The sequence below is a fragment of the Salvelinus namaycush genome, chromosome 22 (genome assembly GCF_016432855.1).
Source record: "Salvelinus namaycush isolate Seneca chromosome 22, SaNama_1.0, whole genome shotgun sequence".
NCBI lineage: Eukaryota > Metazoa > Chordata > Actinopteri > Salmoniformes > Salmonidae > Salvelinus > Salvelinus namaycush.
The window spans coordinates 9431825-9503913 of record NC_052328.1 but is presented as its reverse complement, the minus strand read 5'-3'; the positions used below and the strand labels follow the sequence as shown (position 1 = coordinate 9503913).

At 40.7% G+C, this 72089-nt stretch overlaps 2 protein-coding genes across 3 annotated transcripts; both read right to left on the bottom strand.

Moving 5' to 3' along the window:
- Positions 1 to 20053: 20053 nt before the first annotated feature.
- LOC120017532 (brorin-like) lies at positions 20054 to 46866 on the bottom strand. The gene is made up of 4 exons (XM_038960354.1): positions 46548 to 46866; positions 36099 to 36859; positions 34321 to 34450; positions 20054 to 20998 (listed from the first exon to the last, which is right to left on the bottom strand). Exons 2-4 carry the CDS (start codon positions 36777 to 36779, stop codon positions 20847 to 20849), a joined length of 963 nt encoding a protein of 320 aa, XP_038816282.1. The 5' UTR covers positions 36780 to 36859; positions 46548 to 46866; the 3' UTR covers positions 20054 to 20846.
- A 10706-nt stretch (positions 46867 to 57572) lies between these two features.
- Positions 57573 to 65302, bottom strand: LOC120017896 (poly(rC)-binding protein 3-like). 2 transcript variants are annotated; one of them, XM_038960853.1, is made up of 11 exons: positions 65225 to 65302; positions 65037 to 65093; positions 64768 to 64884; positions 64408 to 64539; positions 63647 to 63775; positions 63339 to 63401; positions 62128 to 62169; positions 61585 to 61660; positions 60847 to 60899; positions 60295 to 60464; positions 57573 to 57609 (listed from the first exon to the last, which is right to left on the bottom strand). In XM_038960853.1, exons 1-11 carry the CDS (start codon positions 65300 to 65302, stop codon positions 57573 to 57575), a joined length of 954 nt encoding a protein of 317 aa, XP_038816781.1. The 2 variants fall into 2 exon arrangements, with proteins under 2 accessions (XP_038816781.1, XP_038816780.1); XM_038960852.1 differs by lacking the exon at positions 57573 to 57609 and adding an exon at positions 59416 to 59776.
- Positions 65303 to 72089: the final 6787 nt, after the last annotated feature.

Here is a 72089-nt window from a genome sequence, read left to right as displayed (position 1 = left end):
ATCACGGGCACTATACAGATTGACCGTGCCGCCACAGCCAACGTTCTACGGTTTGCATGCCCTGCCGTATGACCCTAGTATGCTGTTGAAATAAGTGCTTTGAGTTCATCAGTCCACAAGTCTGCACCAGTAAAACTAGCTTTTGTGCAACAACCGGTGGTGGTGAGTATAACCAGAGATACTGGAATATTTATCCATTATTTTACCAGGTAAGTTGACTGAGAACACATTCTCATTTACAGCAACAACCTGGGGAATAGTTACAGGGGAGAGGAGGGGGATGAATGAGCCAATCGTAAACTGAGGATTATTAGGTGATGGTTTGAGGGACAGATTGGGAATTTAGCCAGGACACCAGGGTTAACACCCTACTCTTACAATAAGTGCCATGGGATCTTTAATGACCTCAGAGAGTCAGGACACCTGTTTAACATCCCAACCGAAAGACAGCACCCTACACAGGGCCCTTATATATATTTTTTGACCAGAGGAAAGAGTGCCTCCTACTGGCCCTCCAACACCACTTCCAGCAGGATTTGGTCTCCCATCCAGGGACTGACCAGGACCAACCCTACTTAGTTTCAGAAGCAGTATGCAGGGTGGTAAGCTGCTGGCAATATAAGGACCTTTCTGGTATAACTTAGATCGCCATATTTTGATAAAGCGAGGCTGGCTAGCTAATGTTAGCTAGCAAGGCAGGCCAGCTAAAGTTTTAGCTAACAGTAGCATAGCAAGCTAGCTACCTCATTACAACTAAGTTAGGTCGTAGCTCATACAAGATTATTTTGTATTGTCTATGGCAAAACGAAATAATGGATGCAGCTATCTCATGTCTGAGTAATACAGTGAACGAGGAGCAACAAACTGTAACGGCATCACTGGCCTGACCCTAATCAAGTCTGGAGCTACAGTCAGTCCACATCTGTAAGGGTTACCACAGCCATGTGTCAATTAGCTATAGCGTAAAAATGAATGAAAATAAAATGAGCTTTTTGGTCTTAATTTAAGATTAGAGTTAGGCATAAGTTTAAATAGTGTGGTTAAGGTTAGGTTTAAAATCAAATTTGAAAAAGTGAAACTGTAGAAATAGACAGCCTTTGTGACTTTGTGGCTGTAGTAACTAGTGACGATTTACAAATAGCTTGACCCGACAACGGTAATGTCACGTTCCTGACCTGTTTTCCCTTGTTTTGTATTTATTTAGTATGGTCAGGGCGTGAGTTGGGTGGGTTGTCTATGTGGGATTTTGTGTTCGGCCTGGTATGATTCTCAATCAGAGGCAGCTGTCAATCGTTGTCCCTGATTGAGAATCATACTTAGGCAGCCTGGGTTTCACGTGTGTTTTGTGGGTGTTTGTTTTTCGTGTCAGTAGTTGTGCCACACGGGACTGTTTGTCGGTTAGATTCTCTTTTGTTATTTTGTTTCGTGTAGTGTTCAGTTTATTTGATAATAAAACATGGACACTCTGCGTCTTGGTCCGATCCCTACACCTCCTCTTCAGACGAAGAGGAGGAAATCAGCCGTAATAGGTAATGTGTGTTTGTGTTATGTGAATAGCTGGATTGAAAAATAGCCGGTTTGATAAACTAGTAGGTTAATTACCCAGCCAAGCAGATAGAAGTAGTAGAGTCCTTTTGGTTGTGAAATGCATTTTCAAAAAACTTTGTCTTTACTTTATTACAAAATGCAATTTACCACACGGCTGTCTATTGTATCAGCATGTCACAGTCAACACCACCTCATAAGATTAGGACGTATATGGTTTATGAGGATTGCCTGCTGCAGTTGTTCGAGAGATGCCTAGTTTGCATCCGAACATGCAGCATAGAGAATACCAGCAAGGGGACACTCAGCATCACGCAGACATGCCCTCACTGAGAATTCCTATAAATGGAACAGGGAGGACACTTGAATCGAAGGTCAAAAAAGTTTTGAGTTTTGTCCCAATTCATACCAGCCTGATCGCTGCATTTACCATTTTATTTCAGTTCACATATCTGAAGTGAGATAGAAAGGTGAATGCAGCAATCAGGTTGGTTCCACCATGCTAATCATAACCACCATTGATAATGTAATCAGTGCTCTCTGTGTTTGTGTGTGACCAACTAGTATCTTTGATGAGGGGCCAGAAGCTGATCTACGCTGCCATGCCCATCTTTGGGGCGCTGGCAAAACCTTTACCTCTAGCCTCACCTCTTGCCTGCTCACCAACGGTCATCGATGGGGAGACCAGAATTTGGTACGTTAGGTCTGACCTGTTAACTTCCACATAGTATGTATTTGTTTGTAAAATATCAAACACACTGCCATTGGTAATAGAACAATACCTGTGTATGTGTTCAGACGCATCTATGGAGTCAGCACTTGGAGACTTGCAAGATAATGTGATCAGTGGCGACCTGTAATTCAAGGGCAGAGCCCCACCTGTTCGTGGATTTAAAAAAAATACAGTATAGAAAGTGTTGCTTTTTTGCATGTTATTTTGGCATTAATACGTGTCACATGTCAGTTTGCAAACAATGTAAAATAAAAATCATTGAGTTAATAAAGCCGTATGTCTTTTTTGCTTTTTTTGAGTAAGGCAGATCCAAAATGCAGGTGTTTCAGCCTAATTCAGTGCTTTGTGGTGGTGGGGCAGCCAGCGGAAAATACAGAGCCTAAGTTGGAAATCGCAATTTCAACAATGCAACTGTTGCAAAGCAATCACTAGCCTGCTATTCAGTTGAGAGGGTGTTTGGTCCAAGTCTGGGTTTAAGACTCTCTTTTCCAAGCTTAAACGGATAAACACTCACATGCAACACAATGGGCCATAAAAGGTTGAATGCATTGGCCATGCTGTCAAGCCAGCATGACTTATGCCTCATTCAAAACAACTAAAAAACTCGGTACTGGGAAATCTCAGACTTCAGTGAGTTCAAGACAACTAGGAACTCCACAAGAAAGACAGCCACTCCCACCTTCCTGTTCAAGTGAGAACAGCACAAGGTGAGTCTAAAAATGTATTGTTTTCTGCTGCATAAATTATGTAATATGCCAGGGAGATATGTATACTGTAGCTAAGAACGTAATGCTAAGTGTATGTGGTGTAGTAAGCTGTTAGTAGCCAATGACCCTCACCCTAATAATTTAGTCCCTTTCCTCCTCATAACTTGTCTACTGTTCTGACTTGGTGCACATGTAGCCTATATCCTGTTTTAGAGAAATGTCATCAAATATTGTAAGCGCTTTCATTGTCTGCTTATATGTTCCCTTTATTTATCCTACGGTTCTGACTTGGTGTACAGGGAGAATACTGTAAGAATGGCCCATGTTCTGAATTCTGACAGTACTTTTCACTGAACAAATAGTTATATTGACTACGTCTCTTAGCTCGCTCATTAATGTATTAATCGAAATTACAGATTGCCTCTTATCCCCTCATCGTATGCCATAGTTTGTACATCTCAATTGTCAGTAGAAAGCACATTTGCTTAAGCAAGTCAGTCATATCAGCTATGTTTGTTTTAAAGGCAGTAAAAGAGGCTGAATGAATTGTTTCGCTGCCAGACAAGGCTCTGTTGATAGCCAGGTGTAGCGGTGGTAAGGTGTTGGGCCTACATAAAGCTGTCCCAACAGTTTGTGGGCACCGTTTGTCACCGTTATAGTGCAAATCATGTATTTAGTGTTTGTGTAGTGGCTTTTCTGGCATGCATCAATATTTGAGGGGTGTGCACCACCAAGATTTACATGGTAAAATCTCCACTGGATGTGATGAAGTCCAGACTAACAGATGGGCTTGATACTGATGTCTCTAAATGGAGAGACCTGGCACTCGGCATAACATTTTTTTTATTATTAAATTGAATGGTATCAGTTAATATGGGGAGGGAGAAACCCTGTGTATTCTGCACCAGGATCAGGGAACTCCTGTTGAATACGGGACACCACACAGGAAGGTATGACCACTCTGACATGTTTGAAAAGGTTGACCACCAGACAAAATGTCGATAGGCACAGTATCTGTATCGGCTGGGAATGACAATGAAATGTGAAAGGTGCATATTGTTAATATTAGCAGAACACTGTTTCTATGGTATTATGTAAAGGGTTGTTTATTCTACATGGACCTGTGTTACTCATATGTGAAAAGAACACATGTTAAAAAAAAAAAAATTAAGTATAAAAAATCCCAGGTCAGACACGTGGTTTTTGGATACATGTGACGTTTCACATCCATTTTTGTCACATGTGAACAAATGTCATGTGTGAAGTCTCACATGGATTTTTCAAATGACTCAGACACATAGTAGTTTCCCAAAATGTACATTTCTTGTGTGCTTTTGTAACTGCTGGGATTCGAACCCAGGTCTCCCATGGGAGAAGCCAACATCTTGACAATTTGACCAACAGTGCCAATATTACTTTTTAAGTAGCAGGCGGGGCTACTTCATCACCGAGTCATGTCCACTACACTGTCATATGTGCATTTTCACATTTTAAGGTCAACTAGGGCTGTCAAAAAATTTGCTCAAATGGAGCTGTAATTTAAGAATATTAATGGTTAGCGAACTCAGGTAAATTGATAAACACACTTTCTTTAACATGTAAATATTAGCCCTGTAAGAGTTAATCAGTTAACCAAAGTAAAAAAAAAAAATGCATTGTCTGAAAGTGTTCCAAAGACAAAAAATCTATGCAGCTAAAAACAACCATGTAATGTAAAACAAATTGACAGAGGTTAAACAGGAGAAATAAGGAGACAAGGATAACTAGCTTCTCTGTTCTTTTCACTGGGCTTCGTCCAACGGTCACTCACCAATGGAAGAAGAGAGGGGTATTCCTGCAGTAATAACACTCCGAACGGATGGCTCAGAAATAATCAAATAATAAGAAAAGAAAGAAAAAAAATAATGTACGCACTTGAATTATTATACTCAGCACAGGAAGTTAGTGGCACCTTAATTAGGGAGAACGGGCTCATGTTAATGGCTGAAGTGGAATAAGAGGAATGGTATCAAATACATCAACACACATGGTTTCCTGGTGTTCGATGCCATTCCATTTGCTCCGTTACAGCCATTATTATGAGCCGTCCTCCCCTCAGCAGCCTCCGGTGATACTCAGATAGGCTAAGTTGCTTTTTTACAAAATGGCATTACAGAAGTTGCAATTCCATATGTGGAAACATTGCTACGCAACATTTTCACATTTGAATGGTTTTCACACAAAGTTAGATATCCACATGTGGACTATTCTTAAATGTGAACTGCAAAATAGATTTTCACGTGGTTGATTCTCACATGTGAACTTGCATTTACACATGTGAACGTGTGATTTTCACAAGTTTTTCACATGTGAAACTGCATATCCAATATTCACATGTGAATTTGCAATGTGAAGTGAAAACATGTTTTTAATCTCACATGTGAAAAGGTGGCGTGAACACGTGAACACTCAATTTAATATGGCTTCCTGTGAAATTTAAGCTCAACATGTGAAAATAGCTATTTCACATGTGAAAATGCTGTGTGTTTTTTGTTGTTGTAAGGGCACTCTCTGAACCCATAATTGCTGTCAGGTATCTGGATGCTTGATATGCTTTAGGATAGACTCAGTTAATGTGTCAAGAGTTGTTTGTTTTTCATTCTGACACACCCGTGTTCACAACCTGGGAGCCCGTGGGAGGCCACAACAGAATACGGGCCATTGATTCTACTATAGGCCAAGTAATATATGCACTGTCTGCACTGACAGTGCATATCAAGTGTTAGATTATGAATTACAATACGGGGGCCATATAAAAGGAAAAATCCCCTAGATGAATGGCGTGTTGCAAATACAAACACTTGGTATTCGGTCGAGCAAAGAGAAGGGCTGCTTTCTTTACGATAACACCAGGCTCCCTACCGTCTGACCGTCTGACAGCTAGTTATGCATATGTGCCTATCAAAACAATGCTCTCCATAATTCAACCCCCTGGAAAGCATCCAGTAATCAGGTTACACCGGAGTTATCTACCTCTCTCTGGAGGAGATCATGTTGTGGTGTTGTCTTTCGTAGACGTTTAGTCCCTATCTTATCCTTCACCCATCTGGACTGAAAACAAGCCATGATGGAGAGAGTTAGATTGAATCCCCGATATCCATTAGGCAGGTACTTTTGGGAGAAGGAGACAGCGTGCTCATTAGCGATTGATGTTAATGTGGGTGAGGTAAAGCATTGCCTGTTTCTGAGACCATAGCTTACAAATGGACCCTTTTCCACCAAACACGGGGACTGTGATTCCACAATATGAGAAATAACTTATCTAACTCTTATCTCAGCTATGGTAGGTAGGGTATGTTACTGAGATGTTGGCTTTAAAAAAAACAATTCACCCCTGTGACTGTGTCCACCTCATCTTAAGGTAACCCCAGCCACAAATGTGACATTGAAAATCTAACGTGTGGCTGATGGCAGAAGACGAGATATAAAACCGAATCTATAAAGGACAATTTCAGGCCAGTCAGACTCTCTTGAGCTCAGCATTCAATCATGAAATGATTCACTTAAATTGATCAAGGAGGGCCACAATCACAAGGGAATGTTACTGTACATGTTCTGTGATTGTGTTGCTGCAGGACCAGCGTGGAATTTCTCGAGCTGGATTTAATGGATTTGAACGGATCTCGTTGTCTGTCTGGTGAAACGAATGTAAAGTGGGCTATACTGAAGAATTCCTTCGAAAATAAAGTGACCAACACGACTGACAAACGCAAAGACACAATAGCTGTTCTATCTTTACATAAAGCTGAACTGACTGAATCACTGCAACTTTAGTCTTGTAGTCTGTGTTTATCGCTTAATGAATCAAAGTATGGTTAATGACAGGCACAAATGACAGAAAACAGCACACCCCAATGGACTCACCAACAACCCACATTCCTTTGATTCAGACTGAAATGGTATCAAGGTAGATTTGTTTGGTGGAAGTGAACTCAGCCAGAAGCAGAAATCCTATCAAATGGCTGGCCTATACATGACAACATGAAAGCGTGCCCTCCAGCTCCCATGCAAGGTACAGGTCACGATTGAATAAAGATGGAAAATGGTCAACAATATTGCTTTCAATGTCATACGTAGAAAGAAAGGAGACTCGTAGAATGATTCGCATCTCCTAAAACGAAAGAGTAAAAAAAAAAAGGTCAACACAAACATTTCTTTACAAATATCTGCTGCGAGCACATTCAGAATGCACCAATGTTACATCCTATTCTCTGAGAACTGACAAGCTGCATGAGACGCACTCCTAACATATTAGCCGACAAAATACTTAAACTCTTCTTGGCACACGCAGGCAGCAGCAAGGACATGCACTAGCCTACGTCTGGGCTGTTTTCAAACCTCCCGTACAGTAGTAAGCTTAACTCTGGATTTCTTCCCTGATTTATCCACTGGGGACAATGATGAATAAAATATAATACAATTGTATTGGTCGCGTACACATGTTTTGCAGATGTTATGAATAACATGACCAGGGAGAATGTGTCTGCAAAAACAAATCATATCTGGCTAGACCTATGTTAGATATCATACCTAATTCAAACACACATTGCCATATTTATGCTGCACATAGGGTTGTGCGGTTGTACATGTGACCCATATCAGAATGTGTGCATGCACACTGATGTGGCCTCTGAAGTAACACACACATGCAATGCTCATTTCCTGCTATTGTTCCTTAAAAAGGCATGTCATGTGCAAAAAAAAAACATTTCAGAGCAAAAAAAATCGGATCTGAGTGTCCAGCCAGAGGTCACATATGGAGGATCGGGTTTGTATCAGGAATGAGATCAACATATGGAGGTGGTATATATCGGAAGTCAAAAGAACAGATTCCATGTGGTTTTTGTTGTTGTTGCTGTTTACACATTCGGGAAAAGATCTGATAAGTTTCAGATGTGCAAATAATTGACAAAAGATCTGAATTGGGCTGCCTGTGCAAACGCAGCCTATCATCTCTTACATTTTTGAGGAGCTCACAGGCCCAATTCTAATCAATTATTGGCAAAAGAGCTAATTTGACTGGTTAAAAGACCAATTAGTGGAAAAATAATCAGAATTGGGCAGCCGGTATGAATGCAGCCTTTGAATGATGACTTGTACCTTTGATATAGATTAGCTACATTGGCACCCACATGTAAATGGTATTCATCACGACTTGTTTATTCCACACCCGCATGGATATTGTAATTAATTTCCAGATGTAGGATCTTAATTTGATCACCCCGTCGACAGGAGCGAATTCCTGCAAGGCAGCACATTTTAAACGTGTAGTGTATTTGAGGTTTTAAAAAAACATTCTGAAGCTTGTAATTTCCACTTTGAAATGTCCGAATTTCAACCCCTACAAAAATGTCCATTCATTATAACCCACAGAACAATTGACATTTCCTCTTCCTGCAGGATTATTATCCTGCTGTAGCATACAGGCTCAAAGATCCTACATCTGTAGGTAGACATTGTTAACACATTATTATTAGATAGCCCAGCAACGTCATTCTAATCAAATGGAAATAATGCCAGGTGCTAGTCTCAGATGGTATACTGTCATTGTCTTATGTCAGGTGGTGGCACTCCTAGGCGCCTCTCATCCCGCTGGCGAATATTTGCTCTATCTGACATAAGAGAATGGGTATAGTGTCTCAGATACTGGTAAACTACTTATGATGTCGTCATGATATGAACACTTGACTACACAAATGGTCCTTCAACCCTTGCAGGCACTCTTTTCAAGTCCATGGTTGATTGCCGTAAATTAATAATGAATTGCATCACTTAATAGGAACAAAGGCAGGCTCACTGATATGAACATTGTCCGGAACTATGGGGATTAATTGCCGAGAGGACCAGGATAATCTCTTGTGTTTTTCCCAGACATATGTCTCCAATTAATGTGTTCTTTTTGAAGGCAGACTCGGAGGTCTGTAAGCACAATACTTTGGGAATTTCATTTCAAAGTAGATGACTAATTTAGTCTCTCTTGAAGTATGTAGACGTTAGAGATGGTTTTAATCATGTTGTTCAATTTAAAACTTCATGTCAGACACAACTTTGAATCAACTTTGACATTTTGAATAGATAACTGGTGGAAAAAGGACTGTTTCTAAAAAGCAATATTTCACAAATAATCTATCCACCATCATCAGAGATAGAATATAAAGTCTCTGCACACATTCATTACTTTCGGAGCGGACACACAGCAGGCTTCTCCTCTGTTTTGGGAATTAGTCTTTTTGGAGCGAATCTTGTATTTTTCTCCATTGCTAACTGAGAGATTGAGAGAGAGAGGGGAAGATGTACTTAGCAAGAGTCCCTTTGAGACCAAGTTCTCTTTTGCAAGGGAGTCCTGCATCTTACTGTTACACAACAAATTACACATACACTCTTAAAAAGAAAAAGTTCCTGGAGTATTCAAATTTTCAAATTGAAACTGAACTGTGGGGGAACCCCTTTTAATGGATCCTCGAAGAACCTTTTGGGGTAAATTTTTTAATTACCCCCCCATTATAATAATAATAATTATTAATGATAATAATATGCATAACAATAACAACAATAACACCATTTTTTAGATCTTTGTGTTTATTATGATTTTAGTGGCAAAGCAGAATAAAATAATCTAATTTGAGGTAAACTCCCAGCAGAGCCCCAAATCCAATGGATATATCCTCTGGCGTGTTGATGTTAACGTGTTGATGTTCTCCGTTATCCATAGCCAGAATGATTTTGCAGAACATGGTGATCAAACAGGTTTCCTGTTATATTCATCAGAGGTGTAAGGGAGCATGAAGTCTGTGAATCCCCAAAAATGTAATTATAAGCACACAACAGTATTCATACCTTGGTTTTTGAGGTGAATGTGAATGAAAAAACCTGTTTTGATAATAGTTTTCATACACATAACATGTCCATAATGTAGAGGATAGACGGTACCATCATAAAACAATATACATTTAGATCAAACAAGGCACAAACCTTAACTTAAATTGAGATCTTTAAATGTTTCAGTTAAGTGCCTTCACCTGCTGTCCTTTCAAATTCAAATCCAAATGTTCAGTTGAGCAGTTAGGTTCCTGCAAGAACACCCACCAACTAAGGAGGTTCCACGATGAACCCCACCTCCTATGGGGTTAGTGGAAGAACCTTTTGGGGCCATTTTCAGTGCCAAGAACCCTAAGGTTCTTCAAAGAATTTCGAGGATCTTAGAAGAACCCTTGTTGAACCCCTGATTTTTAGAGAGTAGGAAATGCACCAGAACATTTTAAATGAACATACTGTACAAAGAGAATACAAACATACAAAACACACTCATGAAAAACAATCACATTCCTCAATCAACACTCTGAACTACCTGAAAGACACCAACACATCCAGTTGCAGGGATGTAAATGTAGACTGGAGTATGCCCAGTGCACACCAGTAAGTGTCTTGCATACGGGAAAAGAAAAAGGGGGAAAGAAGGAGCCTTTTATCCGAGCATGTTGCAAATCCATATATCTTGAGGAAATTGGTATTGAGACTGGAAGTGAGCGGAACTCTCAACCCATTGAAAAGACGGAGAGAGAGCGTGAGAGTGAGAGTGAGAGTGAGAGTGAGAGTGAGAGTGAGAGTGAGAGTGAGAGAGAGATGTAAATCAAACGTGGACTGGAGTATGCACAGTGCACACCAGCAAGTGTAACCGACCGTATACGAGCAAAGAACAAGAGGGAAAGAAGAAGCATTAATTTCACACAAGCACATTCCCAATACATCTTGAGTGAACTGAGAATTGATTGGAAGGGAGCGGAAGTGTATAGGAATAAGGGAAGATGACTGGAGACGGAAGCTGATGTGTGGCATTGCTCCCCTGCTGCTTGAGTGGCGCTCGTCATGTATATGCACATATTTGGGGTTATTTACCTCAATCCTTCAGGCTGGCTCACAGGCACATCTCACTGCTGGAGGCACACTACCGTTGTCTGGCAACCCTGGATCAAAGAGCACTGCTGTGTGGCTCGCACATTAGGGACCGGGTCCCTGAGAACCAAGCTGCAGAGCCGACAGAGACCCTCTCCAAAGAAAACAACCCCACATCTGTCCTTGTGCTTCCTTTGTATCATGCACTGTTCTGTACTGTTACCCTGTAAAACCATAATGGGATTAGGCTATTATTCTTTCCCCAGTATTGAAGAGGGGTAATTTGTATGAAGTCCAGAACATACGTGGTAGTATGTATACATGTATAACAGATAACACTGTGAGCGAGAATGGCTTAGTACAAGAATACAGCTGAACACAAAATCCACCATTGCAGATTGTGTCTCCAAGCACCCCTGGAGCTGGTTTGAGTATAATACTCATTGCACTCTCTCTTCGTCCTTAGCCTACCTGTATGATTAAAGACAACCTTTTCTCTCTTTCCTAAATATGACTTCCGACGGACATACTCCCAGTCAGCTGCCCTTTCACGGCTGGGAAACGAGCAGAAAATGAGGATCAATTAAATTGGATCCCCGTCTCCTCCTTATTAATTCAGTTGAAAATAACTTGATTCCAGCTTTTGTCCTTTGGCAGATTTGATGGAAATTCAGGATTCTCAGTTACCATTGTATCTCTATTGTAAGAGCAGACAGCTGTTGCATATTAATTGGCACAATAGTTTCATAATTTCATCTATGTATCTATGACTGTCTATGAAATATTACCCATTAGCTCTTGCACCAAGCATATGAAAATGGTCTCGTGAGACGTAAAAACAAAACATCTGCATGAATCGATTTGATATGTCCTATGAAATTTTAAAACTGTATTTGGTTTGTATTTGTATTTATTATGGATCCCCATTAGCTGCTGCCAAGGCTGCCAAGGCAGCAGCTACTCTTCCTGGGGTCTAGCAAAATTAAGGCAGTTATACCATTTTTAAAACATTACAATACATTCACAACAGATTTCTCAACACATTAAGTGTGTGCCCTCAGGCCCTTACTCCCCTACCACATATCTACAACGCAAAACCATGTGTACGTGTATGTATAGCGCGTATATTGTCATGTTTGTGTATGCATGTGTCTGTGCCTATGTTTGTGTTACTTCACAGTCCCCGCTGTTCCATAAGGTGTATTTGTACCTGCTTTTTAAAAACAAGAGAGGTATAGTCAGGTGAAATGATCACTTTATTTCTATGGCCAATTGTTACACCCAAGTTCTCAACTGAGTCATTTAAGAAATTGTTAAATGTTGGGGCTATTTTAGCTTGGTTGATAAGACCAATAAAAACGTTGGCTTTGGGCTTTCGAAACTTGTTTAGAACTTTATTGCACAGATCCTTAAAAATCCTCATGGCAGTACTTAGATCTGTTTTCAGAGCAGTTTTGAGGACAAAGTACCTATGCTTCATGAGACTCCATAACTGCTCATAGAACCAGGCTAAGTAACTTTTTTTTGCAGCCATTCACAGTTTTCTTCATGAATTTGTCCTTTACACCAGTAATTGTAACAATAAAGTTTAAATTATTATTCTAAATCTTCAGTGGCCAGCAAGTCACTCCAGTTTGTTTGTTTCAATTCTTCCTCAAACTTAGCCAGATACTTCTTAGGTATTCTGTAGGAGACTTGCTTTTTGTCTTGTCTGTACATTATTCTGTTTTTGGTTAGCTTCCTGGTAATCAGAGTCTGGTTATGATCTGATATTCGTGTAATAAATGTAAATGATTTTGTAATCCTTTCTGGTTTGTTGCTGAAAATAAGATCAATCTGAGTTTTTGAAGAATGTGTGATTCTAGTTCGTCCATTTTTCATCTGGGCAAAGTCACATTGACTAGTGATTTCCTTTAGCTTTTTTGTAATTCATTTTACCAGCCCAGTTAAAGTTAAAATCACCAAATACAATTATTTATTTTCCACTGGTGTCAAGTTGTTTTAGTATTGCTTTAAAATATTCATAGAAGATGTTGTTTGATAATGGTTGGCGGTATATGCCAACAACAGTGAATTACATTTGTAGTGACAGTGTTATTGTTACTGCAATACATTCCATTTCCATTGTGCGGGTGAATTCAAGTTGGGTGCATTTAATGCAGCCCCCCGCCACGCTCATTTGTATTTTTTTTCTGCAAACATTGTACCTCAGCATAACATAAGCAGCCTCAGGTGATTTTTCGGATAACCATGTTTCAGATAAACAAAGGAAATCCAAATTTGAATAAGTTCAACCTTTTTCAATCTGATCAGTTTTTTAGGTGATGCTTCTGATGTTCAAATGACCCCCGAGCAATCCTTTTGGTTTCGCCCCAGGTTCCCAGAGAACTTTTGCATGGTTCATTGTTTTAAAGAGGGTGGGATCACCTTTTTCATGCTGGAACTCCCAGTGATATTTTGTTTGTTTAACGAGTTTATATGGATGGTGCTTAGTGTGTCTGATATATAGGGGATGAAGTTTGCGTGTCTGATGCAATATGGATATTACCAGAGGTGTGGACTCAAGTCACATGACTTGGACTCGAGTCAGACTGTAGTCACAAATATGATGACTTGTAACTCGACTTTGACTTTAACACCAATGACTCATAACTTGGACTTGAGCCTTTTGACTCGAACTGACTTGATACCCTCCCCAAGCCCAAATATAAAAAATGATGCTATTAAAAAAAGTGTGCAGCGCATAAACTCTTCATTTAACAGATTACAGTTTGAATCGGACAGCAGCCAATCAAATTGTGCCAGCTGAGAAAAAGTTTCACGTGGCAGTGCAGAGGAATGCCGGTGGGTGATTTCAGTCTGAGCCCTTGGAAAGATGATATCCAAAATTATTATTTTCGGATATAAAGACTACGCTGTAGTCAACAAAAAATGGATTGCAACTTGCAAAACATGCGGGAAGAAAATTACAGACGGAGGCGCAACAACTTCCAACTTTGTTCGACATTTGAAGCTGCACAAAGAACGGTAAGTCGTGGCTAATATAGCCGACAGCTATATATAACTTTGCTTCTGTAGCATGTAGGCTAACGTAACTTTAAGTCAATGAGCCTCCACACAGTCAGTCAGAGCGGGAACTTGATCACTGCACCCAAGATTGAGCTACAACTGGCTAGGCAGTTGGTAGCCTAAATCCTGCCTGATGTTATTGCTGTTCGTAAAACCATTGACATACGTTAGCCTACTGTAACCACACACAGAGAGGGTGTGTGTGTGTGTGTGTGTGTGTGTGTGTGTGTGTGTGTGTGTGTGCGTGTGTGTGTGTGTGTGTGTGTGTGTGTGTGTGTGTGTGTGTGTAGGTAGGTAGGTTGGCCGATTGTGTACAAGCCTACATCGCCCGATTGCACCCCATACTCATGGCTACCCATGTATTTCCATGTAAATATGTTTATTTGGATAGTAATAAATATATATATATTAACACATTCATGATTTGCATAAATGTAATATACTAACTATTACTCTTGATAAAAATATGAAATTGTATTACATTTGGTGAAGAGCACATTATGACTTGTTTAGGACTCGAAACTCAAAATTTAGGACTTGAGACTTGACTCGGACTTGCCTGTCTTGATTTGGGACTTGACTTGAGTGCTAAGACTTGAGACTTACTTGTGACTGGATAGTGACTGGATATTACGCTGGGGTAACACCCCCACCGTTGACAGTAGTCCCACTGGTAGATGATTACCTTGACCGGCGGTGAGAACGCCCGGGGAGGAGTGTCCGTCTGTGGGGCCTAGATTCATCTAGACATCCCCGGCGAGCAGTAGTATTGTCATCAGGTAAGTGAGTAGATGTCTGTAGGGCCGGACTGGCCTTGCTCGTCCCGCTGTGCTTGTACATTTGGTCAGTGCGTTGGCTCGGCCGTTGTTTGGAAAAGATGAATAAATAACTTGTTGGCTAGATGAATTTGGAGTAATGCATTGACTGGACTTATGTTCCGGACTCCAACAGCAAACACTGATACAATCAGCAATGCAAACACATAGGTTGTAAAAAAGTATTTTTAGGCAAAAATCATCATGATACAGTTGAAGTCGGAAGTTTACATACACTTAAGCCAAATACATTTAAACTCAGTTTTTCACAATTCCTGACATTTAATCCCAGTAAAAATTCTCTGTTTTAGGTCAGTTAGGATCACCACTTCATTTTAAGAATGTGAAATGTCAGAATAATAGTAGAGAGAATTATTTATTTCAGCTTTTATTTAGTTCATCACATTCCCAGTGGGTCAGAAGTTTACATGCACTCAATTAGTATTTGGTAGCATTGCCTTTAAATAGTTTAACTTGGGTCAAACGTTTCGGGTGGCCTTCCACAAGCTTCCCACAATAAGTTGGGTGAATTTTGGCCCATTCCTCCTGACAGAGCTGGTGTAACTGAGTCAGGTTTGTAGGCCTTCTTACTCGCACACAATTTTTCAGTTCTGCCCACAAATGTTCTATAGGTTTGAGGTCAGCGCTTTGTGATGGCCACTCCAATACCTTGACTTTGTTGTCCTGAAGCCATTTTGCCACAACTTTTGAAATATGCTTGAGGTCATTGTCCATTTGGAAGACCCATTTGCAACCAAGCTTAAACTTACTGACTGATGTCTTGAAATGTTTCTTTAATATATCCACATAATTTTCCACCCTCATGATGCCATCTATTTTGTGAAGTGCACCAGTCCCTCCTGCAGCAAAGCACCCCCACAACATGATGCTGCCACACCCGTGCTTCACGGTTGGGATGGTGTTCTTCTGCTGGCAAGCCTCCCCCTTTTTCCCCCAAACAAAACGATGGCCATTATGGCCAAACAGTTCCATTTTTGTTTCATCAGACCAGAGGACATTTCTCCAAAAAGTACGATCTTTGTCTCCATGTGCAGTTGCAAAACGTAGTCTGGCTTTTTTTATGGCGGTTTTGGAGCAGTGGCTTCTTCCTTGCTGAGCGGCCTTTCAGGTTATGTCGATATAGGACTTGTTTTACTGTGGATATAGATACTTGTCTACCTGTTTCCTCCAGCATCTTCACAAGGTCCTTTGCTGTTCTGGGATTGGTTTGCACTTTTTGCACCAAAGTTTGTTCATCTCTAGGAGACAGAACGTGTCTCCTTCCTGAGCGGTATGTCGGCTGTGTGGTCCCATGGTGTTTATAGTTGCGTACTATTGTTTGTATAGATGAACGTGGTACCTTCAGGCGTTTGGAAATTGCTTCCAAGGATGAACCAGACTTGTGGAGGTCTACACTTTGTTTTCTGAGGTCTTGGCTGATTTATTTTAATTTTCCCATGATGTCAAGCAAAGAGGCACTGAGTTTGAAGGTAGGCCTTGAAATACATCCACAGGTACACCTCCAATTGACTCAAATGATGTAAATTAGCCTACCAGAAGCTTCTAAAGCATGACATCATTTTCTGGAATTTTTCAAGCTGTTTAAAGGCACAGTCAACTTAGTCTATGTAAACTTCTGACCCACTGGAATTGTGATACAGTGAATTATAAGTGAAATAATCTGTCTGTAAACAATTGTTGGGAAAATGACTTGTGTAATGCACAAAGTAGATGTACTAACTAACTTGCCAAAACTATAGTTTGTTAACAAGAAATGTGTGGAGTGGTTGAAAAACGAGTTTTGCATTTTGTTTAGTTTGCAAAATGTCAAACTTCTCGCCATGAAGAGCTCGACTTAGACCTTGATTTCAGCTGCTACACATGTTCATTAAGAAATGCTAGCAGCCTACAGGCTGTCACCAATTTATGATAGTTGTTGTCCTCCTTTTATTTTATGTATTTTTTATTTCACCTTTATTTAACCAGGTAGGTCAGTTGAGAACAAGTTCTCATTTACTGCGACCTGGCCAAGATAAAGCAAAGCATTGCGACAAAAACAACAACACAGAGTTACACATAAACAAACGTACAGTCAATAACACAATAGAAAAATCTATGTACAGTGTGCGCAATCGTAGAATAGTAGGGAAGTAAGGCAATAAATAGGCCATAGAGGTTAAATAATTGCAATTTAGCATTAACACTGGAGTGATAGATGTGCAGATGATGACGTGCAAGTAGAGATACAGGGGTGCAAAAGAGCAAGAGGATAAATAACAATATGGGGATGAGGTAGTTGGGTGTGCTATTTACAGATTGGCTCCTAATCTGAGCCAAGACACAACTTCATATGCAGATCGATGTCTCCCATCTATGGACTTCACATGACTGGGCAGAGGTGCAGGCATGGGAGGGCCCACTGGGGAGCCAGGCCCAGCCAATCAGAATGAGTTTTTCCACACAAAATGGCTTTAATACAGACAGAAATACTCCTCCACTTTACATGTTGGGTTTATATTTTTGTTCAGTGTAGTGGCAAATAAACCTGGTAAATATCTTGCAGCTCTCATAAAATGAGTACATGCTAAACCAGTTATAATTTAAGAAGATAAAGATAAAAAAGTGGTAATTAGAAACAACGCGATTAATGACAATTTTAAAAGCTTCTATGAAATGTATATAAATTAGAACTAAACAACATTTAGTTGTCCTATAGCCTTCTTAGATTCCATAACTCTGAAGCAATTATCAGTAGACAAAAAGTAATCACTAAAAACAGAGATCAACTAAGAATAGATATTAGATACTGTTAAAATATTCACACGGAGAAAAGCACCAGGAATCGATGGCCAACCATAGAATTCTATTCAACATTTTGGCACAAAGTAGCCCCCCTATTTACACATGTCACTCAATTCAGTCCTTCCTAGTTTCATGCATCAAACAGTTATTTCAGTTATATTAAAACCAGGAAAATCTGGAGAGTCCCCTGCGGATTATAGACTCATAAGTTTAATAAATTGTGACAATAAAATAAAAACAAAGCATATAAGAAATAGAATGGCAAATGTCTTACCAGACTTCATACAAATCAATCAAACAAGGTTTATAAAAAACCAACACTTACAAACAAATACAAGAACATGTTTCAGTTTATTACAATACACAAAAAATTAAGATAAAGATTTATCAACAGTGTCTGTTGATGCCAAAAAAGGCTCTTGACCATATTGACAGGCCTTTTCTATTCAAAACTTTGGAAGATTTCAACTTTCCAGCTAAAATAATACATTTAATAAAATAATTATATAAATGTTCTAAAGCAAACATATACACAAATATTACATTATCTGATGAAATTGCTTTAGAAAGGAGCACAAGACATGGATGTCCCCTCTCCCCCCTTCTGTTCGCACTGGCAATTGAACCGCTTGCAGAAAGAATTAGACAGAACACAAACGTAACAGGTATTAGCATTGGTAAACATCAATAAAGAACAAAACGTATTTGCTGATGATCTCCTGATATACCTGACCAATTTTGTAAACTCAATGCCCCCTTTGATAAAAATATTTTCTGAATACTCAAAAATCTCAGGATACAAAATGAATGGCAATAGGAAAAAGAAAAATAATAACTCACGAGCTACAGTAATCCTTTAAGTGGACCACAAAAAAAATATGAAATACTTAGGATGCTTAATAAGTGCCAACAAACAACAAATATGTAAAGATAACTTTATTCCATTACTCAACAATATGAAAGCAGATCTAATTAAATTGAATAATCTTCCCATAAATCTTACAGGTAGAATAAACCTCTTTAGAATGGCATGGCTGCCAAAGTTTTTGTATATATTTTCGCTAACACCGAAGACATTCTTTTAAAAAGTATACCCGGTCATAACAGACTTTATATGGGCATATAAAATTCATAGAATAAAAAGGAAAGTTTTACATCTTCCTATGTCTGAGGGTGGTTTTACCCTTCCAGACCCGGAATTGTATCAACTCGCTACACAAGGCTTTTACTTACGTCATATAGTTAAATACACTAAAGAGGAACAATGGGTTCATATTTAAGCTGCACATGCTCATCCCCAGAATCTTTCTACGTGACTATTTTCAAAGGATAAAGCTAAGAACATTAACAACTTCATAGTTAAGAACACGATAACAATTTGGCAGAAAATGAAACGTATTCTACAAGAACCAATATCACGCCCTAAAAACACAACCTTATGGAACAATCCTTGGATTCAGAATTCACAGATAAATTGGTCCACATGGAAAACGTAAATATAAAGGCATAGAAACTGAAAATTACTTGGTAACAGAAAATACATTTATTTCCATGACAGAATTAAAAAGTAATTTTGGACTAACCAATGGAGACCAGTTTCGAATACATACTTAAAAGTAAGTATGTCCAAAATATATTTTGGACATCAGAGCAACCTTGAGGGAATCCTATTTGAGTCAGAAAAGGATGTTCATGTGATAGGGAAGATATACAAAACCTTGCAGAGAGCCTATCCAACTGACAATCTCTTAGAATTTTTTTTAAAACTATTGGAACCAAGACTTAAAAAGAACTGATGTTGGCACAAGAAGGATGGAAAGTTGGAGCATAACTAACAGAATTACAGTTAACAAAAATGTGTGCTTAATCCAGTATAAAATAATATATTGAATTTATTATACAAGAAAATAAATTAGCAAATTCTACAACACAACGGCAGATTCATGTCTTAAGTGTAAAACTAATAACGACTCAATAATCTCAATTCTGGGAACGCTATGAAGTTCAGAAGTTGTGGGCGGAACTAGAAAGTTGGTTGTCAGAAAAATGACAATGTAAACTTACGTTTAATCCATCTGTCTGCATATTTCAAGACATGGTGTAGTGAGATACCCAATGGACTGGAGGATTCTCTTCTCATCGCTCATCTTGAAAAAACGAACTAAAAACTTGGAAATCAATCAATCCGCCATCATTAACATAATGGCAAAATCCAAATATGTATTATTGAAATATTGGAATAGCATGGGCGACCGAGAAAAATAAATTGGTACAATTTAAGGCCAAGTGGCAAACAATAATGCAGGCACTAGGGATGGGGGTGTGAGCATGTGGGTCTGGGCAGATGAGAGGTAGTCATCATTTGTGTGTGTCTGTAAGTTGTTGTTCGTATGTATAAGTTTGTATCTGGAGTTGGGCAAAAAAAAATTACAATTGAAAAAATATATATATTATACTTTTTTTTAATGTATTTGGTTCAAGAAATTGATTGATATTATCATACAAGCACCTACAGCGCACAGGTTGCTGTTTATTTTAAACATGAATACATAATACAAAGAGAACTGCTTACAAAAAGCACATAAAATCAAAACACATTGAAATTGCAAAACACATATAACCAAATCACAAAACAGTCATGTCATTTCTTACATTTCTTCACTAAGTTATTTTCAAAATTACGCACAATTTTCAAATTGAAACCTTACAAGTTTTACCCATTGTTTTACTTCAGGTGGTGCATCGTGTAAGAATGACACCCCCTGTCAGTAGGCTATGGTTTCTACCTCCATGAAACACAGACAGTAAGGATTCTATACATTCCATTATGTTTATTTGACCTCTAACCCAAATACATTGCAGTTTAATAAAATGCAGTGGCTATAAAAAATATGTTTTGGCTAGTTTTTCTCCATAAATAATTCAGTACATAGATAAATAGATATTCTGTATATGGATTCAAACTCTTCATATAAAGCTTGATTTAATAATACATGTGATTGTAAATGCAGAAATCATACGGTCTAGGGGATGACCCTGATGTCTGGTATAGACTGGGTGAAGGCTGCGTTCAGTTAGCCAGGTTAAACTAGACTGAACGCTGCACTCATTTGTTTGCGCTCACCAGCGTTCAGTCTGGTTTAATCAGGCTAGCGTTGAGTTGCGTGCTGGCTGACATGGACACGGCGGGAGCACCTATGGCCCCATAGCCCCTGCCCCCATACCCACTGTCAGGGCCAGTCTCTAGCTCACCTGGCAATCGTTCTTGCTGCAGGTAGCCTGATGCTCGATCTGCCACGTGCCCACTTCATAGGTGCAGTAGCAGATTGTACACTCATCAATCTTCACCTCGCGCCCAGCTGGGATCACTTGTGTGTCTGCATAACAGTTTGGCCCTGGCAAAAGAAGAATCAAGGTAACTGTTAAAGTGGTCTCAGACAATCTCAATGATCTTGTATACAGTCAATCCAAGAGCTGGTCTACTCTGAAAAATAGCTTAGTGGGATTGTGGATGGAGTGGATGTGCTGGCTAAAGCCATCAGCATGCTTTGGTTCGGCTGGCACCTAGCCAAACTCGGCTGGGCAAACCGAACAAGTGTGCTGCATACTCCCTTAAAATACCTTTGTTGAAAAATGAGAAAAAAAGCTTCAGTAGTACTGTTTGTCCATCTTGAGATCCCGTAGACAGTATACGCGTCCTCAAAATAGTAATAGATAACTCAATAAATATTTTATTAATTTTGACGTTTTTGCTGAGCAGATCTTAGTTGTGCAATTTTACATATAACTAAGCTGTTTGGTGCAGTATTTCTCAGGTGAAAAAGAAATTCATGAAAACAAGTTGTCTCTCGTTGAATGACACAAACACTTCATTGAAGAATCGCTACTGTTGCCGATTTTGGCTTGCTCACTGAAAAAATGTATGAACAACCAACAAAAAAAACTTACTGAAGACCAAAACGAACAAAAACGTCACCAAATGTCATCATAATACAGAGTACCAGTCAAAAGTTTGGACACACCTACTCATTCAAGGGTTTTTCTTTATTTTGACTATTTTATACATTGTAGAATAATATTGAAGACATCAAAACTATCGCTACTGTTTAACAATCACGCCAATACAAATCGGTAAGAACACTGGATAGTTGAGATGCCGACACCCAGCTGTGTTAGAATTCCACCCACTCCAACAACAGTCCCACTGAGCTGTTTTTCATGGTGCCGAACCCCTGAACAGGTGGTAAAAGGGAAGACATGCCCAAATTCATTACCCTTCATTGGATTGTCTCTCTGATGAAAAATAATGTTACTAATGCACATATGATCAAAACCATTTCAACATCATGTTTAAATCAGACATACAACTTTGTAAAACATCAGTATTCAATTAATAAATGCAGTTGCACTGAAATGTAAAATCTCGGTTCATCAATTTTTTGTTACATGTAACCTACATTATAACCTACTTAGCTCTGGTTCCCAGTGTGAAACGGTGGCCATTGTCTCAAGAAGCTCAATTTTTCTTCCACAACTGGCTAAAAATATATTCACATAAATCATCCCTTATCGTTCAAGCAGCATGGACCCAAATACCCATTCCTGGAGCTGCAGCCACAACATGACATACAGCTGCAGGCAATGGTTTCTCCTTAAAAAAAAAACATGAGCTCGAGCAACACTATTCTGGTATTAAGATGCTGCTCCCACTGATAAGTTGTGCGTCTTTCAGCTGAAGCAAAGGAATCTTCACTGGACAGAAGCACTGAGGAGAGGCCTGCCGGCGCATCAATCTATAGTGAACAGTTTGCTGGGGCTGTCAAAATGGGAGCACTCGCACATTTATAACTCTAGATGAAGACTGAAGAAACCCTCCCTGAATAACAACTCACCACATGTCCCGTCTTCTGTCGCAATTGAGTCATTAATAACATTAAGCAAAATATTTCCTCGAGGATAGTCTTATCAAAATGATTGAGACAAACTGGTAAATAATGTGTGACGTGTGATGCTCTAAAGAGGTATACCTCACCCCAATACAAACCAGGAGAAATGTTGCTATGGAGCCAAGACTTGAGCGACAGACAGACAGCCTGTCATCCATTTGTGGACAGAATGATTAGCATGACACTCAATCCTATTAATGTATGCACCCATTATGTGCCTCTCTGCTGTGCTTACTCACTGCTGTCCCCCTTTCTTTCTGCTTATCACACGAATGCCCATCTTTTAGTCGCCACGGCTTCATTAACACAACATCTCTCTTCTCTCTGACAGTAGAAAGTGTTTTGATTAAAATGGGCCTCAACAGAGCATTATCCACCGTTAATAACCTCAAGCATCAGACTATATCAGAAAACACAAATGGACAGTCCAAGATGTGATCGTGTAATAGGTACTGAAAACTGAGCAGGTGGGCTGAATGTGAAAGAAACAGCCATTAGCACCTGTGGCTCAACGCTACTGGTGGTAGACGAGAGATATAAATAAATCAGGGACACATCCTTATACTGTACACATCATTAATGCTCCACTTTACTGGCTCTGAGAGTTGAGGTAAGGGAAATAGCAGAATAGTGAGAAATCACTTCCCGTAATGTAGTTCTTTAGGAAGTATGCATTATGAATGCAGCAAAATGCCTTGGCTTTGTGAAAATGGTCATCGAAATTGTTTGGGTGTGAGAAGCCTTCAGAGCAGTGATTTTCTATGCTGTGAATCATTTACTTCCCAACATGTTGCAATAGAATGAGTGTGCCGTCTTGAATATATGCTGCCACATTATTCTGGAACAGTCAATGGTGTAAGACAGTGCCAGGTTTTACCTTCTGTGAAGCAGCACACCTTCTATGTTAGGTTTTAGTGTTTATCTAGTATTAGAGCATTTTCCATTCATGTTTATCTCACAAGCTGTCATTGTCTGTGTTTCCATGGCTTTCTTATCCCAATCCATTATATCATCAGACACAGTAAAACAAATAAGCTAAAGCAAAGGCGCCTGAAATAAACCTACAAAATATTTCCATCGTAATAGTCTTGCAAATAGTCTAATAGAGTCTGCGGGGAGCATTATTGAAATCAAAAGAGCAAAATGTTGCACAGTTGAACGGTTATGGACATCTGAGCTTTTGCATTTAATGAGTAGGAGTAATAGCATCGAGAATGGAAACCATTGCTTTCCTTCATAATCAAGGGTGGTCGAGAGCTGCTTCGAAAGTGGGAAATCAATGCAGTCTAATATCCCCACCACCATATATGTCTCCCACCCCTGCCATTTTGAAAGTGCTCTTAAATATATTTTCACAGCATCTCCAAACCTCTTCAATGAATATTTTTACCAATACCTCCCTCATTTTAAATGAGAGAGTTGCTGTTCCCCCTAGCGACCAGGCTTCTTCCTCTTGTGTTTTGCCGTTTTGAAAGGGTTTTGGCTACGGTTTCGACTGTTTATTACAACCTCCTCAGATGAGTGTCGACCCCAATGTCTGAGCCTTTGAGAGCACCACTTGTTTCCTTAAGTGTTGCCAAGGCAATGGTCTGCACGAGCAAAACTCGAGACGGAGGGGCTACCAGTACCACCACTGAGGCATTGAGGACAGAGGGATTTAGAGTCAGTAAAGTCAACTACTGGATTCTTGGAAGCAGCAGGAAACTTACAGAAGGGATGCTGAATTTCCTTAGCATACTTTGAATCCATTGTGTAGACAGGTATAATTGAATTTGTGCACAAAACATGTGCATGGAATCTTTAGAAGTATTGAGAAAGGTTGTTTTTGTCTTTCTTCCACAATTCAATTGACTGCACCTGTGCATGCATTCTGCCATCTGTATTTTACTTGTTATGTGAAACCAAATATGATGTGATGATTGTATCTTCATGATAGATTACCCTGGTTCAATGAGCAGGTAAAAACCTCATGTGAACCTGTTTGAATCTCACAAAGTTGCAATGCCACAGATGTTCTTTGATATTCATGAACAACTGCCTGGGTTGGATGCTAGCGATATCTCTCACTTTCATCTGTCCCCCTGGGTCTTCCTCAAGTGTCTCTGCGTACAGCGTGAACAACACACCTGAGACACGTTGCTCTCGCTGACGATCACAAATGATTTTGCATGCCTGAAAAGGACAAAATGATGTCTCTGCATAATAGATGAAGGTATCAAACTTCCCAACACGTAGGTTTTTTACAATGTTAATACAATGCCTACTATCATAATTCATTATAGTAATGTAATGTATGTGAAAATGAGATAAAAGAATGACAGCCTTACTGCTATGACTTGTTAATTGGCCAACTTCTATTTCTCAGATGTTCTTCTTAAAACATAATTTATATTGAAGTAAGGACATCTACTGTAATCTACTGACCCAAGTACAAGGTATTTTCCACAACTAGGCATTCTTTTTTTGTGAGTCTCCCATCCTGTCTGCGACATGATGGCCATTAGCAATGAGAGGTGCTTTGATGTCATACTTCAGATGCATGGAGCGCTCAGGAGGTTGCAACAGCTGTTTCCCCCTTAGACAACATCTGTATGTGAGCCTGGCACTCCTACGATACAGTGAAAAACTTAAGAGACTACCTGAGTCAAACTTATTGGAGAATGGGTAAGCTGTTTAAGTTTGGTAGATCTATAATCAACATTGAAGTGGACAGGGACATAAAGATCACTGTAAGCAAAACTCATAGCAAAAGTTGTGTTGTCTACCTACACGTTAACATACAAGGACACATAATGTAAGAAATGTGAATGAGGTGGCAAACCACTGGGCACACACTGTTTAACCAAAGTTGTTTCTCTCTCCTCCTTGTTCACTTGACTTTAAAGGAAATAATTGGTATAAGAATTAGGGTGGAAACTCCCTCTACCCAATTCCTCCACCAATCCAATGCTTTGAGCTCTGTGGGAAGTAGTGAATGAGTGTACACTTTAGAAGAAAGGAGATCATTATTGGGACGCACCACAGTTTTTTTTTTCATAGTCCCTTAAAGCAGCTGGTTGCGCAACATTAACAGAGACATATGAGAAAAAGGTTAACTTCTCAGCTTGATTCAGATATAAGTGGCCTTTACAAGGGCTGACAATTGCCCTCTTACAGACTCCAGAAAACGAGTAACATTTATTTTTGTTACAAGACCGTGTAAATGTAGCCTAGACTATGAAACACAATGAAACAATGAAGACACCTAAACCCATGTTGAGACCCATGTAAAAATCTACTGACCCAAGTACTTCTCAATGGTGTCACACCCTGATCTGTTTCACCTGTGTGCTTGTCTCCACCCCCTCCAGGTGTCGCCCATCTTCCCCATTATCCCTTGTGTATTTATACCTGTGTTCTCTGTTTGTCTGTTACCAGTTCGTTTTGTTCTTTTCATACCTACCAGCATTTTTCCCTGCTCTTGCCTGTTTTCCTGCTCCTGTTTCTAGTCCTCCCTGGGTTTTGACCGTTCTGCCTGCCCTGACCCTGAGACTGCCTGCCATTCTGGACCATTTATACCTTCTCTGGATTATTGACCCCTGCCTGCCTTAACCTGTTGATTGCCTGCCCCTGTTGTCAGGAATAAACTTTTGTTTCTTCAACGCTGTCTGCATCTGGGTCTTACCTCCAACGTGATAAATGGAGCCATGACAAAAGGTGTGTTATGTACAGTCAAGTACCACTTTACATTTTTACAGTGCTACTCTAAAACGGGGGGGAATTGAAATGTGGTAATCTTAATCTTATGGTAATAGAGGGACTTATGGTACCCGCAGTATTAGACTTAAAACGAATCATCCAGCGATCATATACTGTTTACCAGGGGGCAGGGCTACCGATGTTAAGGCTAATCTGAAGATGGTGCTGGCTAAAGCTAAAACTGGCGAGTATAGAGATATTGTTATCCACGTCGGCACCAACGATGTTAGGATGAAACAGTCAGAGGTCACCAAGCGCAACATAGCTTCAGCGTGTAAATCAGCTAGAAAGATGTGTCGGCATCGAGTAATTGTCTCTGGCCCCCTCCCAGTTAGGGGGAGTGACGAGCTCTACAGCAGAGTCTCACAACTCAATCGCTGATTGAAAACTGTTTTCTGCCCCTCCCAAAAGATAGAATTTGTAGATAATTGGCCCTCTTTCTGGGACTCACCCACAAACAGGACCAAGCCTGGCCTGTTGAGGAGTGACGGACTCCATCCTAGCTGGAGGGGTGCTCTCATCTTATCTACCGACATAGACAGGGCTCTAACTCCTCTAGCTCCACAATGAAATAGGGTGCAGGCCAGGCAGCAGGCTGTTAGCCAGCCTGCCAGCTTAGTGGAGTCTGCCACTAGCACAGTCAGTGTAGTCAGCTCAGCTATCCCCATTGAGACCATGTCTGTGCCTCGACCTAGGTTGGGCAAAACTAAACATGGCGGTGTTCGCCTTAGCAATCTCACTAGGATAAAGACCTCCTCCATTCCTGCCATTATTGAAAGAGATCGTGATACCTCACATCTCAAAATAGGGCTACTTAATGTTAGATCCCTCACTTCAAAGGCAGTTATAGTCAATGAACTAATCACTGATCATAATGATTGGCCTGACTGAAACATGGCTTAAGCCTGATGAATTTACTGTGTTAAATGAGACCTCACCTCCTGGTTACACTAGTGACCATATCCCCCGTGCATCCCGCAAAGGCGGAGGTGTTGCTAACATTTACGATAGCAAATTTCAATTTACAAAACAAAAATGACGTTTTCGTCTTTTGAGCTTCTAGTCATGAAATCTATGCAGCCTACTCAATCACTTTTTATAGCTACTGTTTACAGGCCTCCTGGGTCAAATACAGCGTTCTTCACTGAGTTCCCTGAATTCCTATCGGACCTTGTAGTCATTGCAGATAATGTTCAAATTTGGTGATTTTAATATTCACATGGAAAAGTCCACAGACCCACTCCAAAATGCTTTCGGAGCCATCATCGACTCAGTGGGTTTTGTCCAACATGTCTCTGGACCTACTCACTGTCACAGTCATACTCTGGACCTAGTTTTGTCCCATGGAATAAATGTTGTGGATCTTAATGTTTTTCCTTATAATCCTGCACATTTGCAATCGCAACAAATAATCTGCTCAGACCCCAACCAAGGAGCATCAAAATTCTCGTGCTATAAATTATAAATTCTCAGACAACACAAAGATTCCTTGATGCCATTCCAGACTCCCTCTGCCTACCCAAGGACGTCAGAGGACAAAAATCAGTTAACCACCTAACTGAGGAACTCAATTTAACCTTGCGCAATACTCTAGATGCAGTTGCACCCCTAAAAACTAAAAACATTTGTCATAAGAAACTAGCTCCCTGGTATACAGAAAATACCCGAGCTCTGAAGCAAGCTTCCAGAAAATTGGAACGGAAATGGCGCCACACCAAACTGGAAGTCTTCCGACTAGCTTAGAAAGACAGTACCGTGCAGTATCGAAGAGCCCTCACTGCTGCTCGATCATCCTATTTTTCCAACTTAATTGAGGAAAATAAGAACAATCCGAAATGTATTTTTGATACTGTCGCAAAGCTAACTAAAAAGCAGCATTCCCCAAGTGAGGATGGCTTTCACTTCAGCAGTAATAAATCAAATCAAATCAAATCAAATTGTATTTGTCACATACACATGGTTAGCAGATGTTAATGCGAGTGTAGCGAAATGCTTGTGCTTCTAGTTCCGACAATGCAGTAATAACCAACAAGTAATCTAACCTAACAATTCCACAACAACTACCTTATACACACAAGTGTAAAGGGATAAAGAATATGTACATAAAGATATATGAATGAGTGATGGTACAGAATGGCATAGGCAAGATGCAGTAGATGGTATAGTGTACAGTCTATACATATGAGATGAGTAATGTAGGGTATGTAAACATAAAGTGGCATAGTTTAAAGTGGCTAGTGATACATGTATTACATAAAGATGGCAAGATGCAGTAGATGATATAGAGTACAGTATATACATATACATATGAGATGAGTAATGTAGGATATGTAAACATTATATTAAGTGGCATTGTTTAAAGTGGCTAGTGATACATTTTTACATAATTTCCATCAATTCCCATTATTAAAGTGGCTGGAGTTGAGTCAGTATGTTGGCAGCGGCCACTAAATGTTAGTGGTGGCTGTTTAACAGTCTGATGGCCTTGAGATAGAAGCTGTTTTTCAGTCTCTCGGTCCCCGCTTTGATGCACCTGTACTGACCTCGCCTTCTGGATGATAGCGGGGTGAACAGGCAGTGGCTCGGGTGGTTGTTGTCCTTGATGATCTTTATGGCCTTCCTGTGACATCGGGTGGTGTAGGTGTCCTGGAGGGCAGGTAGTTTGCCCCCGGTGATGCGTTGTGCAGACCTCACTACCCTCTGGAGAGCCTTACGGTTGTGGGCGGAGCAGTTGCCGTACCAGGCGGTGATACAGCCCGACAGGATGCTCTCGATTGTGCATCTGTAGAAGTTTGTGAGTGCTTTTGGTGACAAGCTGAATTTCTTCAGCCTCCTGAGGTTGAAGAGGCGCTGCTGCGCCTTCTTCACAACGCTGTCTGTGTGGGTGGACCAATTCAGTTTGTCCGTGATGTGTACACCGAGGAACTTAAAACTTTCCACCTTCTCCACTACTGTCCCGTCGATGTGGATAGGGGGGTGCTCCCTCTGCTGTTTCCTGAAGTCCACAATCATCTCCTTTGTTTTGTTGACGTTGAGTGTGAGGTTATTTTCCTGACGCCACACTCCGAGGGCCCTCACCTCCTCCCTGTAGGCCGTCTCGTCGTTGTTGGTAATCAAGCCTACCACTGTAGTGTCGTCCGCAAACTTGATGATTGAGTTGGAGGCGTGCATGGCCACGCAGTCGTGGGTGAACAGGGAGTACAGGAGAGGGCTCAGAACGCACCCTTGTGGGGCCCCAGTGTTGAGGATCAGCGGGGTGGAGATGTTGTTACCTACCCTCACCACCTGGGGGCGGCCCGTCAGGAAGTCCAGGACCCAGTTGCACAGGGCGGGGTCGAGACCCAGGGTCTCGAGCTTGATGACGAGTTTGGAGGGTACTATGGTGTTAAATGCTGAGCTGTAGTCGATGAACAGCATTCTCACATAGGTATTCCTCTTGTCCAGATGGGTTAGGGCAGTGTGCAGTGTGGTTGCGATTGCGTCGTCTGTGGACCTATTGGGTCGGTAAGCAAATTGGAGTGGGTCTAGGGTGTCAGGTAGGGTGGAGGTGATATGGTCCTTGACTAGTCTCTCAAAGCACTTCATGATGACGGAAGTGAGTGCTACGGGGCGGTAGTCGTTTAGCTCAGTTACCTTAGCTTTCTTGGGAACAGGAACAATGGTGGCCCTCTTGAAGCATGTGGGAACAGCAGACTGGGATAAGGATTGATTGAATATGTCCTTAAACACACCAGCCAGCTGGTCTGCGCATGCTCTGAGGACGCGGCTGGGAATGCCGTCTGGGCCTGCAGCCTTGCGAGGGTTAACACGTTTAAATGTTTTACTCACCTCGGCTGCAGTGAAGGAGAGCCCACAGGTTTTGGTAGCGGGCCGTGTCAATGGCACTGTATTGTCCTCAAAGCGAGCAAAAAAGTTATTTAGTCTGTCTGGGAGCAAGACATCCTGGTCCGCGACGGGGCTGGTTTTCTTTTTGTAATCCGTGATTGACTGTAGACCCTGCCACATACCTCTTGTGTCTGAGCTGTTGAATTGCGACTCTACTTTGTCTCTATACTGGGACTTAGCTTGTTTGATTGCCTTGCGGAGGGAATAGCTACACTGTTTGTATTCGGTCATGTTTCCGGTCACCTTGCCCTGGTTAAAAGCAGTGGTTCGCGCTTTCAGTTTCACGCGAATGCTGCCATCAATCCACGGTTTCTGGTTTGGGAATGAATTCATGAACTTCTTTGAGGAAAAGATCATGATCATTAGAAAGCAAATTACGGACTCCTCTTTAAATCTGCGTATTCCTCCAAAGCTCAGTTGTCCTGAGTCTGGCACAACTGGCACAACTCTGCCAGGTCCTAGGATCAAGAGAGACACTCAAGTGTTTCAGTACTATATCTCTTGACACAATGATGAAAATAATCATGGCCTCTAAACCTTCAAGCTGCATACTGGACCCTATTCCAACTAAACTACTGAAAGAGCTGCTTCCTGTGCTTGGCCCTCCTATGTTGAACATAATAAACGGCTCTCTATCCACCGGATGTGTACCAAACTCACTAAAAGTGGCAGTAATAAAGCCTCTCTTGAAAAAGCCAAACCTTGACCCAGAAAATATAAAAAACTATCGGCCTATATCGAATCATCCATTCCTCTCAAAAATTTTTGAAAAAGCTGTTGCGCAGCGACTCACTGCCTTCCTGAAGACAAACAATGTATACGAAATGCTTCAGTCTGGTTTTAGACCCCATCATAGCACTGAGACTGCACTTGTGGTAAATTACCTTTTAATGGCGTCAGACCGAGGCTCTGCATCTGTCCTCGTGCTCTTAGACCTTAGTGCTGCCTTTGATACCATCGATCACCACATTCTTTTGGAGAGATTGGAAACCCAAATTGGTCTACACGGACAAGTTCTGGCCTGGTTTAGGTCTTATCTGTCGGAAAGATATCAGGGTTGTCTGTGAATGGTTTGTCCTCTGACAAATCAACTGTAAATGTTGGTGTTCCGCAAGGTTCCGTTTTAGGACCACTATTGTTTTCAATATATATTTTACCTCTTGGGGATGTCATTCGAAAACATAATGTTAACTTTCACTGCTATGCGGATGACACACAGCTGTACATTTCAATGAAACACGGTGATGCCCCAAAATTGCCCTCGCTAGAAGCCTGTGTTTCAGACATAAGGAAGTGGATGGCTGCAAACTTTCTACTTTTAAACTCGGACAAAACAGAGATACTTGTTCTAGGTCCCAAGAAACAAAGAGATCTTCTGTTGAATCTGACAATCTTGATGGTTGTAAAGTCATCTCAAATAAAACTGTGAAGAACCTCGGCGTTACTCTGGACCCTGATCTCTCTTTTGACGAACATATCAAGACTGTTTCAAGGACAGCTTTTTTCCATCTACGTAACATTGCAAAAATCAAACTTTCTGTCCAAAAATGATGCAGAAAAATTAATCCATGTTTTTGTTACTTCTTGGTCAGACTACTGCAAATGCTCTACTTTCCGGCTACCCAGATAAAGCACTAAATAAAATTCAGTTAGTGCTAAATACGGCTGCTAGAATCCTGACAAGAACCAAAAAATGTGATCATATTACTCCAGTGCTAGCCTCCCTACACTGGCTTCCTGTTAAGGTAAGGGCTGATTTCAAGGTTTTACTGCTAACCTACAAAGCATTACATGGGCTTGCTCCTACCTATCTTTCCGATTTGGTCCTGCCGTACATACCTACACGTACGCTACGGTCACAAGACGCAGGCCTCCTAATTGTTCCTAGAATTTCTAAGCAAACAGCTGGAGGCAGGGCTTTCTCCTATAGAGCTCCATTTTTATGGAATGGTCTGCCTACCCATGTGAGAGACGCAGACTCGGTCTCAAGCTTTAAGTCTTTACTGAAGACTCATCTCTTCAGTGGGTTATATGATTGAGTGTAGTCTGGCCCAGGAGTGTGAAGGTGAACGGAAAGGCTCTGGAGCAACGAACCGCCCTTGCTGTCTCTGCCTGGCCGGTTCCCCTCTCTCCACTGGGATTCTCTGCCTCTAACCCTATTACAGGGGCTGAGTCACTGGCTTACTGGTGCTCTTTCATGCCGTCCCTAGGAGGGGTGTGTCACTTGAGTGGGTTGAGTCACTGATGTGATCTTCCTGTCTGGGTTGGCGCCCCCCCTTGGGTTGTGCCGTGGCGGAGATCTTTGTGGGCTATACTCGGCCTTGTCTCAGGATGGTAAGTTGGTGGTTGAAGATATCCCTCTAGTGGTGTGGGGGCTGTGCTTTGGCAAAGTGGGTGGGGTTATATCCTTCCTGTTTGGCCCTGTCCGGGGGTATCATCGGATGGGGCCACAGTGTCTCCTGACCCCTCCTGTCTCAGCCTCCAGTATTTATGCTGCAGTAGTTTATGTGTCGGGGGGCCAGGGTCAGTTTGTTATATCTGGAGTACTTCTCCTGTCTTATTCGGTGTCCTGTGTGAATTTAAGTATGCTCTCTCTAATTCTTTCTCTCTTTCTTTCTCTCTCTCAGAGGACCTGAGCCCTAGGACCATGCCTCAGGACTACCTGGCATGATGACTCCTTGCTGTCCCCAGTCCACCTGGCCGTGCTGCTGCTCCAGTTTCAACTGTTCTGCCTGCGGCTATGGAACCCTGCCCTGTTCACCGGACGTGCTACCTGTCCCAGACCTGCTGTTTTCAACTCTCTAGAGACCGCAGGAGCGGTAGAGATACTCTTAATGATCGGCTATGAAAAGCCAACTGACGTTTACTCCTGAGGTGCTGACTTGCTGCACCCTCGACAACTACTGTGATTATTATTATTTGACCATGCTGGTCATTTATGAACATTTGAACATCTTGGCCATGTTCTGTTATAATCTCCACCGGCACAGCCAGAAGAGGACAGTCCACCCCTCATAGCCTGGTTCCTCTCTAGGTTTCTTCCTAGGTTTTGGCCTTTCTAGGGAGTTTTTCCTAGCCACCGTGCTTCTACACCTGCATTGCTTGCTGTTTGGGGTTTTAGGCTGGGTTTCTGTACAGCACTTTGAGATATCAGCTGATGTAAGAAGGGCTATATAAATACATTTGATTTGATTTGATTGAAGCTGGCCTTGATTCATTTTAAAACCACAACACTACAAAGCTCTTATTGCCTGAATGAGCGCATAGATATGTTTGGATCTTTGATATACATGGACACCACATACAGTATGCCATATATCTCCTAGTGCAGGTATTCCTAAACATCTCTAGAGAAAGAGAGAGCACTACTGCTGAAGAGACAAGATGCACATGTATGCAAAAATAGCTATTGAAAAAATATCACTCTCAATTAAATGTATTTAAGAAAACAATACAGTACTGATATTAAATGGTGGTATTTCACAAGTGAAGATGACAAAGGTATTACTTTCTGTTGGTATCAGTTTTTGTGTGTTTGCAGCAATAGATATTTAATTTCATGTTGATTGCATTTCCCTTGTTTGTGGTACAGCATCGCTTTAGGAGGCCGAGATATGTTCGAGATACATATCACCAGTCATCATTATTTTTGCTGAACGAGGCAACGTTGCTGACATTGCCATGTTGCGTTAGAGTCACGCCATGAAAAACAAGGGGACACAATCTAGGACATGCTGTCTAAAACCATCTGAAACAACTTCAGATAATCCACAGTGAGCCAGAGAAGCACTCCTATAAAACAGTGCAATGCTTTCAAATCAAAAGGTTCTCACCCTAACCCAGGATTCCCAAACCTTGATTCGCCTTTTATTCACACCAGCATATTGTGGCAACTTACCAGGAGCATCTGTTCACATTAGAAACAAATAGGTCTGGGTAATAAAGAGGCATTCCCACTATCATATGAATTAATAGCACTGCAACAAACTATGGTAAGGCATGATTTTTCTGGGCAATCATGTATGATTTCGCAAAGACACACACTCAAATTCAAATGGTAAATGAAATGGCTCAGTGCTGCATGTGTGCATGCTGTGTGTTCCGTATTACGGTAACGTAAGTGTTTTGAGACAAGCATGATCACTCACCGGTCTTACAGATGGGGCAGCACTGATCAGGCTCATACTCTGGATCCACACACTCTGTTTGAGGGCATGCTGACACAGAGCACAACACCTCTCCACTCCCCTCACAGCGACACTTCTCACACGGAGACACCTGGGGGCAGAGGGAGAAAGACTATTTGTACATCTCTTTCATGTAAGCACTCACTCGCTCACAGACACACTCACACACACACCAGACACACACACACATGTCCGACCCGCTAGCCAACACAATGACATTGAACATCGAAGATTCAGCCACAAAGCTTAGAACACAGGAAGTTCCGATCTTACAGAACTTCATTGGAAATAAATACTTCATTTGAAGGAGAGGAGAAATGAACTTCAGTGCGCAATCAACCGAAAATGGGGAAATCAATGTGCTGATTGTGTGCTCAGTGGGTAACAGAAGCTTCCAAGTGTATTGCTTTGTGAACAAGAGAGAACAGTTTGTTTGTTTAATGGAGCTTTCCATTTCTGAAAGTATTGGAGAAAAACAGGTCCGAAAGACTGTCTGATGCAGCTTCTGTCGACACTACGCCTTCAACCAGGTCACCCCTCTCGACTGGAGATGTTACCGCTGTAGGTTTTAGTCTGAAGGCACCCGTGGCCATGTGAGCCTTTCCTTTTAATCAGAGACCATAGGTTAATCCTAACAGCATGGATCAAGTTGATTGCAGAGCGTCTCGAGCTTTGGCCTGGCACTCCACTGTGAAAAACGGCAAGAGAGACGCCACTTACTGTACCACCGCAGAACACAGCAATCAACCAGAAGGCTCTGCCCGTTGCTTTGTTTCAAATCCCATAGGCAGGCATCCACAGAGGATAGTGCTATTTACTCTAGTGGAAGTCAGTATCTCTCTCTCTTTCTCTTTTCTTTCTCTGATCTCTGTCTGTCTCTCTCTCCCCGCAGACTTCTCCCAGGAGAGTAACAAGCTGTGCCTCTCAATACAGAGCTGCTTGTATCACTCTGCGTTAGCAGAAATAAATCCCATATTAGACCTAACCTCTTGGTGTGACCCTCCAGTGCTAGCACAAAGGGACGCATTATACAGCCACATATAATACATTTTTGATCAAATATAGAATAGAAAGCTGATGGTATAGTAAATCAAGAGATAAGACCTTTTGAGGTCTCCTGAGCTTGGCTTAAAATAGATAACTCCACAAAAACTAGCGAGTGTATCAAGATAAGAATATCAAAGGGGGAAAAAACACTCTTAAGCTTAAACAGTACTATTCAATTCAGCAGAGCCAAGTAAAATTCAAGCTTTGTGTGAATCAAATAAATGCAGACTTTTAAATGTGCTTGGCTGCTTTTTTGCCTGCTGCACTGGTATAGCGCTCACGATGAACCCAGCATACAACTGGCAGGCTATCAACAGTTTCCCTGATGAAGGTCTACTGACTGAAACGTTCGTAACAAGATACATTCAATATCTGGCGCATGTAGATCGCCAGTGTTCTGGAGCTTCTTTTCAATTCAGAGGTTGATCTCGTGAAGCACAGCCTGTCGAATAAACCCTTTTTAAGACACTGAACTGAAACCGCACTGTGGAATATGCTGCCTAAGGATTGGTGTGTCAACATCACATGGGTTGTATTCATGTAGCCAAACGTTTCGCAATGGATAACAAACACAAACGTTTCTCATTGGACACGTTGAGGCAATCCCTTCCCTTTTTTGGCTTGTTGGCTTTTTTTGGGTTCCTAGAGAATACGACCCTGTAAATCTTTAAAGACCTCATTTCCAGACTCACCTTAAACTCTTGTAGCGTTGTGTAGACTTTTCCCCTGAACTCACAGTAGTTCTTCTTCTCCTTGCACTCTGGACAGCACTGGCTGGTGTCCACCCGGACGCAGCGAGGGTGAACTTTGGGACATTCAGGCTTGGCACACAGGGGTCCCTCATCCGTGCAGAGGCAAGGGCACGTGGAGGGCCCCGGAGTAAATTTCTCCCCGATGGCGAACACAAAGCCACTCTCATCAATGCAGCCCTTCCCCCTGTAATCTGGATATGCGTACTCGTCGATAGCGTCAAGAGAGAGGTTTGTTTCACTTGTGGGGCCCTCGTCTACCCGACTCAGGCCCCCCTCTTGCTCTTCCCACAACTCCTGTGATGCCTTCCCACCCTTGGATCCACCACGTTTCTGGGAGCTGGAGTTCGTCCTGGATCTGTTGACAGACGTTCTATTGCTGACCCCTCTGTTGGCCTCCAGGCCCATGAAGCTGATCTCCTTCAGCTGTTGTTGGGTGCTGTAACTGAGCGCCCCCTCCGAGGCCTGCTGCTTGTCATACTTGTCCTCTCTGGCCTGGGTCAGGACGCGCTCAAAGCGTTCCCGGCTCACCAACAAGTCTGCCACGGGATTACACTGAGTACTGGTCATGAGAAACCACATAACAAACAGGACTTCCGCTGTCATGGCAACAGAGTGCAGCATCTCTCCCCACCACCTGCAAGGTGGGATGACACCTTGGCTTCACATAACACACTTCACATCTCCGGTGTGAGCCAGTCCATCTGGAAAAAGAGAATGAAACCAGAATTAATTATTTGACAGGATTGTCACATTTAGTATAGACATTGATATTGTCTCCTAGCCTGGTCCAAAATCAGTTGGATAGATGCGGTGATGAGGTCAATGGAACGCAGACCGTGGGGGATAGAAGAAGGATGCCAGATGACGCACGTTTCAATAAATCTGATCTAACAAAGTGAATATTCTTCAAATCCATCATGATGGATGTATTATGACAGGCCCACAGTGTGGTTACTAAAGTCCGATTTGGATATACAGGGTATTTGGCAGATTTCGCAGTATAACATTTAGAAGTTGTCCCTTTTCAGGTATAGAAGAAGTGACTGCTAAACGCTAACTCCCATTCGTATAAGCTGGTAGCATAGCTCGCATACAGAAATTAGAGGTGGTAGTCAAAGTCGTTTTTAACTGTAATGCAGTTTATTGGTGACGATGACATGAACATGTATTGGAGTTGACATCCATACAGCATTATACTCTGATGTTTACCTTAACATAGTGTGAAATACACATATAAATAATAGACTAAAGCTGTGTTCGAATACTCATACTAACCATACTAACCGTACTATTTGTGACGTCAATTAAGTATATAGTATGCTTATTGGTCACAGTATGGATATAGTTAATATGCCAAAAGTTCCCAGATGTCGCACTAAATTCTCCAATATATAAAGTATACATGCAGAGGACACTATTTCTGTACTTTAGGGCCCATAATGCAATTCTTCAGGAAATGGGCGTGGCTTCACATCGTTTTCAGATTTGAAGAAAATGGCGAAAAATATACAGCCGAAGTACGAGAGCAGATACAAATGAATTGCTTTAACCTATTATGACAAATGTTAAGAAAATGTTGATCAATGTAATAAAGTAATGACTTTTCAAATAAGTTACCTTACACATTCTGTTGGCTGACAATTTGTTAGCTACGCTGTCCTTACGAACCACATACGGTATGTTAGCTAGCTACCTAACGTTAGTTGGCTACTTATACATCAAACTTGCCAGTATATTAACTACAGGCTATCTAACTAACTACTCAAAGTATATTAAAATGAACTACTAGTATATAGTATGTAGTATATATTCACTAAATATGTAGTATACGGTATGTTAGTATGGGTATTCGAACCAAGCTTAAATGTAGGCTAATTTTGCAGGGGGGCAATAAGAAGATTCAGGATCTTTCCCCCACGCGTATACATGGCATTTACATTGTTTTGGTCGAGTTCCATCGACCTCTTTATGCATCTAGAACCAACTCCTCCGGTCGTTGTCATAGCCAAACATAGCAGATGGCTATACAGCATAAACAGATATGACTAATTGTCTCCATGTTAGCCCCAATAATGGTAAGAATTCAGATTTGTTTTATTGCAATGTCTGATCCTATCAAAGAAACACCTCACATGACAAAGAGAACCCCTATTTCCTTGGACTGTATTGATTTGGCCTGTGTCAGGAAATCAATAGGTTTTCTTCCATTAACGCTTCCTTGCATCAAATACATCCAGCAGAGATAGACTGAGGAGAAAATGGCAAAAAAAAAATAACTTGAATCTAACACTCTCACTCCCAACTCAGAACAAAGGAAAAATAATCAATAGATACCAGTTCAAATAAATCTGAGAACTGTATACAGGGAGAAATTGATTATCTTCAGGAAGAATGAATTTACTGTAGCTTGAAGAAATTACCAGACCAACTTAGATCAGTGAACAGTGTTATACAGAACAATGAAATGAAGTGTGTCTTTATACAGTATATTCTATAACTTTGGCTCCTGTTTTGTGCAGTGGTCTCAAACTCCAGGCAGGGCCACCAAACTGCGACTTACGGATCTGATGTACCCCGCTGGCCAGGAGTTTGAGACCACTAATGTAAAGGGAATAAAAATGAAGCCTTTGGATTCATTACTTATATTTGTCAAACAAACAATGCAGTAATCATAATCTACCAAGTTCAGTAATCAAACAATGGTTGAGTCATGACAGTGTTCGGTTGTCATAACAGACACCAACTGTCATGACTATTTGCTGTTTTACATTTTCTATGACATTATCATGACACCACCACCCTAGGTAAGTACAGTGCCTTCACAAAGTATTCATGCCCTTTTACTTATTATTTTGTTATGTTACAGCCTGAATTCAAAATGGATTCAATATTTTAAAAATTCACTAATCTACACATAATATCCCATAATGACAAAGTGAAATAATCTATTCAGAAATGTTTGCTAATTTATTGAATATATTATTTACATAAATATTCACACTCCTGAGTCAATACTTTGTAGAAGCACCTTTGGCAGCGATTACAGCTGTGAGTCTTTCTGGGTAAGACTCTAAGAGCTTTCCACACCTGGACTGTGCAACATTTGCCCATTATTATTTTCTAAATTCTTCAAGCCCTATAAATTGGTAGTTGATCATTGCTAGACAACCATTTACAGGTCTTGCCATAGATTTTCAAATAGATTGAAGTCAAAACTGTAACTCAGCCACTCAGGAAGATTCACTATCTTCTCGGTAAGCAACTCCAGTGTAGATTTGGCCTTTTGTTTTAGGTTATTGTCCTGCTGAAAGGTGATATCATCTCCCAGTGTCTGGTGGAAATCAGACTGAACCAAGTTTTTCTCTAGGATTTTGCCTGTGCTTAGCACCATTACATTTATTTTTTATCCTCAAATACTCCCCAGTACGTAACAATTACAAGCATACTCATAACATGATGCAGCCACCACTAAGCTTGAAAATATGGAGTGCTACTCATTAATGTGTTGTATTGGATTTGCCCCAAACATAACACTTTGTATTCAGGACAAAAAGTGAATTGCTTTGCCACATTTTTTGCAGTATTACTTTAATGCCTGTCGTGGAAAATTGCAAGATTATATTATAATGCTTGTATTGCATTATAATGGTTGTTTTTTTCGACAGAATAGAATATTCTGTTAACTATTGTGTGTGTGTGTTCTACTGAGGATGGGCCTCTATGAGATAACACTGACAGAGGAGATTTACGATGTCTTTGGGTGATAAAACCTAAAGAGCATTCCAGAGAACATGAGCTAATGGTTCTGTTCTATACCGTACCAGGGAGAGACGGTTCCTGTTTGGAGTAGGAGGGCCCGACACTGGTTTTTACAGTGAAAACTGTTGACACAGCAGTAACTGTCTGATATGTTTTATAGATATCTTTCATACAAATCTTCACCTTTGTGAACTGTTCCTAAGATCTGTGGCTCGTCATGTAGGTTGTATCTTGGCTATAAAAGATCTTTGTACTTTTCTGTTGGTACTTTTCAATGGTTCATAAGAGATAGCGCATCATTGAAAGTCAAAAAGGCTATTGCAAAGCTCTTATTATTAAAGATGTAGTTTAAGTATAACTCTGACTGGTGTGTGAAGTTTGTAACTCTCCTCATTTGGTAAAGCAGAAATATGCCACCACATGCCTTGTCGCAAACAGGATGCATGTTTCTGAATATTTTTTATTCTGTACAGGTGTCCTTCTTTTCACTCTGTCAGTTAGGTTAGTATTGTGGAGCAACTAAAATGTTGTTGATCCATCCTCAGTTTTCTCCTATCACAGCCATTTAACTCTGCAACTGTTTAAAACTCACCATTGGCCTCATGGTGAAATTTCCGAGTGGTTTCTTACTGAGTTAGGAAGGATGTCTGTATCTTTGTAGTGACTGGGTGTATTGATACACCATCTAACGTGTAATTAATAACTTCACCATGCTCAAATGGATATTCAATGTCTGTTTTTTTTCATTTGTACCCATCTACCAATATGTGCCCTTTGCAAGGCATTGGAACACCATGGTCTTTGTAGTTGAATCTGTGTTTGTAATTCACTGCTCGACTGAGGGACCTAACAGATAATTATATATGTGGGGTAAAGAGAGGAAGTAGTCCTTCAAAAATCATGTTAATCAATATTATTGCACACAGAGTGAGTCCACGCAACTTATTAAGCAATTTCTTACTCCTGAATGTATTTAGCCTTGCCATAACAAAGGGGTTGAATACTTATTGACTTTAAACATTTCAGCATTTCCTTTTTTAATTCATTTGTAAACATTTTCACAAACATAATTCCACTTTGACATTATGGGGTATTGGGGAAAAAGTCAAGGCGAGTGAGTACTTCCAGCTTGTGCGAGATGGAACAGCCCATAGACACAGGAGCCAATCTCCTGTTTCTACAGTATTCAAGCACACCTCCTAGACAGGACGTTAGTCTATCACAGGTCCTTACCGCCATCGGGTCCCATTTTTATAGTCCTTGGTATGACTCACCCAGGGATCTAACTCCCAACCTTCCAATATCAGGGTGGACACTCTATCCACAATGCCACAGAGTTGGTCCTAGGTAAGTAGGACGGACGTCAATTACTGCATTGAGTTGATGAGGTCATGTCGATGACACCCCGTATGCAATGTCTTGTGACAGAGACGAAGAAACGTTTTGTTTCATTACTAATCAATCTATTTGATTCACCGAACTATCATAATATGCTATTTATTTTTTGAGATGTAATGCCTTCCTGTGTTTTGTTTCGACACTGCAGTGGAATGCAGTGGTCCCGTGTGGCTCAGTTGGTAGAGCATGGCGCTTGCAACGCCAGGGTTGTGGGTTCATTCCCCACGGGGGGACCAGGATGAATATGTATGAACTTTCCAATTTGTAAGTCGCTCTGGATAAGAGCGTCTGCTAAATGACTTAAATGTAAATGTAAATGGAATGGATGTGTCTATCTTTGTGTAAAAAGGTGAGATTTCACTGTATTGACTTTGACCTAACAATGAGCCGTAGACATGTAGCGGGACCCATTTAAAAAGAGTCCATGCAGTATTGATTAAAATGTCAACTCCACTGGCACTGAATTAGCTTTCAACAGAGTAGCTGCAACTACCGTTTCCTAATTAGGATTCTCATGAAAGAATAGAAGCTGTATAAATACTTTAAGCTTTCCCTGAGCAAGTCAGTCTTTTAAAAAATGCTGTATGGTAATATAAAGGGAACAAAAAAACATATGTTATCAGTAACAACATAAAAAATGTAATTTCTTAGGATATACCACACTAATAAATGGATGGGCCTGTCCTGGCACCTCAGGGAAGTATATATTGAGATAAGGGCTGTGGTGAATTCAAATTCAATTCCAAACATAAATTGAAAGTCACTTCATGTGTAGGCTCAACACCACAGCCCTAGACATCCAGCCTGGGGACGAGGTTACTTCAAAATCTGCATTTAAAACAATGATAATTTTGCAATGCCCGAAAACTATTCCAATCTATTCACAGAACATACTTGAATTGAAAATGAGTGGTGTGGTATGCTAGTGGCGTTTGGTATTTGTGAGGTGATTCTGTTCTGTTAAATTGTTGTGTATGAGCCAAGAGGCAAAATCCAAGAAGCAAGGCTGAGACTGGGCTCTGAGAGGTGGCAGAACAGGGTGCATACCGATAGTGCCGCAGCAGACAGAGCCAGTGGTTCATTAGTGAAAGAACATAATTTGGCTCTATTTGCCGTAACCTAAAAGCTGCTAGTGCCTGGCTGTGACAGTCCCACTGCTAATGCTGTTGCCTGCTAGCTGTCCTCTTTCCCTCCTACTAGACTCTGCATTGTCCTCAGGCTAACCATCAACCATCATCTTCTTGGTTCATAGTGGCTCTAGTCAGCTGTATGTTCATCTTTCTTTTTCTCTTATTGCCTTTTATCTGCTAGTGCATGTGGAAGTATATTGCATATGTGGAAATAATCCCAATGATTATCTAACAGTGGTAATTAGTTATTTCTGTATAACACAGTACAACAATAGTGGTTGTATGAGCGCAGAATGAATGGTTTATTGATCCCTGTCTGGCTGACAGAAGACTTTCAATGTTTCCAGTGACATTTAAAGGTGTACTGCTCTACTGGTTTAGAATGAATGAACAGGTTTTGTGTTTTGAGGAGAGCAGGTTTAGGCTAGTCGTTACTGTTGACATAGTTGTAATTCAGTCGAGGTTCAGTCGAGGTTGTCTTCACATCTCAAAATGCCTATCTGACTGAACAATGCAATGTCTGACTGAACAATGCAATGTCTCAGCAACATTTAATCGGGGGCTTGGCAAAATTTCATCTGGCTATGCTATTTAAGAGTGTGAAACTGCCAGGTTCAATAACATTTAACGAGACACTGAAATTGTGACATATGTTATATTATAGTCTTATTCATCAAGGAAGGTTACATCAAAACTTAACGAGACTACCGGTCAAAAGTTTTAGAACACCTACTCATTCAAGGGTTTTTCTTTATTTTTACTATTTTCTACATTGTAGAATAATAGCGAAGACATCAAATCTATGAAATAACACATATGGAATCATGTAGTAACCAAAAAAGTGTTAAACAAATCAACATTTATTTTATAGTTGAGATTCTTCAAATAGCCACCCTTTGCCTTGATGAAAGCTTTGCACAGTCTTGGCATTCTCTCAACCAGCTTCATGAGGTAGTCACCTGGAATGCATTTCAATTAACAGATGTGCCTTCTTAAAAGTTCATTTGTGGAATTTCTTTCCTTCTTAATGCGTTTGAGCCAGTCAGTTGTGTTGTGACAAGGTAGTGGGGATGGTATACAGAAGATAGCCCTATTTGATAAAAGACCAAGTCCATATTATGGAAAGAACAGCTGAAATAAGCAAAAAAGAAACGACAGTCCATCGTTACTTTAACACATGAAGGTCAGTCAATACTGAACATTTCAAGAACTTTGAAAGTTTCTTCAAGAGCAGTCGCAAAAACCATCAAGCGCTATGATGAAACTGGCTCTCATGAGGACCGCCACGGGAATGGGAGACCCAGAGTTACCTCTGCTGCAGAGGATAAATTCATTAGAGTTACCAGCCTCAGAAATTACAGCCCAAATAAATGCTTCACAGAGTTCAAGTAACAGACACATCTCAACATCAACTGTCCAGAGGAGACTGTGTGAATCAGGCCTTCATGGTCGAATTGCTGCAAAGAAGCCATTACTAAAGGACACCAATAATAAGAAGAGACTTGCTTGGGCCAAAAAACAAGAGCAATGGACATTAGACCAGTGGAAATTTGCCATTTGGTCTGGAGTCCAAATTGGAGATTTTTGGTTCCAACCGCCATGTCTTTGTGAGACCCGGTGTGGGTGAACGGATGATCTCCGCATGTATATTTCCCACCGTAAAGCATGGAGGAGGAGGCGTTATGGTGTGGGGGTGCTTTGCTGGTGACACTGTCTCTGATTTATTTAGAATTCAAGGCACACTTTAACCAGCATGGCTACCACAGCATTCTGCAGCAATATGCCATCCCATCTAGTTTGGGCTTAGCGGGACTATCATTTGTTTTCAACAGGACAATGACCCAACACACCTTCAGGCTGTGTAAGGGCTATTTTACCAAGGAGAGGGATGGAGTGCTGCATCAGTTGACCTGGCCTCCACAATTCCCCGACCTCAACCAAATTAAGATGGTTTGGGATGAGTTGGACCACAGAGTGAAGGAAAAGCAGCCAACACGTGCTCAGCATATGTAGGATCTCCTTCAAGACTGTTGGAAAAGCATTCCAGGTGAAGCTGGTTGAGAGAATGCCAAGAGTGTTCAAAGCTGTCATCAAGGCAAAGGGTGGTTATTTGAAGAATTTCAAATATAAAACATATTTTGATTTGTTTAACACTTGGGTTTTTTTACATGATTCCATATGTGTTATTTCATAGTTTTTATGTCTTCATTATTATTCTACAATGTAGAAAATAGTAAAAATAAAGAAAAACCCTTGAATGAGTAGGTGTTCTATAACTTCTGACCGATGGTGTCTAATAAAATGCCAGTTTTACATTGAGTGAAGACTGTATAGTTGTTGCTTATAGACTAATGTATAATATTTTAATTGGACTGGTTTGGCAAGGGCTGGCCAATACAAATGATTTAGATTTAAAGGACAACTGCTCAAATGAGCACTTTTGTAGACCTGATCTTTCTCATCCTTCCTTCCTTCTTTGTTGAGAGCCTAGGGTTGTTCCATGGCTGATTGCTCTAATGCTCTTGTGGGTCCAACACATCTATGAAGGGTCAATCTCTTATCCTTGAGTGGAGTTCTCACTTCATGCCAAAATCTTCTGGGGGAAATCAGCGAATAATGACCACAATCGTTTATTCATGATTATTATCTCTACGCTATGCTGTTCAGCCTCCTTTGTTAGGGAGAGTCTGCTAAATGATCAAATGTAGTCTTATGCAAATGACAAATTGTAGTGGGGTCTGCCCTTACCTCCGAGGTTGGATATCACCAGCAGTTTATAACAGACCATAGCAGAGTAAGCTGGGAAGAGAATATCTGGCTGAAGCATTTCCTATTTTATGGCTCCTTACACAGTCATGTACAACAACACATTTGATGTACAACAACACATTTGCACCAATGGTTGTGATACAATTTATATTTTTGTGATACAACAGAGAGCTTGACTGCAACAAAAAAATATATATGTATATATATCCACAATGCTTGTGAATTTATTTTTGTGCAGAAAAACTGTCAACTGTATCACAGTCCTATCAGTTGTACAATTTGAGCGTGTACAGGGCCATTGACTCAGCAACTGTGTGCTAGAGGTCACCTATCACATCAGCAATGAAACCCCATTCACAGGACTAATCTCAAGACCAGTTCAACTTCCACACTGGGCTTACACTGGTTGAATCAACGTTGTTTCCAGACGTCGCACCAATGTGGAATAGACTTTGAATCGATGTCTATGCCCAGTGGGCCATCATGTAGTCGACAACCAAAACCCCCCAATTAAAGCTAAGCTGCAGTTAAAGGGAAAGGCAGCGTTCTCTTAAGGCTTATACTAAACTCTATTACAACTATAACACAGACACACAATTTTTCAGAACGGATTGTTTGAGAGATATTTACTAAGCACACTGACCTATCAGTTGTTAATGAGCATATGAGGTTTCTATGGTTCATACCTTTCAATATGACTTGATGACAAATGATGCATGTGATAGGAGAATACAATGTTTTATATTGTAATTGCTTATTTCAAGAAGTGCATTTGCAGTATGATCAAATAGATTGTGCTTAGTCTTAACACCCCCACCTCAACATGTTTATTCAGTTTCCAGCACCTGTTACAGCGCTATAGCCTCGGCTATTAAATGCACTTCAGAGATTGCCAGATATCTCAAAAAAAGGAGCCACGATTGTTATTTCGCAGCGAATTCACATTGTTGTCCAATTCAACATATAATAAAACCTTCCATTATTCTGATTATAGCGGCATACACAGTTAGTTTATTCGATTGGTCGTCAGATTAGAGCGCAACAGCCTTTGAATGGTTTTATTATGTTATTACTACCTCACCGGTGTCCAATCTGTCCAGATATGCATGCACATTTAATGTGCATTTACTACCTTTAAATCCATTCTGTATACTATAGATGTCAGAGGCGTGATGCTGTGAATCATCAGATATTTACGCAACTATCTCCTATTGAACAAAGTCAATTGGTGTGAATGAAGCCACATTATTTCATATTGGATTCATTGGTGGGGTATACACCTGCATAAATTGCGAACCAATTGAAAGTGGCAGATAATATAAATGCGTGTTACCTGTAAGCTTCTGCGTGTGTCCTTTATCCGTTGGCTGACGGTTGGGTTGAGGTAGAAGTCGAAGCTTTTTTATTGCAAGCTATAAGCTGCCCACGGTAACAACATATCACTATAGAGGCAGAGAAACGGTCGTATATAAGCCTACAACAAACCAATAATACAAATACTATTGCAAACACTGGTCTTGTAGCTTAGTTCCCAATAAGGATGCTTGATTGTCTAGATGTGTCTTGCACAACTTACGGTCTTCCTTTCTAAGTACAGTATAACAGCTGCTCTGTCGTTCGTTCGATACACTGTGAGACGAGTGTGGCGCCAATGCTCTCCCTGATCTACATTGGCACTTTTTTGGTATGGGTGACCAAAAAAACATTAGGGTCCTTACGTCACATAGTCATGGGGTCAATGAAATAGGAGCGTGGACTTGACCACTAGAAGGGCTATGTATGGCTTCTTTATGGAGAATTAAACAAATAAAGCATGAGTGGACTCTGAAGACCCTCGGGTTAACTAACCAACCAAGATATTGTTTTTAGTAGGTTATCCTGTTCTTTGAGGGTCCTTCATGTAATGTTTCACCACAGTCATTTCATTTGGCTGATATGAGAAAAGCATTGTGAACTGAGACTGTGCCCAGACAGATCAAAGCCCAGGTCAAAGAACACCACACACACACACACACACCCCTCATAAACTTTAGGACCCCATACCTTTTAACCACAATAAAAAATAATATAATTCATAACACTTTTTAGTACCATAATTAAGCTATTTGGTCAATGTCTTACTCGATGCTCACTCTCGGAAAATCTAGGAAATTATCAGAGTATGGCAATTTGCATATATGTCACAGAGTAACACTGCAGAGTGATTAAGCTCTTCAAATCTTTTTCATTCCCAACACTGTGGGTACTACATTAATATAATTGATTATTTAGAGTCATTCCATGCCCCTTTACTTTCCCCTGTGACAGGGCCAGAAGGGAAATCATTACTATAGCATTAAACAAACGTCTGTGAACTCCTAACTGCCCAGGGCACACAGCCCAGCACCACTGTTGGCTGTTGCTGCAGTTACACTTCACCTAAGGTTGAAATGTCTTTACTTACTGTCATTACATTTCCATTCCCTAACTATTGATTATATCCAACAGCATTTTAGACTTGAACGGAGTAATCCACTATTTAGAAATGTAAGTCCATGGTATGTATTTCTTGGGTTCTTAGGGGGTTGGATTGTGAGCACAGGGAAATGATGAATCTTTCAAGTTATACAAAAATAAGGTTTAATACAGTGCCTTCAGAAAGTATTTATACCCCTTGACTTATTCTACATTTTGTTTGTGTTACACCCTGAACTCAAAATGGATAAATATACAGTACCCATCAAAAGTTTTGACACACCTACTCATTCAAGGGTCTTTCTTTATTTTGACTATTTTCTACATTGTAGATTCTTTAAAGTAGCCACCCTTTGCCTTGATGACAGCTTTTTTGTTTGTTTTGTTTAACACTTTTTTGGTGACTACTGTACATGATTCCATATGTCTTATTTCATAGTTTTGATGTCTTCACTATTATTCAACAATGTAGAAAATAGTAAAATTAAAGAAAAACCCTTGACTGGTACGATATATTTTTTCTCTCACACATCTACACACAATAACCCATAATGACTAAGTAAAAACATATTTTATAAATGTTTGCAAATTTATTGAAAATTAAATATAGAATTGTTTAATTTACCTAAGTACTTACACCCCTGAGTCAATACATGTTAGATTCACCTTTGGCAGTGATTACAGCTGTGAGTCTTCTGGGTACATCTCTAAGAGCTTTCCACACCTGGATTGTACAATATTTGCCCTTTATTCTTTTCAAAATTCTTCAAGCTCTGTCAAATTGGTTGTTGATCATTGCAAGACAACCATTTTCATGTCTTGCCATAGATTTTCAAGCAGACTTAAGTCAAAACTGTAACTTGGCCACTCAGGAACATTCACTGTCTTTTTGGTAAGCAACTCCAGTGTAGATTCGGCCTTGTGTTTTAGGTTATTGTCCTGCTGAAAGGTGAATTCATCTCCCCAGTGTCTGGTGTAAAGCTGACTGAACCAGGTTTCCTCTAGGATTGACCCTGTGCTTACCTCCATCAGTAGCGGTGCGTGGGTAAAATCACTGAGGAAGACATTTTGCAACCTATGTTGTGATAATGGTGTTGTTTACGCTATAACCCATTTGTTCATACACCACCGTGATATACAATAAAGCTGTGACAACAAAACAGTTGTCACAGTGGCAGAACAAATTCAACCACACATACATTTGTTCATCACAAAACCGGAGAGCAATGTCTGTCTGAAGTCCACAAAGCAAATATTGCATGTAACTAACAGTTATATAATCTGCAGCATGGTCAAGCAAGTTTTTTCCCCCGTCAGTTTCCTAAACAACTACTGATTTAGAACCACGGCGTTACCGTGGTCAGCACAAAGGAGACAGGAGCACAGCCTCCGCTATTCCAGCACCATTTCAACTTCAACATCAGCAAATCAACAAGGCTGTATATGCTTAGTTTAATACACTGAAAACAAACATAAAGATACCAACACAATTTAGTCCAATGAATGTTACTAAATATCATGTGGCTGTCCATGGTACTAGTTTTTGTCTGTCTCTGTGTGTGTGTGTGTGTGTGTGTGTGTGTGTGTGTGTGTGTGTGTGTGTGTGTGTGTGTGTGTGTGTGTGTGTGTGTGTGTGTGTGTGTGTGTGTGTGTGTGTGTGTGTGTGTGTGTGTGTGTGTGTGTGTGTGTATGTGTGCGTGCACAAGCAAGTAAAACAAAGAATGTTGACTCACCCTACTTGTAGACTAGTTGAACACCAATGTCATCCTCCTCTCTTCCATGTTGGCAAAACGGTCTATGGCTCTGTTATACAGTACACTTTTAGTTTTTGTTGTCATGGGCTACCTAGCTAAAATGCTTGCTAGCCTAACTTCCTCTCATGGACAACAATGAACCACAGAACCAGATAAGTTAGCTAGCTAGCTAGTTAGCGGGAGCCTACAAGGCTACATCTAGGCTACATATTGAACTTTAAGAATCTCAGGCCAGTGGTACCAAATATTAATGTATGGTTAGATTAGAATTGCAGTAATAACCATTGGCCTGTAAACAGAATTAAGTCAAAACCACAAGTCCAAATCCTCATCTCCATCCATGGCTTTGGAAAGGGCTGATTTAGCAAGCTAGCTACTGAAGGACATCAACACAGCAGACCAGAAACAGACATGTTTTTCTGAAAATTACATTTTGCTTAGGAAGTGATCTGATTGGTCTGAAGCCAAATCCAAACTGCATTCCCTTGGGGGATGTTTTGTTGCACCAGGACAACCCACAGTTGAGCTCAGCTTGGCTAGTAAAGGCCAAATGATTGCTGACATCAATCAATCAAACGCTACAGCACCAAAATGTTATACGCTTTGGTTCAGACAGCAATCATAACAACGGCTATACATACTGAGACAGAGGGGCACTGTTCGCTCGCTCTGGTGATTTCTCCGGTGAGATTCAGCCCCTTGAGAAATGACGGAATATTATGAAAACACAGAGAGAGACGAAAGAGAAATTATTTAATAATGTATCTTCTTTTATTGGTAACATTTTTGGTGAAGCCTAGCTTCCCTTGGTAATCATGAATACAGGTCACTGAGCTCCATTCCATTTCCATTGGTGAAATCTCTGAGCGGTTTCCTTCCCCTCCGGGTTAGGAAGAATGCTTGTATCTTTGCAGTGACTGAGTGTATCGATACACCATCCAAAGTGTAATTAATAATCTCACCATGCTTAAAGGGACATTCAATGTCTGCTTTTTTGTTTGCGAGGCTTTGGAAAACCTCTCTGGTCTTTGTGGTTGAATCTGTGTTTGAAATAAATTCACTGCTCGACTGAGGGACCTGACAGATGGGGTACAGATGGGGTACAGAGATGAGGCAGTAATTCAAAAATCATTTAAAACCCTATTATTGCACACAGAGTGAGCCCATGTAACTTATTTTGTGGCTTGCTAAGCACATCTTCACACCTGAACTTATTTAGGCGTACTATTAAAAAAAAGAGGGTTGAATGCATATTGAATGATATTGAATCATTTTTTATGATTTGTAAAAATGTTGAAAACAACTCCACTTTGACATTATGGGCTATTGTGTGTAGGCCACTGACAAATTGTTCAATTTAATATATTTTAAATTCATTCTTTAACACAACAAAATGTGAAACAAGTCAAGGGGTGTGAATACTTTCTGAAGTCACAGTGTACACAGTGCATTCGGAAAGTATTCAGACCCCTTTACTTTTTCCAAATATTGTTACGTTACAGACTTATCCTAAAATAGATCAAATAAAAAAAAATGTACACACACAATACCTCAGAATGACAAAGCGAAAACTTTTTGTTTTGTTTTTGCAAATGTATTAAAAATAAAAAACAGAAATACCTTATTTACATACACCTTAGCCAAATACATTTAAACTCAGTTTTTCACAATTCCTGACATTTAACCGGAGTAAAAAGTCCCTGTCTTAGGTCAGTTAGGATCACCTCTTTATTTTTAGAATGTGAAATGTCAGAATAATAGTAGAGAGAATTATTTATTTCAGCTTTTATTTCTTTCATCACATTCCCAGTGGGTCAGAAGTTTACATACACTCAATTAGTGTTTGGTAGCATTGCCTTTAAATTGTTTAACTTGGGTCAAACGTTTCGGGTATCCTTCCACAAGCTTCCCACAATAAGTTGGCTGAATTTTGGCCCATTCCTCCTGACAGAGCTGGTGTAACTGAGTCAGGTTTGTAGTCCTCCTTGCTCGCACAGTTCTGTCCACAAATGTTCTATTGGATTGAGGTCAGAGCTTTGTGATGGCCACTCCAATACCTTGACTTTGTTGTCCTGAAGCCATTTTGCCACAACTTCGGAAGTATGCTTGGGGTCATTGTCCATTTGGAAGACTGACTGATGTCTTGGGATGTTGCTTCAATATATCCACATCATTTTCCTACCTCAAATTGCCATCTATTTTGTGAAGTGCACCAGTCCCTCCTGCAGAAAAGCACCCCCACAACATGATGCTGCCACCCCCATGCTTCACGGTTGGGATGGTGTTCTTCGGCTTGCAAGCGTCCCCCTTTTTCCTCCAAACATAACGGTGGTCATTATGGCCAAACAGTTCTATTTTTGTTTCATCAGACCAGAGGACATTTCTCAAAAAGTACCATCTTTGTCCCCATGTGCATTTGCAAACTGTTTTCCGGCTTTTTTATGGGGGTTTTGGAGCAGTGGCTTCTTCCTTGCTGAGCGGCCTTTCAGGTTATGTCGATATAGGACTCGTTTTACTGTGGATATAGATACTTTTGTACCTGTTTCCTCCAGCATCTTCACAAGGTCCTTTGCTGTTGATCTGGGATTGATTTGCACTTTTCGCACCAAAGTACGTTCATCTCTAGGAGACAAAACGCGTCTCCTTCCTGAGCGGTATGACGGCTGCGTGGTCCCATGGTGTTCATACTTGCATACTATTGTTTGTACAGATGAACGTGGTACCTTCAGGCGTTTGGAAATTGCTCCCAAGGATGAACTAGACGTGTGGAGGTCTACAATTTTTTTTCTGAGGTCCTGGCTGATTTCTTTTGATTTTCCCATGATGTCAAGCAAAGAGGCACTGAGTTTGAAGGTAGGCCTTGAAATACATCCACAGGTACACCTCCGATTGACTCAAATGATGTCAATTAGCCTATCAGAAGCTTCTAAAGCCATGACATAATTTTCTGGAATTTTCCAAGCTGTTTAAAGGCACAGTCAACTTAGTGTATGTAAACTTCTGACCCACTGGAATTGTGATACAGTGAATTATAAGTGAAATAATCTGTCTGTAAACAATTGTTGGAAAAATGACTTGTGTCATGCACAAAGTAGATGTCCTAACCGACTTGCCAAAACTATAGTTTGTTAACAAGAAATTTGTAGAGTGGTTGAAAAACGAGTTTTAATGACTCCAGCCTAAGTGCATGTAAACTTCCGACTTCAACTGTAAGTATTCAGACACTTTGCTATGATACTCGAAATTGAGCTCAGGTGCATCCTGTTTCCATTTGTAACGCTCGTCGTTAGGTGGAAGAGAGGAGGACCAAAGCGCAGCGTGGTATGTTTCCATATTTATTGGAAACACTTAACAACACGAACAAAACAATAAACAACAAATGAAACTAACGACGCTACAGACCTGAACATGTGAACATACAGACAACGAAGAACGCAATGAACAGGAACAATCACCCACAAACAAACAGTGAGAACAGCCTACCTAAATATGGTTCCCAATCAGAGGAAACCTAAAACACCTGCCCCTGATTGAGAACCATATCAGGCTAGTTGACAACCCTAAACCAAACATAGAAACACATAACATAGAATGCCCACCCAGCTCACGTCCTGACCAACTAAACAAGACTAAATAAAGGAAATAAGGTCAGGAACGTGACACCATTGATCATCCTTGAGATGTTTCTACAACTTGATTGGAGTCCACCTATGATAAATTCAATTGATTGGACATGATTTGGAAAGGCACACCTGTCTATATAAGGTCCCACAGTTGACAGTGCATGTCAGAGCAAAAACCAAGGCATGAGGTCGAAGGGATTGTGTTGAGGCACAGATCTGGGGAAGGGTAGCAAAAAAATTCTGCAGCATTGAAGGTCCCCAAGAACACAGTGGCCTCCATCCTTCTTAAATGGAGGAAGTTTGGAACAACCAAGACACTTCCTAGAGCTGGCCGCCCAGCCAAACTGAGCAATCGGGGGAGAAAAGACTTGGTCAGAGAGGTGACCAAGAACCCAATGGTCACTCTGACAGAGCTCCAGAGTTCCTCTGTCGAGATGGGAGAAACTTCCAGAAGGACAACCAACTCTGCAGCACTCCACCAGTCAGGCTTTTATGGTAGAGTGACCAGACGGAAGCTACTCCTCAGTAAAATGCACATGACAGCCCGCTTGGAGTTTGCCAAAAGGCACCTAAAATACTCTCAGACCATGAGAAACAAGATTCTCTAGTCTGATGAAACCAAGATTGAACTATTTGGCCTGGAGGAAACCTGACACAGCTCATACCTGGCCAATTCCATCTCTATTGTGAAGCATGGTGGTGGCATCATCATGCTGTGGGGATACTTTTCAGCAGCAGGGACTGGGAGACTAGTCAGGATTGAGGCAAAAATGAACGGAGCAAAGTACAGAGAGATCCTTGATAAAAACCTGCTCCAGAGTGCTCAGGACCTCAGACTGGGGCGAAGGTTCACCTTCCAACAGGACAACAACCCTAAGCATACAGCCAACTCAATGCAGGAGTGGCTTCGGGACAAGTCTCTGAATGTCCTTGAGTGGCTCAGCCAGACCCCAGACTTGAACCCAATCTAACATCTCTGGAGAGACCTGAAAATAGCTGTGCAGCGACGCTCCCCATCCAACCTGACAGAGCCCTAGAGGATCTGCAGAGAAGAATGGGAGAAACTCCCCAAATACAGGTGTGCCAAGCTTGTAGCGTCATACCCAAGAAGCCTCAAGGCTGTAATCCCTGCCAAAGGTGCTTCAACAAAGTACTGAGTAAAGGTTCTGAATACTTATGTAAATGTGATTTTTCTTTTTTTTTTCTTCATATAAATTAGCTAAACTTTCTACAAACTGTTTTTGCTTTGTCATTATGGGGTATTGTGTGTAGATTGATGAGGGGGGAAAAAAACAATTTAATCAATTTTAGAATAAGGCTGTAACGTTACAAAATGTGGAAAAAGTCAAGGGGTCTGAATACTTTCTGAGTGCACTGTATGCAGTGGCACATGGGTTCATTGTTGAAAGGAAGAGGGCAGAGAAACAGTGAGGACTACAGTATACCTGGCCATTAAAAGCAGCATGCTTGAGTAGGCAAGACAAGAGAAAGCTGTTCCTGTAGCACCCGAGAGGACATTTTTATGTGTTGAATATTCATTTGATGTTTTGGGTTAAGCCCAGATCATAAAAAAAATATATAGTATTGAAAAAAGTTTGCCTACTGTTTGTAGCTTACAGGTACAGTACATATACTTTGACAGTAAGCAATATTATTTAAAGATACATGTTTGGTGATCCCAACACCTTTTGATTAGGGTATTGGCAGATAGGTGATTTGTGACCAACCAAAAATGCAAATACATAATACACAAGAGTCAGACAGAGATATACAGTACCAGTCAAAAGTTTGGACACACCTACTCATTCAAGGGATTTTCTTTATTGTTACTATTTTCTACATTGTGTGCAAAGCTGTCATCAGTGCAAATGGTGGCTACTTTGAAGAATCTCAAATATAAAATATATTTTGATTTGTTTAACACTTTTTTGGTTACTACGTGATTCCATGTGTGTTATTTCATAGTTTTGATGTCTTCACTATTATTCTACAATGTAGAAAATAGTAAAAAAAAAATAAAGAACAACCTTGAAATGAGTACTGTAGGTGTGTCCAAACTTTTGACTGGTACTGTATATCGATCAACAGAGATTTCACCAGTGAGACTACAGAGTACTCTATTTGCAAAACAATGCTTATGGTATCTTTAAAAGGTTTGCGTATCCAATCATGCACCAACCTGAACTACAAGTAACTGCCAAAATAAAGCAAACACCAACATAAAGGGTTTTAATAGGGGCACCACAAGCCAAAACTGCTTCAATGCACCTTGGCATAGATTCTACAAGTGTCTGGAACTTTATTGGTACACCATTCTTCCATGAGGAATGGCATCATTTGGTTGTTGATGGTGGTGGAAAATGCTGTCTCAGCCACCGCTCGAGAATCTCCCATAAGTGTTCACTTCACATGTGGTGACTGAGACGGCCAAGGCATATGGTTTACATCGTTTTCATGCTCATCAAACTATTCAGTGACCAGTCGTGCCCTCTGGATGGGGGCATTGTCATCCTATGGGGACATAGCCATGGTAGCCAAAAGAATGGCCTGCCCATCATTTTATACAGTACATGACCCTAAGCATGATGGGATGTTAATTGCTTAATTAACTCAGGACCCAACCCAAGCTTTCAATATACTTTGTATCCCTAATTTACTCAAATGTTTCCATTATTTTAGCAGTTAGCTGTATACCTATATTAGACTTTGTATAGTATTGTTAGGTTCTTATTTTTCAGAGAAAATAACTCACGGACACTAGAGAAGCTTAACCAAGTTTAATTCTTCCCAAAGGGTCGTTACAGCTGTAATTCAGACAAAAAAAAACATTTCACACAAGCACTGATATTTAACCCTTTCTCCTAGGCTGAGTCTCCTCCTCCACAACTGAACAGCCAATGCATCCCTGCTGCTAGACAGAACCTTAGTGATATCTGTTCTTCCTCACTTCGTCTGACCTGACCTCTACCCCAACTCAAGGCTGTCATGGCTATTGATACCAGACTGTGTCTCTTCTCCTCCCAGAGTATCCCTGATGGCTAACAATAACATATCCTGACATAATGTCAACGTTATACATGACCCTCTCTCCCTCAGTGACATTTGTTAGATCTCCACCCGTCTCCCCTTATCAATGCCCGCCACATGCAATCGTTTCCCTGCACTCAACACATCCCAAGCTCAGTCAGCACACACTATATACCTACCTCCTACAACCCTTGACTTCTGTTGTCGACCCTAAACCTTGTCACTCCATCAGTGACATGAATAAGTAACATTTCATATTCTCAAATGTTCAGAAAGTCTTATGACAAACTCTAGCCAAGATATAACAGTCTTGTAACTCCATATCTTGAATACTGTGTCATGCAACTCTGTACAATTTTTCCCCATAGGAATGCTACCGTATATATAAATGTAGCTTAGTTCCTAGAGAAAGGTTATTTTGACAAAAATAACCCAGACTTTAATATACAATGAATTATTGAAAAATAGTCTAGCAAAGTGGAAAGGCATGTCGACTAAATTACCATATCATAACTCAGGCAGACAGGCATGTGCACAGATAGGGCTCTACCTGTGCAGAGCACATGCCCCTTAGGCCTTCCAGTCTCCAAAGTGCCCTTTTGGGTAGTTGTATATTTCCCCCACACAAAAAAAAGGTTGTGTATAGATTTTCTAACGTTGTTGTTCAGTGTTCACTGTTTCGCAAGTCGTCGCGATGTCATCAAGTTCGCCCTGCCCCATCCAGTCTGTTGGTTGCTCCTGTTGATCTGCCCTGTACAGAGCTCGAGTGCTCCCGGTCGTGCCTGTTTCCCAGTCTGCCCTGTAGGAGATTGCGCGTGCCCGGTATCCAAACATGCATGGCTTGAGACATGCGGTCACCTGTCGAGTGTGTGTAGCTAGCTACCTAGTTTAAATATCAACAGTACTGTCACAGCAGCAGAACAGTTGATTAACACCTGGGCTTTTTCATTATGAGCACCTGTCCCCCGAAAGGTCTGTGCACAGCCCTGCCATATCTGAATTATAGCTCACTCTTCATGTGAAGGAGAAAGAAACTGTATATGAAAACAAGAATTACTAATATTGATGGGTAGTCTAATCTCAAGTGTGTAAATTGTTTGATTTTGCTGTGCAATAAAAAAGGCGAAATTACTCATTTTGTATTCGTAAAAAGCTTGATTTATTTTTAAGTAATTTCATGTCGGGGACAAATATAACAAATCATAAGAGCTCATCGACAAAACAAAGAGTAGAACCTAATTGAAAACACGAACATAAACACAACGTTGTTACAATAGTGTGCTGCATCAACCACAGATATCGAGAGCAGAGTGGAATATGAATTGGACGGTAGAGTTTTGTTCATTTTGACTTCAGTTCGGAGAAAACCAAGCGGCAAAAACAGAACTATAGGAATTAGTTAGGCCAGTCCCACTCTACAGGATTATTGTGTAGATTCAAAACCACAAGAATCCAATGTGGCTTTAGAGTAATCCCATCAGCACTGCATGTGTAACAATACTACAGAGCACCCAAGTCTGTAACCACTGACGAGAGCCTATTGGAGGAGAGGAGGAAACATGACCAAGCGGAAAAACCATTGTTACAGTAAACCTCACTGTAATAACTTTACTTGACACCCATCGTCATAAATGTTATGACACAGTCATAAACATGTCATAATACGTCATGACAGCTGACATAACTTGTCATAACCTGTTATAATATGGTCAAAACACTGTCATGACACATAGATTTAGACCTGTTGTGACATATATTGCGTTATTTTATGACTGGTTATGACACCTACATAAGAGTGTCAAAACCCTCAAAACCTACCACACAAGGCAAAACATTCCATTACATCCTAGCCTACGTGTCAACAGTATGTTAATGTATGTTATATAAAAATGTTAAAAATGGACCATGTTAAATGATCATTTTAATTGCGCACACATTGATGTCAGACATGCACCTACCCCAATGCTCTGTTGCTGATGACTGGGATGAATGTACGATCAGATTGCAGGAGCAGGACAAGACACCATCTTTTTGATTGATGACTGATATAAGGGCATGTACGTGATAGGCCGATCTGGCTTGTATGATTATGATGGTCATAATGCTTCTTGACAGTTTCATAAATTGTATTTTCTTATTCCAAGTAAAGTGTCACAGGATGGTCATAATGCTTCACGGCAGTGCAATAAGCTTTATTTTCTACAAGATCATTTTTGAAAAATGATGATTAAAAAAAGAAACATGACTGTAAAAAATATCTTACAACAACAACAAAGGACTTAAGAAAGAAAGATTCAAACTAAATGAAACTTCTCGGCAGTGAAAAAACTCATTTGAATAAATGTGGGTTTTGACACTCTTATGTAGGTGTCATAACCAGCCATAAAAGAACGCAAGAGGTGTAAATATATGGGTCATGACAGTGTTATGACCATATTATAACAGGTTATGACACATTATGTCAGCTGTTAGGACATATTATGACATGGTTATGGCCGTGTCATAACATGTTATGACACTGGGTGTCAAGTAAAGTGTTACCAAACAGTTACCCTACCAATGGTCAGCAGCTGGCACAGTGTCAATTCCTGTTTGGAACTGACCTTTTCCTAACAACATCATTGGCCAACTATTTACAGCGATTCAAAACAAAATACAGTACATAATATCGGAAAAAACTGTTCTGCTGGAAGGATCAGCTGTTTCTGTGCATCACATACTGTAAGCTTGAGAAATGCCTGTGTATTGTTATGTATGTTCAGATACACAAGTAGGTATTTAGCTTTACTTCCAGTTGCAAACAATACTGTTACACTACAGTATGTGTGTGTGTGTGTGTGTTTGTCAAACAGCTGAAAGCTTTTTCCTGCCATCTAGAGAATAATCACTATGCTTAATTATATGCCAAAAATATGTTTATTTTTCTGCATATTTCAGCATACCTCGTATATGCTTTTCTGCAGCTCTGCTAAAGTCTTGATAAAAGATTGAAATGAATGTGAGCAGGCAACCTTGCCAACTATCTACTCTAACTTTATTTATATCCTGAAATGGCTTCTTGGTAGCTAGTAATGAGGGTGGAAGATTGGGAACCTATCTGTGCTACCTGAAGCCAACTTCATAAAATTGCTAGGTGGCTAGTAGTATTATGAGAAACAACAACAAAAATATTTTTCAACAAGACAAATCTGAGGGGGGAACACGCCCCTGTCCCCCCTACGGGCATGAGGCCTCTGCATACAGTCAATATATCTTAATCAAGCTTTGAAACAGGGAACAAGTGTTATGCAGTACTGACCCCAAACTTGTTTTTGGAAGGGGAATTCAATTCTTATCCCATATGTCAATATGGGGCAAACTTCTGGCGCTCAGGTTTTTTCATGCCAGCAGTAGGAATCTTAGTGGTGTAAGGGGATAGACCTTGCGGGAGCCCTGAGGCAGCTGCTGGGTGCATAGCCAGCATAGGGAGCGTTTTCATGCCAAGCAGACTAGAAACGGGGACAGCATAGTGCTGGGTGGGGATGGACTGTAAGGTGGAGGGGGAGTGCATGTTAATGGTGCCAGGGACTTGGGTGGCGGCGGCCATGACAGCCATGGAGGTGGGTGTGGAGACAGTGGGAGCAGACTGAGAGAAGCTCATATTGCTGAGGTCAACAGACGACGCAGAGGAAGCAGCCTGCATGGTGTATTTAGCCATCTCTAAGCTGTAAACAGATACAGGGAAGGTAGCCATTTTTTGGAAAGGATGGGGTTGGGAGAAGATGGGAAGATAGGGTTCAGAAAGGGAGTTAAGGAGAGGCATATCCAAAGAAAGGCGGGAAGAGAATGGGTATAGCATGGGAGGAGAGTGAGAGAAAGGGAAAAAAGAATCAAATGAGGAATGTTATGGGTTAAAAGCAGTAAGACAAAAAAAGGTGTTCATGCTTTTGTGAGTTTGGATCACTGGATTGTATGTAGACCCCAAGGCACTTAGATAATATGTAATGCTTTTCCCTAAAACAAAACAATTCCGTCCTCCCTTCCTGTCAACACTGTTACATTGACTATAGTGTCTGTTGTTTGACTGTCGTGTCTGTTGTTAGACTGTTTTACGTTGTTTGACTACCTTGCCTGTTTTGTTCTCTATTTTCAGTTGTGTCTTGTCAGTTGCCTGTCATCTACTGTAGTGCCTCATGGGTCACAACTCACAGCTGACCTGTTAGAGGTAGTGAAGCAGTCTTACCTGACATTGATGAGGTAGTGTGCCACACTGATGCTGGTAGGAGAGCCTATGATTGTGACTTGGCGCATGGGCGATCCGTCCGTGGCACTGGCTATCTTGATGTGAGCTCCTGACACCTGGCGAATCTCATTGATCTTGCTGCCTTGTCTGCCAATTATGCTGCCAATAAACTGAGGCGGAAAAGATAGGAAAGTGAAAAATTGAAGTCAAAAGATATGTCACATGTTTCTCATGGATTATCAGTCCAATTAAAACATCTGTATCCTCCATAATGTTATCTCCCCAATTGGAACATCTGAAAATGTTATCTCCACAATTTGGACATCTGAAAAATATTCTCGCCAGTTTGCACACGTGACAATTGGAAATCTGTCCTAAAGATAAGAATAGAACACCATGTAAAGAGACAGCATTCAGTTGGCTTACATATCACACAAAAAAACATCAATTTCAGCTGTCATTCTCATTTGAGAGCAGCGAAACCGGTGCCTAAATGACTGGGATCTATAGTCTGTACATTGTATGATGCTGATAAGACTGAGCAAGACTTACATCATTGGGTATTGCCAGCTCCTGAGAACTTGTGGGGACAGGGGCCTCCATTCCTGCAGAGTAGGACATAGTACTGTTTCCATATGCACTGAAAGTCATGGCATTGCATGTCACTGTGTGTATGATCCCTGAGACATTACATTCATCAATTATTTGGTCACCTTAATTAAAGAATTCAAATCACATTGCATGTACATCTAACATGAAAGCACAAAGTGACTTAACAGCTTTGATATAAAATGCATACAATTATACATAATGATAGATTAATAATATACCTTAGCATTTCAATCTGTGAATGTATCCTTTGAAATAAATACATTCTCAGCAATACCCTGTCTTTTTTTTTTATCAAACAATTGGAATGATTCAATAATTCTCACTGTTTGAATATTGTGTTATTTCAGTTGGCTGCTTCTTTGTTGTGGGATAGAATACATGGGGTGGTGTAGGTCAGGGATGGTAGGGAGGACGTTAGAGACAGAGGAGAATCGCTGCCAAGGTTAAGGAGAGGGGTCTGTGAGATGAGGGTTCTTTCTGTAAGATGTAGGCTACCACCTCGTAAAAATTGCTCTATCTTTACAGACATACAGTAGAACATAAACATGTAAAAGAAGACGTGGTCCTTCCAGAAGCAGAAGAGGGTTTATGATTGGTGTGATGAGCACAGAAGAAGAAAGAGGAGCACAGAGAGAGAGAGGGATAGATGGACTTTCCCAGGGAGCCTTGGGTACGTACCAGGGAAGGTAGGGTTGCTTTGCCCAAGGGAAGGGAGGGGGATATGCTGCATAGCCAACTGGTGAAGCTTGGTCAACTGCAGGGTAGGAAGGAAGTTAGAACTAACCAATCAAACTGGATTATTTCAGCGGAGCTGACAGCTATAGCTACAATACAGAGCCAATCTTAAATTCAAACACAGAGTTCAAAATGTGTGTTAGTTTGGTGAAGAATTTGACGTTTGACATCAGAATCAGAATTATGCTGGCTTGTCATGGAAGTGATGAGATTCTTCAATATTAGATGTGGTATTTCTATGAGCAAGAGGTGCCAAGTTAACGTTAGCTATTTTTTGTTATGGTCCCTTCATTTTCTCACACTCTTCTGAAATAAAGCAAGCTGCTATGTTAGTGTTAATAAACACCACAGTACAGGATAGTGTTAGTGTTTCCTCCTTGCTAGTGAGTGCACTGAGGGCATAGTGGTGGCTTGGAAGGTGGTGGTGGTTGTAGGCGGGAGTGGGTCATTGGGGTGGGTGTTATTGGATCAGACAAATGCACTTACATCTTGATGTGGAAACGCATACTGTCCTTGAATTGTGAAGGCCTGCAAAAATGGGATACAGGAGTGGGGTATTATAACTGCTTGACCATTTCTCCTCTTGTATCTTTTGGATTATTTTCTAAATGGTTGCAACACATGAGCATTTGATGTAGGTCCCATGCTGCTTTGGTCACATTCCCAAAATCTGTAGCTACTACTACGTCTATGTTCCGATCCACCTGATTTAATCGAAAGGTTATCCATTTCATTTTTTGGTTTCGCTTTGCCTAGGATGTCCAATCGGATACACACATTTGTGAAAGGTCATAATGGATTTTTCTATATGTAAAATGGGAGCCATAACGGATAATGCCACATGGCAAAGCGAGAGGTTTAAGTGTCGTATTTTGTCTAGCGTTGATGCCCATCGGTACACTGCCGTAATTTGTAAAGTGGCGATGTGCTTACTAACTGCTGTGTAATTATATGACAGCTCTGACCAGAGACTATAGATGTTTAAGTCAACTGGCTGTAGCAGCAATTTCTCATCTGGCCACTCACATACTACAAATAGTGGAGAGACGTCAATATATGCGGATGCTTCCCTCTAGTGGTGAAAAGATGCACTGGATGTTTTTTGGGCTAAATGAGCATTTGCGTGCCATTTCCGAATGTTTTTGTAGCCTAAACTCCAATTACATTTCTTAACTTGATTACTCTGAATCAAAAAAGGCCAGGAAGATTTAGAATCTACATTTTAATTGGAATAACAGGAAATGCAATTCATTTCCATGAAATTCCTAGAATGAGCGGAATGAGTGCCTAGTTTGCATGTTTCCCAGAGCTCATTTTAATGACGTCTTTAATGACAAGCAGGTATGGTAACAACATTCTGTGGCTAGTAGCTGTCCTTCCGGCCTTCCATCGTCATATAACAGGTTCTCGTCTATCATTTTCAAGGAATGAATTGGAATATACAGACACATAAACAATTCTAACGGACGTGCAGGCTTTTTGAACAAGGTTATTGTATATTTCCTGAACATAATATCATCAGCCTTAGAAGGCTATTTGATCACCTGCCATCACTTGCCAATCATCAGCACCAAGGGGCTGATGTGTATATTTATTGTTTTCTTCTTATTGTATTGTATTCAAGTGTAACTTTTGCACAGACCAACAAAAAAACTCACTTGTGAAGCATGTTGTTGTTGTTGTTGTTGTTGAAATACTGGATGGCCGGCTCCTGGCATGGTCTTGGGGCGATATGGGATAGTTGGTCCTTTGGGCGGTGACTGAAGACACAACCAAACAACAAACAGCAATGACTGATCAGACATCACTATCAACTGCAACTAGTTAGATCCCATTGTTTCTTAGATGACTTGGCCCTGATATGGCTGTAGCCTCCATTATTATGGTGTAGTTAGATACCATAATTATCAAGCCTTGAGCTGTTTCAGGTCTGGATATCAATTTGAACAAACTGATTATTGGATGCTATAATAATACTGTATGTTAATTGTATTGGCTTGCTTACTTCCAAAATGACAGAGCAGATGTGTTTGACACACTGTGTGATGGCCTGAGGAGTGCCTGAGATAGTGACAGCTCTCTCAGTGGATTCTGGCAGCATGTCCCCTGCAACCTGCACCTGAGCACCTGTGGTCTGAACATCACATACAATGGGAGTCAATTACAAAGAGAGGCCATTATTTGTCAAAAGATTCCTTTTGATCATGTATTATTCATATATAATTGTACAACGTCTGATTTTTTTTATTGACATGCACAATGTATATGTTGTACAAGTTAGTCTCTTGTGACACTGCTAGCCAGTGCACACAAGATTTGGTTTCTGTGTTCCCGAGATTATGTCAACATAAATATTTGACACCCAATTATTTGGAGAGTGCAATCCTCCTTCATAGTTAATTTAATATGTTTACTATGAGGATTTAGCACCCAATTCCATTGATGAATAAGAATGTTTGCGTGACCACATTGTTTGGTACTCCAGGCGTATCAGTCTCCCTGAATAGTGTTGTGTTGTGCTGGTGCTTCATTGTAATTCATTTACCTGAGGCTGTTTCATTGGGTGATTGAAAGGTTAGGACGGGATCATCAAATGTAGCCTGATCCCAGATATATGCTGTATAAACAACTCCTACAGTCATTAGTTGGCTATACAGCACAAACAGATCTGGGACCAGGCGAAATCAAATGAGCTCCCGCTAGGACAAAATTGCTGTCAAAAGACAGAGAGTAATTGAGAGATGCTTCGGGCCTAGCTTCTTCTACCTCTCTGATCTCCTTGATCTTGGAGCCTCCTTTGCCTATCAAGGAGCCACACTGACTCCCTGGGAACACAAGGCGGAGTGTCACTGGAGGATGGCTTGTTACCGTGCTGTTTGTCATTGCAGCTGTAATGTCCTGAAATAGAGGTTAAGACAACAGTTTTCAGGTATCAAAATATAGGGGGTAAAATCTCAGAAATTCTAACATGGTCCTGACAAAATCTTTTGTATTGTATCGTTCATTGAAGTCAAAGGAAGTTTTGTGTGAAATGTTGCCCAAAGTGAGGAAATTAAGTACATTTTTACTTGTAAGATATTAACATAAGGACACACCAGATTACATGGTACCAGAGTCTTTTGTTACCTCCTCAAACTTCTCAGCGATCATAGAGAAAGCTTTGAAGATGCCCTCTGTTGGTCCGGTGATGGTAACAATCCTCTCTGGAGAAGATCCCTCTGAAATGTTGATGCGAGCTCCACTCTAGAAACACAGTTGTCATTTTAGGTGAGTCATGTAAAAAATACCCCTTTTCCTCAAAAACATATTCCAATTCTATTGAAATTAGAATTTTATTGCATTTGTTTTGTCAGAAAATATGTTTTTTTAAAGACAGTTGTAAGGACACGACTTACCTCCTCTCTCATCTTTTTGACGGTTTCCCCTTTCTTTCCAATTATGCTGCCTACCTCCTGTTAACAATGAGACACCAAACAAATATATAAATCAACAAAATGATGACACTCAAACATTTTTCACGCGATCTAACGATCGGAATAATGTGAAAGAATAGGGATATGTTGCAATGATGAGACGTGTTTACCTTCCCATGCATCAGAAGCCGTAAAGTGAGGGTAACATTCAGCCCCCCCTCTGAGGCCCCACCTTCCTTGTCAGACATATTCACACTTATCAACGGTCTAGACACTCAGCTTCATACAACACTCTGTAGACACAAACAGGGACCCAATTCACATGAAACTGGCATAGTAAGTTGATTTTTGTTCAGTCAGTCATAAAATGAAAATAGAAAGCCTTTCACGATCCTTGAAATGTATCCAGTGTAACATGCAACCAATACAACTATATGTGGAGGCCTTCCCAGAACGAATGAGACAATGAATTTGTCATTTTACGATTAGAGAGTTGTCCCTACAGTGAATGCAATTTTCTTTGATTTGGACCTTTTTGCCACATCACTTAAAAGTGAAATCCAAGCCTCCAGAGTTAATTGTGTCCACGTACCAGTAAGCATACATGGTTACATATTTCTTTATCATTTGCCCTGTGATGCAAGGCTTATCATTATGATCCTGTTTTAGTGGTTGATATCTGTGACTGGGTAAAATTCGCTTTGCCGCTGGTGTGATGCTCACATGGTACTCCCTCATTAGTTCCAGCTAAACAGAACTCGTGAGACTGTTCTTTGATTAGATGGAAATACAAAAGGAGCTGTTTGTATCCTACAGGGCTGGAGATCAAGTGATGTCTGTGTGACCGTCTCTAATAATACCCAAGTGATATCACACTGTGGGAACACAATGTCCCACTGTTCCCATGTACCCTTCATCCTATACCCAGAACCACAGAGGAATGTCTCTGAATATAAGACAGACAGGAGTGGGACACTCAAATATGAACATACTACTTGTGAATTGACAGAATCCTTCTTTCCACAATCCAAAATTCTGTCAAAACTTGCCCAAATCTACAGATGTAGGATAATTTTTTAGAACTATTTTGTCGCTTTGAGGTTTAAAAAGGCTTCTAAAGTTTTTAATTACCATTTTAAAATGTCAGATTTGATTTACCCTAGTGAAAAATGTATCAACCCCTACATTTCCCCCCTATTAATTACAATCCACATAACAAACTGGCTCAAATTAAGATCCTACATCTGTACACCAATGCTTTAAACATAATTTATTTGCCCTTTTTGTATCTTACCAAGTGTGTCATGCATGACCTTTGACCAGGAGCGGACTGGCCATCTGGCATTTGCCCGAAATGCCAGATGGGCTGGTCAATTTTTAGCCCAGTAGACCTGTCTAACTTGTGTTTTTCGCACAAAATTATCATTATCTTCAGGCCCCCAATAATGTGGGCCTCAAGGAAAGAAATGGGCCGGTGTGAGGGTCTCGAGGAAAATAAATGGTCTGGTTTGTTAGAAATTCTGGTCCAATTCCGCCCCACCCTTTTCCCCAACTCAGATACTTACCTACACCAATAGATGAAGACAACGCTTTGCCCGGCATGCCACACCTAAGAAAGACATGGAAGCAACAAGGATTACACACAATGGTGATGGGTAAAATAATGCTTGAGTTTGACAATAACATGTAATTACATTCAAACAGTACATGATTCTTTAATTATAATTGCTTCCACATTCATTGCTAAGTCAAGCCTGGGTCAATTCCCAGCAAGCAATGCAAACATCTTCACACATCTTCACGCCATATAGAAAATAATATAATATTGCTGCAGACGATAATATTAGGAATTCAAAGAGTTGTTGAGCAGCAGGGTATATATAGCCTAACAAGAGTGATTCCCTTCTCTGTGTCATTATAATTACACTAAATGCATCCAACAAACAGCAACATCCCAGCCTAATCCTATAGGCCCGGATTTGTTTGGTTAATGCTTAAGACCCTTTTGACCCATTTCAGTCACCTCTAGCATGTCAGCACCCACTCAAGACTACAGAACAAAACGCAACACAGGAGCAGCCATGAGCATGATTTAACAACTGAACATGTACAGTGACAAAAGGTGTTGATAAAAATCTAATCTTTGTAAGCAAACTGGATTTACACTGGAATTACACTACAGGGAACACATGTACTCTTGACTAACTGATTTTTAGGACAATATGAGGATTTTGAATTTGATCTTGTTGAAGAAATGGAACGCTATCAATATTGAAAATGAAAGCTTATCATGAGACAAGTGACTTTGCGCAGAGGCTATGTTGTGTGCTTTAACACGCTCCACCCCATAATTGTGTGTTATAGGGCCTACATAGCATTGTATTACATCGGAGCATTTTAAAACCTTCCTCTCACATCATGAAATGAGATTAGGCCAATCTTAACGTGTGGATAAAAGTTCCTCCTCATATACAAGGGCATAGAACATTGGGCAAATATATGTATACTCAAACCCACAATATTAGACCAAAAGCCTAGCTTTAGTTCCATCAATTAAATCCAGTACTGTAGATTAAATGGAAATGTATAACAATAAGGGTATAGAAATTCAATGACATGGGTAGCTAAGTCTGTGTCAACTCAGGGCAACCGGCTATTGAGGGCAATTTATTTGTAAGTTGTTAAAAGAACAGGGGATTAAAGTCTACGGTTGAATACGACTTCTGTAGTTCTTATTTGCAATATTATTACCAAGGGAAACATGAATAGCTGCAAAGCCTAATCCTCTATTAGCCACATTGGTTGAGGCGCCTGTAATGTAAAAATAACTATTAGTATAAAACACTAACCTGCTGTTTTAGTATAAATATTTGTTCCTCTTCCTCTCTTCTTTGTCACTCCAGAATGAATAGTCCTCTAGTTTTACAGTCCTCGTTAAAAGTTTGACCCCCTTTGTTGTCAGTTATTGCTCAGAGAAGGGACAGATGGCTCTCTGTGCCCTTAGACCGGCTGGCTGGATTGAGGCTGGCTTTGCTATTTGTCCGTCCCCCTAGCTTAGCCCTAGATAAGCCCCTACGCAGGGCAAGTGAACCTGCATCTCTCCATGCCAGTGACACAAGGGAGGCATTGCTCTGTGGAGTGATCCACTAGCTGCTGAGGCCTGGGGGCAGAGCAAAGTGGCTCTTCTGCAGGACACTGTCCAGAGAGAGCTATAATTACAGTGACTGCACGCAAGACATTGTAGAAGTCTAACCTTTACAGTCAACAAAAGCATAAATGAGAATATCCCGTAGAAACTCTTTGTAAACCTCATCATTAAAGTGTTGGTTGTTTAGATTCTCTGGTGGATTAGCAAGCTGCTCCCTACTTCAATAAAGTAAAACACATCACATCAGAAAAATGGGGACAGAACTGACAATGGAGAGCATAGTTATGTTTGGAGAGACAACCATAATGTCTTCATGGGGTGCTTTACCCTCACTCTGCCCCTCCCCCACACCAAGCCCTTACAACCAGTAATGAGGCAATAATGGATACAATATAGCCCTTCTGCCCATAAAGCTGCATTAAGCTGAGCCACCAAATTGTGAAGGGAAATTAATCAGTGAAGCATAAGTGGCATATTTAATTACTGCCGCATCACTGCATGATAGGGAGACAATAATGGCCTCTGTGAACTTCTCATGTCACATGCTTCCAGACCACGTGCTTTGGTCTCCCTACTTTAAAAAAAAAACGCAATTTGTCTCCAACAATGTCCCATGAGTTGGTGTAAATGTGTGTATGTGTTTACAGTTTTTTTCAATGTAAGTGGTATATTTTCACAACTCTAAGTACAAATCTCTAAACTGATAACACTTGACATGTACCATTTTTTAAATAATTTGTATCGAATGGCACGTTGTGAGCATGTTGAGAAATATGTCCGTTTCATTATACTGATACAGTACATGCAGGATCATGACCCAAAACACACCTCCAGGCTGTGTAAGGGCTATTTGACCTAGAAGGAGAGTCATGGAGTGCTGCATCAGATGACCTGGCCTCCATAGTCACCCGACCTCAACCCAATTGAGATGGTTTGGGATGAGTTGGACCACAGAGTGAAGGAAAAGCAGCCAACAAGTGCTCAGCATATGTGGGAACTCCTTCAAGACTGTTGGATAAGCAGTCCAGGTGAAGCTGGTTGAGAGAATGCCAAGCACGTGCAAAGCTGTCATCAAGGCAAAGGGTGGCTACTTCGAAGATTCTCAAATATATTTTGATTTGTTTAACACTTTTTTGGTTACTACATGATTCCATATGTGTTATTTCATAGTTTTGATGTCTTCACTATTATTCCACAATGTAGAAAATAGTAAAAATAAAGAAAAATCCTGGAATGAGTAGGTGTGTCCAAACTTTTGACTGGTACAGTACGTACGACAAATCATCAGAAATAGCGGTATTGTAAAGCAGTTGGCTGCTGTAAAAACGTAGCACGGTGTTGTATGTCATTTCTGCCCCATGAAACATTGTACAAGATCACCTTTTCTATGTGATTTGTCAACTGATACAGTATTGCCTGTATCTCTGCTTGAAATTCATCAGCTTACAGTGTAAAAAATGTAATATTGTTATATACAACCCAGGTATTTCAGCAGTGCATTGTACACTACACAATAATTCAAAATGGTAGCACATACTGTACAGTGACTACACTTTGTCCTTTTGAAGCACACTGGCTGATGGGAATGAGGATGTAGTATTTACATTCACATCCTTATAGGATTTGGTTTTACCTTCTAACATAAATTGATGTCAAATTGATGTTTTTAAATATAGAAATTTTTCAGCAGTTAAACTATACACATTACAGGTTTTTTTTATCACTTTAGTGGAATTTTCAATTCTCTTCATACAAAACTCCAAACAGTTAACACATGTAATGCAGCAAGTGTCATATTCAAAACGTTTTATTGTGCGTTAATTTTATTTGAAGACATCTTTCACCAACATTGTTCATCCAAAATACCAGGAGAACATTGATTTAATCACCAAAACACAATATAATGAACATCAATTTAGTTATTTTAACAGCCAGTTAATTCAATCAAATAAAATGCAACATACTGTACACGTTTCAACATTGGCCTTTGAATGTAATATGCTACAATACAGAGCAGGCGTTATGGGCGGATCTTCTTAGGAGGCTGGCCTGCCCTACTTCGAGTGGGCCAAATCTGATGTGACAAGCCACAGACAGAAAACTCGACGAGTGGTTGTTAAAACGACTGTCACCAAAACAGTTATGGACATGGGGCTCATGTACAACGCACTTGAACCTGCCCTACTGTCCGAGTGCTTAGCTTACAGAAACGTAACACCTCTATTCATAGGCACCTGGGCAATGGAACAAATAGAGCAGCTGCACCCCCCCCTTTCAAAATAGTGGCGCAAACTCATGATCCATTGGGTAATTTGTCATTTTCAATGATTAGTAATGTTTTGAGCTAGTCTGTATTAAAATAGTCAAATATGTAGCCTAAGATATGTAGCCTATTCAATGCGGTGTGTTGTTTAACCCTTGTGTGGTGTTCATGTTTGGGTTATTCACCAAATGTTCGCGGGTCTGATGGACACACATTATTGGGTTTTTAAAACGATACAGCCATAACAATTTACGTAAAAATACTTAGATGTTGACTTATATCAATTACAAGCAATATAGACAGCATACATGGTTAATATTTGCCATTTACCTCTGCTAGATCACATTTAATCAATAAAAGCGCAATTCATTTTTTTTTACAAAAATTTATTATCAAGACATAGGTAGAAAAAAATCATGTTTCACAAGGTTATCACTTTTGCTGTTTATTGCTTAGAACTGAACAAATTGGACGGACAAATTTTACATACAGTATTTTATGGAAATGATAAGAGTCCCACCGAACACAAAATAAGGCTGGTCTACACACCACATGAGGGAGAGAGTTTTACTGTGTGTGTGTTGCAAATGTATTTCTTGCACTTGATGCATGTGTACTGTGCCTTCCTGTCCTTCTTGGGTCCACACACATCGCAGCGCTTCTTCGTTACGTTACCAACTGCAATCTAGAATCATGAAAACCCTTAGTTCAGGAATTTTACTAACATCTCACTCACACACATATATAGTTACAGCAGGCCAAGGTAGGAGAGTCAGACACACACACATACAACATCATCACTAACACTTACGTCCGGTATTGGAGTTCTTGGTTCTGTGGGTCAGGCGGATGGGGCACCAACATCCTCCTCACTTTCTGCAGAAGCTGAGGTCCTTGGGATATGTTGCCTCCTCTGGATTTGAGGTCTTACCAATGCCTTGCCCAACTCCTCGAGAAAGAGCTGTCTCCTCTGGAGCTTCCCTCTGTTCCAGTCTGGGTTGAACGCCATCCAGATGACAAACGCATTGTACACTGCGATGTCCAAGATGTTGAGGAATATCACAAGTGGCCAGTGTAGGGTTCTTCTTTTGCAGCTGTAGCCAGTCACCAGCTTGTCTAAATTGTTCACCCCTCCTTTTCTGGCTTTGTAATTCATTATGATTTCTGGTTTTTGATGTTCCTGTTCACAGATTCTCCCATCCCTATGCAGCGTACTCATGAGTACCACATTTTTGCCTTTCTTTGGCACGTAGGACACTAGGGACGAGTCGGCCGTGAACACAAACTTAGAAGAATTGATAGGCCTGTTCCGTGTACTCAACAGCTGAGTTGGGAGCTCTGGCTTGTTTTTTTGTACTGTTCCTAACATTGTCAGTTTCCTCTTGAGGAGCTCCTGTCCCAGCTTGTGCGAAGTAAAATAAGTTCTCACGTGATGTTGTGGCCACGGAGTCCCTGTGTCACGTCCAGGACAACCCGCATCCCTTGGTTCTTCTCAGGGGCTCCTCCATCTGGCTTCCCCGTATACACTTGCAAGTTCCACGCATATGAAGCAGCAGCATCACAGGCAGCCCAGATCTTGATTACAGATTTTGCGGGTTTAGATGATATGTACTGCCTGAAGGGG

Excerpts from the sequence above, each read along its gene's own strand:
- LOC120017532 (XM_038960354.1), bottom strand. The coding sequence starts at position 36,779 with ATGCTGCACTCTGTTGCCATGACAGCGGAAGTCCTGTTTGTTATGTGG. Across the intron at positions 34,451-36,098 it reads CAACGCTACAAGAGTTTAAG|GTGTCTCCGTGTGAGAAGTG; the intron begins GTGAGTCTGGAA and ends CTCTGCCCCCAG. Across the intron at positions 20,999-34,320 it reads CTGCCCCATCTGTAAGACCG|GGCCAAACTGTTATGCAGAC; the intron begins GTGAGTGATCAT and ends TTCTTTTGCCAG.
- LOC120017896 (XM_038960852.1), bottom strand. The coding sequence starts at position 65,302 with ATGTCTGACAAGGAAGGTGGGGCCTCAGAGGGGGGGCTGAATGTTACC. Across the intron at positions 64,540-64,767 it reads TCGCTGAGAAGTTTGAGGAG|GACATTACAGCTGCAATGAC; the intron begins GTAACAAAAGAC and ends CCTCTATTTCAG. Across the intron at positions 60,900-61,584 it reads AAGCAACCCTACCTTCCCTG|GAATGGAGGCCCCTGTCCCC; the intron begins GTACGTACCCAA and ends CCTACTCTGCAG.